The sequence below is a fragment of the Henckelia pumila genome, chromosome 3 (genome assembly GCF_033568475.1).
Source record: "Henckelia pumila isolate YLH828 chromosome 3, ASM3356847v2, whole genome shotgun sequence".
NCBI classification, from domain to species: Eukaryota; Viridiplantae; Streptophyta; class Magnoliopsida; order Lamiales; family Gesneriaceae; genus Henckelia; species Henckelia pumila.
This window is the reverse complement of record NC_133122.1, coordinates 170,509,146-170,581,234: the sequence shown is the minus strand read 5'-3', so window position 1 is coordinate 170,581,234 and position 72,089 is coordinate 170,509,146. Positions and strand designations below refer to the sequence as shown.

General features: G+C 37.8%; 1 protein-coding gene across 3 annotated transcripts; it reads left to right on the top strand.

The window, feature by feature from the left end:
* Positions 1-40,102: 40,102 nt before the first annotated feature.
* Positions 40,103-42,746, top strand: LOC140891007 (UDP-glucose 6-dehydrogenase 3-like). Of its 3 annotated transcripts, none has more exons than XM_073299212.1 (2): positions 40,103-40,138; positions 41,084-42,746. In XM_073299212.1, exon 2 carries the CDS (start codon positions 41,102-41,104, stop codon positions 42,542-42,544), a length of 1,443 nt encoding a protein of 480 aa, XP_073155313.1. In that variant the 5' UTR covers positions 40,103-40,138; positions 41,084-41,101; the 3' UTR covers positions 42,545-42,746. The 3 variants fall into 3 exon arrangements, with proteins under 3 accessions (XP_073155313.1, XP_073155315.1, XP_073155314.1); XM_073299214.1 differs by lacking the exon at positions 40,103-40,138 and adding an exon at positions 40,209-40,255; XM_073299213.1 differs by lacking the exon at positions 40,103-40,138 and adding an exon at positions 40,266-40,361.
* Positions 42,747-72,089: the final 29,343 nt, after the last annotated feature.

Here is a 72,089-nt window from a genome sequence, read left to right as displayed (position 1 = left end):
TAAATCTATCGTTTTAGATCGAGACCCTAGATTTACATCACACTTTTGGCATAGCTTACAGCAAGCTCTTGGTACTCAATTGCATTTGAGTATAGCATATCATCCTCAAATAGACGGATAGTCAGAGTGGACTATCCAGACACTTGAGGATATGCTTAGAGTTGTAGTACTAGATTTTGGTACTAGTTGGCAAGATTCATTACCACTTGCAGAATTTTTTTTATAATAACAGCTATCAGACGAGCATTGAAATGGCTCCATTCGAAGCATTGTACGGAAAGAAATGTTGATCATCATTGTACTGGGATGATATCTCAGAAGTATCTGATGTTGGGCCTGATATGATCCGTGAAATGACTGAAAAAGTAAAGTTGATTTAGAAGCGAATGAAAAAAGCTCAAGACAGGCAAGCAAAGTATGCGAATATCAGACGACGACCTCTATCTTCTGATCAGGGAGACAGAGTTTTCTTGAAGATTTCTCCGTTTAGAGGTACAGTCGATTTGGCAAGAGAGGAAAGTTATCTCCATGTTTTATCAGTCCATATGAGATTATTGAGAAGATAGGCGATCTTGCTTATCGACTTGCTCTTCCTCCATCTTTGTCTGGTATTCATGATGTATTTCATGTCTCTATGCTTCGGAAGTATCAGCCTGATCCTTCCCATATTCTTCAGCCTGATGAAGCTGAACTTGACGAGACTCTCAGTTACTTTGAGAAGCCTATTCAGATTCTTGATCGCAAAGATAAACAGCTCAAAAACAAAACGATTCAGCTAGTCAAAGTTCAGTGGAGTCGACATGGCACTGAAGAAGCGATTTGGGAGACTGAGTCAAATATGAGACAGAGATTTCCAGAGTTGTTTCATTGATGTGAGTTCTTATTCTGTTTTCTGTTATTTCATTATCTTATGCGTATACAGATTGCATATACAGCTTGTTTATGATTTCGAGGACGAACTCATGTCTTAGAGTGGGAGAAATGTAAGGCCCGGGATTATTTCATTTTAATCCGAGAATATTTAATTTGGAAATATGTAGAGTTTAGAATTAAATTCTAATATTCTTAAATGAATAAGGATTGAAATTGAATTAAATCTCTTTTTCGGGGACTAAATTGCAAATATCCAAAAGTTCAGGGACTAAACTGCAATTTGGTTTATATTTATCAATTCATCCACTTGTTTTCATCTCCATTCACGTGTTCAGCAACTGAAGAAAAGGAGAGGAAGGACAAAACCTCTTTCCCACGCCATTTTCAACTTTTGGACCTCCGATTTTCTTGTGATCCGACCGTCAGAAATTCAAAAGAAATATATATTTGCGATCACCGCTCTGAGAGCTATGTTTTAATAAAAGTTTCATTCACTTTTATCGTATTTTATTTTTATGTTGAAGATGGGTTGTTATTATTTTTGAGTATTTATTTGTTTGAGCTAGTACCGATTACGTATTCGCAGACGGATCGAAAAAAGATTGTTATTCGGATTTCTTGTTATCTATTGAAGCTATTTCGAAAATACTCAAGTTCTGAATATTTTTTAGTCGTGTACATATATGCTGAATTGTTGAGGGATTTGGTTGGTTATGAATGTGGTATTGATATCGATATTGTTTCGGTTGCCGATTTTAAGCCATTACGCCGCCGGTTTCAGAATTTGTACATGTTTGAACTTGTTGAGTGAGCTGTATAGTGTATTGATTTGGAAGCTGATATGTTTAGTTCCAAACACTTCATTTCAGATTGGGGGTTGAATTTTTCCAAACTCGAGATCTCTGATTCGAACCGAGAAAGAAATAGAAGGTTTGAAGCTTATTTTCATTGATCGAGTAGCCATGACTTGGGCAAAATTTTGATGTGTTATTGATATATTATTTTTATATTTAAAGTGCTTTCAGACTCGACATTGAAAGGTATAAATGACAACATATCTAGATGGGATAGAACACTCGAGATAGATATGATTCTCGATTATTCCCTTGTCAATCACATATTTGTTTTCTTATATGTCTTTATGTGACTTTGATGAATGTGTTGCTTTGATTGCTTATATGATTAGATGTTCAAGATGTTTTAAAGTCTTTAATGCATACAGCTTATGTTGCATTCATCTTGAACTCCAGCCTGAAAAGCACAGAGGGCTGAAAGGCCTAGAGTGCACATGACGTTTGGAGGGCTATAATTGAGTGGCACGGAATGTAGATTTATTTTCAGAGCTAGATGACTCACTATAGTTGGACCAAAGTCAGGGGAAATGAGATAATTGACGTCACTCGATTGATGAGTTCGTGATTGGTTAAGATTTTATTCCTCGGGATCCCAAGAACCTAAATTCTATTGTTATCAGACTTGATAGCCTACATTTGGAACATGCATTGCATTCATATTTATTATCTTGCATGTTATGTTCTTTATACTGGGAATTGTATTTCTCACCTGAGTTATCCGGCTATTGCTGTGTTTTGTATGTGTGCATGGCAATAGGTGGGGCAGAAGCTGGACAGAGATGTCGTGAATAGCTCAAGATAGCAAGATTAGCACGTGGTGACCTTGGGTTATGCTTAGAGTTGTTATCAAACTTTCTAGTGCTTTTAGTTGGAACTTCATTGTACATAGAATAAACCTTGTAGAACACTTGGTTTTGTTTGTATCTAGCATGTTTTTATGTTGAGTACCAACTTTGGAAAGATTGAGGTAGCAATACATGATTAGTTTGTATTTTTGATGTGTTCTTCAATTGTATATCATATTTGGCATGTATAGATCTATTCACAGCACCAAAACAACCAAGATCAGCAATAGAGCAGTATTTTAGCAGGCCAGGCATAACTCAGCTCGCTCGAGCGCAACTTGGGCTCGCTCGAGTGAGCCAAGGGTGTACTAACCCGAGTGGTGCTCGCTCGAGCGAGCCACCCCTTGTAAAAATAAAATAAAAAATTTTGGGTTTTCAGTTCTTGCATGCCTAGTTGATTATTAGTAGTTAATGATGTTTAACTTCTACTTGCCCTTTAAGATGAGATTAGCACCAGGTCCCCACAAATTCTGACAGAATATCTATCATCTGATTATGTCTGAGAATTATTCTGAACTGAATACAGTATCAGCTTTCACCAACCAGTCAATCTTAAACAGATAGTACCTCAACTCAGACTTCTCAAAGAAGTTTCCTGACGAATCCATCAGAAACATGATTTCTATCCCATTCTGAACTAGAATAAACTCTATAAAAGGCCGTCGGGTCGTTCTCTCTCTGCTATCAACTGCAGACAGTTCACAAAAACGGGATACAAACCTCAAACATCGTTCTTCATCTGCTTCTACCAGAACTGACTCTGCAATCATCGTATACCTTTCAATCATCTGAAAGAATACTGAATAGACTGCAATGTGCCAATTTCAAGATACGCCGTCTCCATCAGAATCATCTGGCACAAAAATATTCTTTAACACAAATAAAGCATCAACACCAACCTAAATCTCAGACTGGTTCAGTTTTGACTTTTCTTCAATGAATACTGATAAATCGAATCAAATCTCTTAACGATCTTGATCTTCTCAAACAATTCTGATTCGACTCAAAAGCAAACTCCTGATAGACCTCCTATCTGCTTCGAATTCTAAGTCGGAATTGCCATAATCATCAATCAAGGAGAATGACGATAGTAGATAAAATAAGAATAGATCTTTCGGCTCAGAGCATCAGCTGCTGCATACAATCTCTCCGGATAGAACAAATTTCTAATCAGAAATTCCTAAGTACATCTAATCATCTTTTCTTTCTCATACTCAGTCTGTACAGCGAAACCAGTACTACAGCTTCCAAGAACAGAAAATATTACAAAAATCTCCTCATAAGAAAACAGATTCCAGATCTTCTAATCAATAAGATCGCTGCGAGCTCAAAATCCAGAATCAACCATTGAGTCTCGAGCGTCTTCAGCTGCCTTGATTCTCATGCTATAAGTGATTCTTCTGAACAAGAATATACCTCAAATCTCAATAAGAGGAAGTGCAGTGCACTGTAAGATCATCAGTACAGAAAGGAATAAAGGATAAATGAAGCGCTTATCAATCTCTTCTTCAATCAATAAGAACAGTTCTCATAATATTAAGTCCAGACATAAGAACATATTTTGCTGAGTAATCTGCTTCACAAACGATAATAATTCCCTCGATAAATCAGGGATAAAACTCATACATCTTCTATCTCAAGTAAGGACGTCGATCTAGATCAATTCATATCAGCTCCGATCTTGAGGTGATCAACATAAATTCCACCTCCAGATAAAATGATCGAAGAAGGACAACTCGAACCAATAAAAATTAAGACGTCGATAGGATAGCATATGACCATTCAACATGCAATTCTGCATACAACTCTCCAAGAATCTGAAAGATCAGTACAATTCTTCGAAAGGATAAGAATTAATCGATAAGGATAATCACGAATCTATCTAAATATCTCTGGAAGATTCGGCTCCTAAAATTCAAAGCCACTGCAGGAGCATTGGCAAGTCACACGACAAGACAAAAATTCAAGCAACCATACCTCATTCTGAGTCCGGTCTTAGGAAGATGATATTCTGATCTCAACTCAATTGCAGGCTGAAGTCAATCTGTAAACAGTCGAATGCTGAAACAGAATCTGTCGAAGAAATTAGAATCTAAACAGACTCCACGAAATGACCGAACCTTGATTCTCCAAAGCTCTCTTCTTCGATATCAACCAACTTTTTTCAATACCTTGCAGTTGGTACACAACTAACCGAATTCGTCGGTCATCGGTGTGTCCTAGAGAATCAAACAACTGATCAATTTCTTCTAACCAGCTTTCACAACCATTAGCATTTTCAGTACTCCTCAGAGTCGGCAGGTTGAACGACTGAAACCTCATCAAAAATGCTTCCATCGGTGTCAGAGTGACATCCATACTTCCAGTAGCAGAAAAAAACTGTTCGTTTGGGGTCCACTCTTCTGAATGTTTCTTGTTCAAAAATTCATCGAGGACAAATATCTCATAATCAAGAGAATTAGGGCACAAATATCTCATTCTCAATCATCTCGTGTCCCTAATCTCCGTTCAAAATTTCATTCCATATCAGGAATAATTAAATCCGCAATTCTAATATCTCATGCTTTAATATTTAAATCACACAATCATGTAATTCAAATAGTTCATGGAATAATAAAGCATGCATGCATAACATTTAAATAATCATTTAAATAACTCAATCACATGCAAGAATTCAAATCATTCGGACACGATCTACCCCGCTCACTCTAATTCAAAACCAAGAACTTATCGCTCTGATACCACTTAATGTGAGATCTTGGTTCTAATAATCTAATCTAAAATAATCTAATCCATAAGCATACAAGATCCAAAAATAGAAATCATAAAAAAAATTATTTTTCTCAAGCTACAGGCCTCGCTCGATCGTTAATTTCTTACCGATCGAGCGAGCAAAACCCAGTCCAAGATCTTCAAGGTCTCTCGCTCAATCGGTAGTAACTCACCGATTGAGCGAGAAAAGTTCTGGCTCAAGAAGTTGGAACTCCTCGCTCGATCGGTAACAAACAGCCGATCGAGCGAGATCAACCCTGCACTCAAATAAATTCCAGAATTTACTCGAAGTTCAATTCTCCAACTCAATTCCTTTCAATACAAAAATAAGTATACAAATACATGCAACAACGGCATAGAAACCTCAATACTCGAATAATCGATACAACATAAATAAACAAAGTTCGAGTTCTCAACATGCTTCAAAACATAAACTAGATTGACATGCTATTCGACTTCTAAACCGAGTCCCACTTCTATTCCTTGATCTCGATGCTAACCAAGTCTCCTCTGACTCGATCCTGCCTCACCTGTTGCCAAGTACACATACAAAACAAAGCAACAACCGAAAAACTCCGGTGAGAATGATATTCCCAGCAAAAGCAACATAACATGCAATAACAAGTAATATATCAATAACATGATATAAGGACAACATATTCAATGTTAATACGAATGAAATGCATGTTTTTAAAACCGGGATATCAACTCTGATATTCGAAGGAATTTTTGCTATTTTTTTGGGATCCCGAGGATGAGATCACGTAACAACTCACCGACTCTTCCGATCGAGGTGGTGTCAAGTATCTCCATCCTCTATACTTTGGTGTGACTATAAGGAGTATGCTGACACTAGGAGAACTTTTACGTCCTAGAACACTCGATTATAGCCCCCAAAACGTCTAATATAAAAGTGTCATTCTGCCCACTGAAATCAAAGATTTAAGCTCAAGATGAATGCATATAGAAACGAAATGCATTAAAACATAATTCAATTAATAACAAGAGTTCAATCAACAAAATACAAGTTCCCACTCTAGAACAAGTATTGATGCAAGTATGTGATTTAGGGAAAACTCAAGAACCATCTATCTAGAGTGTTCTATCCCGCTTAACCGATGTCTGCTTATACCTTTTTGATTCAAAAGCTCCAACTCTGGATAAGCTACAATAAGAGATTTATATCAAAATCTATTCAACCAATCATTCAAACGTTAAAGGTAAAACTCTTTACCGATCTTCAACTAACTCTTCGACGATTCGAATTCTGCTAACTCTGGGCTCAACAATCTTCAAACCAATCTGTACGAAGATATAAAGCAATCCATTATCAATCCATTCAATACAAAACCATTAAAAAACTTAATTCCAACTTCTAAAATCCGGAAATTCAAATCGATGGCATAACGGCTATAATCTGATCAACCGAAAACCACAGACAACAGTTTATCAATTCCAAAACGACTCCTAACATCAATAATTTATCCAATTCACTCCAAAATCCAACCTTTTCTAAAACCCAATTTTCAAATATACTTCCAAAAATTATAACAAATCCGAACGACGTTTTTTTTTCGATCCGACTTCAAATATACGATACATGCTAGCTCAAGAACGACATACCCGAATTTAAACAAATTCTGACAACATCCCAAAATCAAAGTATATTGGATCGAAGAAAAACTTACGGTAGAACAGAGCTCTCGCAGCCGTGATCGCTAATCTGTTTTCAGATTGAATTTCTAACGGACGGATCGAGCTCGGAATGAAATCACAAAGCTCAAAACTCACATTTCGCTCTTCAATGGAGGTTGGAGGCATGAAGGAGAGAATGGAATGGAGTGGAGAAGAAGTCAAAGAAGCTTAAATATCTAATAAAGCCAAGATTTGCATTTTAGTCCCTGAATTTTCCAAAATTTTCAAATCGATCCCTTATTGAATATCAATTAAATCCTCAAATTCCCTAATTTCCGATTATCATTCTTAATCTCCTATAATCTCAATTAGGCTAATTTTGGGGCGTTACAGATAGTGTAGTAACTACCACATTTTCCTTACCTCGTTGGTACTTGATCAACTCTTCACCAAAAATGCTAAATCCTTGAAAACTCTCACCATGAACAAATAAAACATGTTCTCTCGTGCACAATATACAAACTCTTAAATTCCCATCACTGTGTATAATTAACACAAGTATCAAATGTTCAACATGCCCATTAAAAATTTTGCTATATACTATGACATAATCTAAGTATACCACAATAGATTTACCCATAGATACATGCAACACACAACTCATCAATCCCATGAAAGTATTACGCACATTAGCTAGCCCAAAAGTCATCACTAGCAATTCAAACAAATATGACTTTCCACCTATGTCATTCATGCAACATTCACTCATATCAACGCAATTCAAATAATTCACAACAACATACACCAACTTGCTTACTATTGTATCACACCAAGATTCCAACACATTAAGAACAAGAAATGACTTCAACAATACCATGTGATCCACATTATTCAATTTCTCAACATACATAGATTCCCATAACTTAAGATCAAGATTTGAATTCAATCCATATTTCATAGATAACACATTCACAAATCCTTCAACTAAGAAATTTAATCCAAGCAATTTAGAATTGATATCATACCTTTGAAAGTAGACATTTGATTGGTGTTTAACATTTAAATTTAAATCATACCTCTAGAATGGAACAACTCTCAAATCTCTAACCCCATTTTGTGTGTGACCAACTTCACATGGATCCAACATATTAAGAATTTTAGAATTGTATCTCCTTTGCTTCTTCATAAATGCATTTCAAAAATCCTACAAAGAAGAACAAACGATGCTCGAAATTGAACCGGCTAAATCATGAAAATGAGATAAAACCTTCTTGTACAAAAGTACTTTAGGGATTTTATTCATTTGAACAAAATTTTCATCCTCATAATTTTGGACCATAATATTTTCTTTTTTTATTGGTTTTTTTCCCCTCTTTGCTTTCCTCTCTTTTTTTCTCTCAAAGACCATCTCACTCTTTTGCACTCTCTTTCTTTCAGCCTCTAAATTTTTTTTTCTTTTTTTATGGCTATCTCACTTTTTTGTTCACTCTTTTTTTCAGCCATATCACACAAATTTTTAAATTTCAATTGATCCTCAAGAAGTTCTTTTGGATTCAATTGCGAAGAAATAATACATGAATCCGATAACTCATTACTAGCTTCACTAGTAACATCAACTCCACTATTCTCCACAACATGCACAATAGAAGATTTTTCATCAATTAATGATTTACCCTCCACCGCACATATTTCAACACTAACATCATCAACCAATGAAGTTTCAACCTCAATTTTCTCAACTTCTTCAACTTCAACTTTTGCCTCAACATCTACTAAAACATTGGATTCATCATCTACTTTAGAATCCACCACTTTCATCATAACCTTCTTTAAACATTGACTCATATCATGCTCATATTTTCTAGAACACCATAAGCATACAATATCACAAGTACTAGAATTTGAAAGTTTGGATGTACCTTGATATTCATGCTTTGGAACTCCACTTTTCTTCTTATTAGGAGAAAAACGTGTCCGCAAAGCTTGCTTCATCTCATCTCATGTAGAAGTAGGACTCATTCCATGTCTTTTCCTATTCACCACCACTTTATCCCACCAAGTTCAAGAATAGTCGGTAAACTCTTTAAAAACAATTTTAACCTTCTTAGCTTCAGAAAAATCATGACCTTCTAATACACTCTCTATCATTTTCTCCCACTTCAAATATGATTCTGAATCCATATCTCCATGGAACGACGGAATTTTATTTTTTTCTAATTCTACCCAAATAATATTCAAAATCTTGTTCTCCACGACAACCATCATCATCTCTATACACATCACTATACCCATTGATTTTTCTCTCTCTCCTACTCCCATAATTTCTCATTTTTCTCCCCCAGTCCTCATTACTATCCATATTTTCTTCTATTACTACCACACATCTCCCTTTACTATTCATATACTCATCATCTTCATCAACAAAATATTTTCCATATGACATTGTACCTGCAAGAAAAAGTTTAGTAATAAAATATTCCTCACCCAAATTCTCACTAGTCACTCCAAATAAAATGAAACGACCCTTACTCGTTAATGTTTTTTTAAAAATATTACATATATGCCCATACATATATGCATCTATGCTAAAAAAATAGATTTTCATAAAATTTAATACATAATAAAAAGCGATTTCATGTCAAAACTTAAATACTCGAACACATTATAAATCCATGCGTAAATATTAAATAACATAAAATGCAAAAAATAGTTTGATACAATCCCATAATCATTGAAACATAAAAGCGCGAAGGTCACGGGTGTGCTAGCTTGCCACGAATGCTCAAAGGTCCTCGCCGTCAGTCGAGACCACAACCTCCTGACTAACATCATACTCACCTGCACATCATTTAGATCTAGTGAGCCTAAAGGCCCAGCATGCTCTACCTTTAATAACAAGTACTACTAAATAAAATCACATGCAAGCACATAACGTATATAAAAATAGCCTGAGGATTCTAATGCATGCATGATCGTAAAATCGTATGCATAAACTATGTTGTAATCTAAATCATAACATAATACGTAACATAATACATAACATAAGCATTGGCATGTCATAAATATAAAAATCATTTTTTGTGGGTCATATCAGTGAAGTGTGACCATAAACATAAGCGATTGATCAATCTATAAATCAACGTACGTGGCGGCGAGATCCACCCAACCTTTGGGGCTTCCTTACGCCTCTTATGCCCCTTCACCCAACCTTTGGGGATCCGTAGACCCATAAACCTAAGTTCCACAAATCACCTCAACTTCCCAAAAATATTTTCTTTACATGCCCATAATCTTAACATAAAAATACATGCATGAATCTTGAACTTAAAAATATAATTTTTCTTAAAATTCGGCCCGTAAATATATATTTAATCTATTTTTTTTATAAAAATCATACTTATATCAAAATATACATATGCATCCATTAAATATATATTTACTGATAAGTGCATTTTGTGTACTTAATTTGTGTTGATATTATTGGATAATTTCTTGGTTTCGAGCGGAATTACGTGGAAATTGTTGTTGTTGTTGTTGGATGTCAGGAAATACAGAAAATAATGAATTTATGAAGAATGGAATCAAAGAAGTGAAGAAAAGGGCGAAGCAAGTGATGAAGATGGACAGAACTCCATGCGCGCCCGCGCCTGTACTTGGCGCGCCCGCGCGTCAACTGAAGAGAAGAGGGAAATATGTCCAGAGAGCCTTGCGCGCCCGCGCATGATTGACGCGCGCCCGCGCGCGATTGAATTATGAGAATTATCGAGGCAGAGCTTCATGCGCGCCCGCGCGTCGCTATATGTGTGACGAGGTGTTTGTGTAATTTTGGAAACTTTTGGATATCTTTGGAATTTGTTTGGATGAATTTTAGGGGAGTATTTAAGGCATTTTTCAGACCTAATGAAGGGCTATCTAGCCGCCAATACACACAATAATCTTGAGAGCACTTTCGTGAGATTTTTGGGATCAAGATTGGAAGATTGCTTGGAACGAAGACGAAGACTTTTCGACCGGACACGGAAGAAAGACTACAGCTTTGTTATTCCTTCTTTATTTATTTCTTTTGACTGTTGAATTATGTTTGAACTCTTAAACATGATTTGTGTTGCTATGAATTTTATCATGAACTAAACTTTTATGTCTAGTGGTTGATGTAGCCTGGTCAAGACATATTTATGAATTGTTGATTTTAATGAATTGAGTTATTCTAAATTAATTTTGATTCTAGTTTTGAAGGTCTTTTCAATTTACTTGCCATAAATTGATTTGTCATATTTATTCAGAATCCGACAGTTGGGAGAGGAGATTTAGAATAGGATCAATAGAATTCATACTATTAATTATTTATATGACTCGGGAGAGCTTATAGCTTTAATAGAGCCTAAAAAGAACATTTTTTTACACATATCATTACAAGTAGATTCTCAATAGGGATATTAGAATCGATATGTGATTGATACATTCTATTTGATACTCGAAAGAGGGGAATAGTATAATCTATGTGTTCTTGGTTATTAATTGAAATGAACTCATGAAAAATAGATTGATTAGGAATGAATATTTTCGAGACCAGGTGAAATCAAACCTCTAGACTATTTCTCTCTGATTGATAACCTATTAAGGATTGAGTGTGCGCGTGCTTTATAACCTTCTTTATTTATTTAATTTGTCATCAAACCTCTAAAGTTCAATTTTCTAAATAAAATTAAGACTATTTTAATTACAAGTATTGAATATTTTTAATTTACTCCTTGTGGGATCGACACTCTCTCCTTCACTATATTAAAATTTGACACTCGTACGCTTGCGAGGAATTTTAACAACAAGTTTTTGGCGCCGTTGCCGGGGAGTAAATTTTGATTTTGTTTAGTCTTGTTACCAATTAGTCTAAGTTTTAATTTAGAGTTTTTTTTATTTTATTTTAAGTCACTAATTAATTTCTTCTTATTTTTAATTGAAGTCTATGCGACGATCTCAAAGTGCGAATTCTCTATTATTTGATCCGAAGATCTAGCGCACTGCACGTGCTTTAAGAAGAATTAGAAGAGAAGATATAAGGAACATGGCTGAAGAAGAAGCACAACAAGCTCCTCTGGTGCCAATCAGAGATCACTTCAGGCCGACGATCCAGACTCACTATTCTGGAATCGCTCGAGGGACCATTAATGCCAACAACTTTGAGTTGAAGCCGTCATTAATCAACATGGTTCAGCAGAACCAATTCAATGGAGGCGCCACAGCTGATCCTCACTTGCACTTGCGCACCTTTTTAGAGATTACTAATACAGTAAAAATAAATGGTGTTTCTGAGGATATAATACGTTTACGCTTGTTTCCTTTTTCTCTCAGGGACAAGGCACGGAGCTGATTGCAGTCATTGCTACTAGGAATCATAACAACTTGGGAGGGCATGGCTGTGAAATTTTTAAAGAAGTTCTTTCCACCATCCAAGGCAACCTAGCTGAAGATTGAGATCAGTACCTTTCAACAGCATGATTCAGAACAGATATATGAGGCATGGGAAAGGTACAATGATTTGTTAAGGCATTGTCCGAATAATAATTTTGCAGATTAGGAAGAAATAGAGTTTTTCTACAATGGGTTGAATATGCCCACAAGGATGTCTGTGGATTTACTGCTGGAGGTACTATCTTTGCCAAGGACCCCATTCAGGCCTATGATATGCTTGAACAAATGACTATCAATAGTTATCAATGGTCGTCTGAACGTATGGGAGTCAAGAAGGGAGTGTACAGTGTGGATCCTCTCACATCCATCACTGCACAGCTGTCTGCGTTGAGTACACAAGTTTCTTCTCTGAATAAGGTGAATATCGCAGAACCTGCAGGTGTGTCGGTTGCCATAGAAGAATCTCATCCACCTGAGTAAGCTCAATATATCAATCCCAGAGGCTATGGAAATTATCGAGGTAACCCTCCACCCAATACTTATCATCCTGGCTTACGTGACCATGAAACTTTTTCCTATGCCAACAACAAAAATGTGTTGAAACCCCCTACGGGATTCAATACAAATCAAGGTGAAGGTAAAGCGTCTTTGGAGGATGTTGTGTCTACATTTGTTATGGAATCTAACAAGCGGATGTCAAGGACTGAAACTCGAATGGACAGCATGGAGACACATATGTGCAGTTTGGGGGCTATGATGAAATCTATGGAAACACAGATTAGGCAGCTTGCACATGCGTTGAAGGATCAAAATCGAGGACAGTTTCCCAGCAATACTGAAGTGAACCCAAAAGAGCAGTGCAAAGCGGTGGAGTTAAGAAGTGGTAAGAAGTTAGAGGCTAAGGAGCAGAGCAAAGCCAAGGAAGTTGAAGAACCGGTGGTCGAGGAAATCGTGGTTGAAGAGCCCAAGAATGAATCTGAATCCAAACCAATGTACAAGCCACAGCTTCCATACCCACATCGGTTCAAAAAGAAGGCACTTGATGAGCAATTTTCCAAGTTTCTAGACATCTTCAAAAAGATACACATCAATATTCCATTTGCAGATGCCTTGGAACAAATGCCCAACTATGCCAAGTTCATCAAAGATGTAATGTCTAAGAAGAGGAGATTACAAGACAATGAAGTGGTGAATCTGACTGAAGAGTGCAGCGCAATCCTGCATAAAAAGTTGCCACAAAAGCTTAAGGATCCAGAGAGTTTTACTATCCCTTGTTTTATTGGTGGCTCTAAGGTAAATCGAGTTTTATGTGATTTAGGAGCAAGTATAAATTTAATGCCCTTTTCTGTATACAGGACATTGGAACTTGGAGAAGTCAGGGTGACCATCATCACATTACAGCTGGCTGATCGGAGTATCACATATCCACGGGGTATTGTGGAGGATGTATTGGTGAAGGTCGACAAGTTTATATTTCCAGCAGACTTCGTGATTTTAGACATGGATGAAGATGAAGAAACTCCTTTGATCTTTGGGAGACCCTTTCTAGCTACTGCACGCTGATAAGTATTTTGTATGCATTAGTTCATGATAGATTTATGTCTATTTTGTGTGAATTCATATTATTTTTATGTGTTTTAGTTCATGTGTGTGTATTTCACTCCTTGGGTTATTTTGTAGGAAAATATATTTTTGAAGAGTGAATTACGGACTAGCTTTGTTCAAAAACTCAAATTTACTTTTAGAGAGCTCCAAATCCGATCTTCACCATTCAGATTAAAGTGCAAGATGTTTGGAAGCTTCTGTCCAAATTTCAGCTCAATCCGACGGCTAGATCTTGAGATATGAATTTTTAAAAATCGTCGCTCAATGCAGAATTTTTGTACTGCACGCGCACGAGAATCAAGCTCGCGCGCGCGCGAGTTTCGTTTCCAGCCTTCTGTTTTTATGTGTTGCGCGCGTGCGAGGCCAATGCCGCGCGCGCGAGCGTGTTCAGGGGTCATATGTGCTCCGAAAAGTCCTATTTTGTGAAGGAAATTAACTGGTAGGCGTTCCGGACCATATATATACAAGATATAACATATTTTTGAGGGTTTCGGAAGCTCCAGAGCGCATACAACGCAAGAGGAGGCGGCTACAAGGCTTGCGAGAGAAGATTTCTTCTTTCTTTTCTTCTTTTTATTTTTATTTTTGAATTATTGTTTTTAATTATTGAGTAGTTTATTTTCAACCAAGACGGCGTGATTGGGCCGAACAAATTCATGTAGAAAACTTGGATGTTTGTTTGGGATTTTTCAGAGTTGATTTTATTTTATTGATTGTTAGATTTATATTTATCTTGTGAATAGTCTGATCAACTGTTTGCTTGCATGTTAATCGATTCCAAGTCGACAGAGGAGGTATTGATTTTGATCACTCTGATAATTAACATATTGTAAAATCGACTAGAAATAGAATTCGATTTAAGTGTGCGGTTTGGGTGTAAACTAAATTTTCACAAATATTTAATACATTCAAATTTGATTAGAATTACGAAAGATTAGTTCATCAATATTTGAATATGTTTGATTGTTCTAGAAATAGTCCTTTGAACAAATTAGGAGAATTCCCGTGAATTAAGATTAAATCTGAGTCCTGAATCAACTACATGTTACATGATTTGTTCGATACCTACGTGTGTCTTGGTTGTCTTTATTTTAATTATTTTTATCTTTAGTTATTTTTATTCGTATTTCTTAAGTAGTTTTTATTTTATTTTCTTATTTTATTTAAATTAAATTGTTTTTTATTATTTTGTCTAGATTAAGTAAAATAATTAATTCTTGAGAATTGACAACAGTCTCTATGGGATCGATACTTGGACTCTCAGTCCACTTTACTATTACTTGACCTGGTGCGCTTTCCAGTAGATATTTATCACACCGATTTTGCCGGTCAAGTTTTTTGTGCCGTTGCCGGGGACTGTTTAGTTAATATTAGGATAGATTATTTGCTTGAAACTAGACATTTTTTTTCTTGCATTATTTTTTTATTTTTAAATATTAATTATTTTTTTCTTACTTGTGAGGTACTTGGAGATGGATCATCGACAGGTGTTCACAAGGTTTGGCCAACAATACTCGGAGCCTTTCCATGTTGCTTGTTTAGATGTCATGATTTTTCGAACTACACTCTAGTTCAAATTTTTTATGGTGGTTTGGATGAGATTACAAGAAGTTGGGTAGATTCTGGAGCTTTGGCCACTGGCAGTCACTTGTTCAGCAGAGATGAAAACAGTGCGATGCACTTGTTAAATGATATGGCAGATTTCGACTACCATTGGCATTGTGATCCTTCACTGCAGGGTTGGAGTCACCAATATCCTCCAGATATCGACTCTGAAAATTTTTTGAACCAACCACCGGAGCGTCAAGAAGAGTGTGTAGGGTATTTTGAGGATCATGTGGCTCAGTTGGAGAATATTTTGCGGCAACAGACAGAGACAAATCAATTTTTAGAAATCCGTATCAAGTCTTGGAGCCTTTTGGATGAACAGATTGCGCTTCTTAGAGAACCAATTTTTGAGATCTGCCAAGAGAGTGAACTAACTGAGTCAGCGCATGAAGAAATAATTTTTGAGGAATTTTTTTGTGAAGAAGAGCCAATAGTGGGCTTGGAGGAGGAAGAAACATACAAGGCTATAGATTTTACCTCGCCAATGGTCATTCCATGTACACCGTTAGAAGATTATTTCTTTCCATTGACGCCACCTCCAAAATATTCCATCCTCCATGAGCTTCAGCCTGCAATCCGAGTCTCCTTCCGAACTGATCAGTTCCGACTGAGTGTTATTGGACCGACGAGCTTCCCATGCATATATCACGCCAAGCTTGAGGGCGAAGGAAATCAAGACCCATACGTAGAGTCGTATGATTCTTACTATGGGCGGCAGCCGCTCTTTGATGGTTGCTTCTGCATAGTCGGGTTGTAGACTATAAACTTAGCGCTTACTGGGAGGCAACCCAGAGTTCTTTCCCTTGTATTTTATTTTATTCTTGGTTTTTTTTTATTTAATTTTTACTTCTTTCCCATTCCAGTTTGCCGAGCCTGCCGATATACACAGTTTGTTGCTTCTGTCCCAGCTGATACTGTCAAGAAGGAAGAGGATGAATCGAAAACCAGGGGAGTGTTATTTTTGTTCTCATTGTGTTTTTTTTTCGTCTTTGCATTTGTGTGTTTGTTATGCATTCTGTTCATTGTTTTGAAGCATTGAGGGCAATGCTTTGGATAAGTATGGGGGGTAGAATAGTTTATTTGCATTGTTTGTGTTGCATCTGTCATGTTTCGTGTTTGTTTTCATATTTTTTGTTTAAGTTCGTTTGTGTTGTCTTGCATGAGTAGGATGAGTCATGGTAGCCAATGATGATGAAGTTTATTTGAAAAAAAAAAAATTTTGAAAAATTTTGCTCTTGACTGGACATGAGAAACTGTAGGTTGAACCATGAATATTTTTAAGCACTAATGTTAGACCAGTGAATTGTAGCGAAAGATTTGATGAAGTTTCTGTCTGTTTGACCATTGCACGGTAATAGGTGATTTGTGGATCTTGATTGTGTTTTATGAATTTTGATGAGGCTCTAGTAGGACACTTATGATCTTGGGCGCACCTAGAGGAAAAAAAAATTATTCAATTCCATCCGGGCCTTGAAAGGATTAAAATCCTAAAAAAAAAGATTAAATTTAAGGCTAAGTATGCGGATTAAATGGTATTGATGCTCCATCCGGGCTATAGATGAGGGGATTAGAAAGAAAAAATAGAATTATTTTTCGTATCCTAGCTAGTTATAGCTAAGTCAGCGGGTAATTATTGGGGCTAAAGCAATACCGGGTGCAAAATCCGGAGGTGTGTAATTTATTATCTCAAGGGAGGTGGGTTTGTCTAGAGGTCGTTGGAAGGAATGTGCACTTGAAAAGTGAAACTTGCACTAATTTGTCACAGGTCGCTAAGCAGATTTGAGACGAATTCGGTCTAAGTTGCATGAAACTGGAATGACATTTCACACACACACGTTCAAGTTAAACCGAAAGTGTATTATGAAAAGTTGAGAGCATGTTTGTGTTTTTGGTTTTGTGATTGAACTTCTCGGAGGCTTTGCACATTTATGAATCGTCCTCACTTATGTTTTTGTTTGCATGTTGTTTTTTCATGTCTTGCTCGAGGCGAGCAAGGTTTAAGTATGGGGGTGTTGATAAGTGCATTTTGTATGCATTAGTTCATGATAGATTTATGTTTATTTTGTGTGAATTCATATTATTTTTATGTGTTTTTATGTGTTTTATTTCATATGTGTGTATTTCACTCCTTGGGTTAATTTTGTAGGAAAATATATTTTTGAAGAGTGAATTACGGACCAGCTTTGTTCAAAAAATCAAATTTAATTTTAGATAGCTCTAAATCCGATCTTTACCGTTCAGATTACAGCTCAAGATGTTTCGAAGCTTCTGTCCAAATTTCAGCTCAATCCGACGGCTATATCTTGAGATATGAATTTTTGAAAATCATCGCTCGGTGCAGAATTTTTGTACTGCGCGCGCGAGAATCAAGCTCGCGCGCGCGCGAGTTTCGTGTCCAGCCTTCTGTTTTTATGTGCTGCGCGCGTGCGAGGCCTATTCCGCGCGCGCGCGCATGTTCAGGGGTCATATGTGCTCCGAAAAGTCCTATTTTGTGAAGGAAATTAACTGGTAGGCGTTCCGGACCATATATATACAAGATATAACATATTTTTGAGGGTTTCGGAAGCTCCAGAGCGCAGGCAACGCAAGAGGAGGCGGCTACAAGGCTTGGGATAGAAGATTTCTTCTTTATTTTCTTCTTTTTATTTTTATTTTTGAATTATTGTTTTTAATTATTGAGTAGTTTATTTTCAACCAAGACGGCGTGATTGGGTCGAACAAATTCATGTAGAAAACTTGGATGTTTGTTTGGGATTTTTCAGAGTTGATTTTATTTTATTGATTGTTAGATTTATATTTATCTTGTGAATAGTCTGATCAACTGTTTGCTTGCATGTTAATCGATTCCAAGTCGACAGAGGAGGTATTGATTTTGATCACTCTGATAATTAACATATTGTAAAATCGACTAGAAATAAAATTCGGTTTCAGTGTGCGGTTTGGGTGTAAACTGAATTTTCACAAATATTTAATGCATTCAAATTTGATTAGAATTACGAAAGATTAGTTCATCAATATTTGAATAGGTTTTATTGTTCTAGAAATAGTCCTTTGAACAAATTAGGAGAATTCCTGTGAATTAAGATTAAATCTGAGTCCTGAATCAACTACATGTTACATGATTTGTTCGGTACCTACGTGTGTCTTGGTTGTCTTTATTTTAATTATTTTTATCTTTAGTTATTTTTATTCGTATTTCTTAAGTATTTTTATTTTATTTTCTTATTTTATTTAAATCAAATTGTTTTTTTATTATTTTGTTTAGACTAAGTAAAATAATTAATTCTTGAGAATTGACAACAGTGTCTGTGGGATCGATACTTGGACTCTCAGTCCACTTTACTATTACTTGACCTGGTGCGCTTGCCAGTAGATATTTATCACACCGATTTTGCCGGTCACACGCGCACTGATCGATGTCCACAAGGGAGAGCTCACACTCCGAGTTGGTGGTGAAGCTGTGATTTTTAATATTTATCACACCATGAGGGGACCAAACGAGGTAAGTACACGTAAAAGTATTGAAATTGTTGATTCTCATAATTCTTTTTCATGTGCAGGAATTACTGATCCACTCGAAAGATGTTTGGTGGCAGATGAGGTGGTTGATAAGGAAGATGATTGGGAGTTACATGAACAAAAATCATTCCTTGACAGCGCTCCAAAAGAAAAAATGGTAAGTCCTAAGGAATCTGAAGCATTGGAAAATAGTGCACCAGAGGTATCTACTGAAACTCATGATCTTAAAGAATTGCCTGCGCACTTATGTTATGCATTCCTTAGTGAAAATTCTACTTGTCCTGTTATTATATCTGCTCATTTGTCTGCTGTAGAAAAAGATAAGTTTTTGAGAGTTCTGAGAAATTTTAAAACTGCTTTAGGATGGTCAATTTCTGACATTAAGGGTATTAGTCAAAAAATTTGCATGCATAAAATTTTGATGGAAGAATCTTATACTCCTTATGTTGATCATCAGAGGCAGTTGAATGCCGCTATGAAAGAACTAGTTAAGAAAGAGGTTTTAAAGTTGTTGAATGCGGGAGTGATTTATGCTATTTCTGATAGTATTTGGGTATCTCATGTTCAAGTGGTGCCTAAGAAGGGTGGGATTACTGTGGTTAAAAGCGAAAATAATGAGTTAATCTCCACACATACAGTAACTAGCTGGCGAGTATGTATAGATTATAGGAAGTTGAATAAAGCTACTCGTAAGGATCATTTTCCACTTCCTTTTATTGATCAAATGCTTGATAGACTTGCTGGTTATTGCTTTTACTGCTTTTTAGATGGTTATTCAGGTTATAATCAAATTGCTATCACACCGGAGGATCAGGAGAAGACTACTTTTACGTGTCCCTATGGCACGTTTGCTTTCACGAGGATGCCATTTGGCCTATGTAATGCACCTGCAACTTTTCAGCGGTGTATGATGACGATTTTTGCGGATATGGTGGAGGAAGTTATGGAAGTTTTTATGGATGACTTTTCAGTATTTGGTTCCTCTTTTGATCATTGCTTACATAATTTGTCTCTTGTTTTGCAGAGGTTCCAGGAAAAGAATTTAGTGCTAAATTGGGAAAAATGTCACTTTATGGTTCAAGAGGGCATTTTCTTTGGACATAAAGTGTCATAAAATGGGTTAGAGATGGATCGAGCCAAAGTGGTTGCCATTGAGAAGCTTCCACCTCCAAAGAATATCAAAGGCATCAGAAGTTTTTTTGGCCATGTAGGGTTTTATCGGCGATTCATCAAGGATTTCTCTAAAATTACAAAACCCCTATGTAATTTGCTTGAAAAAGATTCTACATTTATATTTGATGATGATTGTTTGCAGGCCTTTGAAAAGATCAAGACAGCATTGATCATAGCACCCATCATGATTGTGCCGGATTGGAAGGAGCCCTTTGAACTAATGTGCGATGCTAGTGACTATGCAGTCGGCGCTGTATTAGGCCATAGGAGAGATAAGCTATTTCGAGTCATATATTACGCCAGTCGCACCATGGATGTCGCGCAACAAAACTACACTACTACAGAAAAAGAGATGCTTGCAGTAGTTTTTGCTTTTGATGAATTTCGTCCATATTTAATTGGTACTAACGTAGTTGTTTATACTGACCATGCAGCGATTCACTACTTGTTTGCCAAAAAGGATGCCAAGCCATGCTTGATAAGGTGGATTCTACTGTTACAAGAGTTTGATTTTGAGATCAAGGATAAGAAGGGTAGTAAAAATCAAGTTGCTGACCATTTGTCGAGATTGGAGTTAGAGGACGTTAAGGAGGAGGAGAGCATAAAGGAATTGTTTCCGGATGAACAGATCTTTCAGGTAAATTCATCCATTCCGTGGTTTGCTGATTTTGCAAATTTTTTTTCTTGTGGTGTTATGCCTCCAGAGTTGAACCGACATCAGAAGAAGAAGTTTTTCCATGACGTTAAGTTCTACTTATGGGATGATCCCTACATTTTCAAACGTTGTGCTGATCAAGTGATTCGAAGATGTGTGGCGGGGCAAGAGACAAATGAAATTTTGGAACAATGTCATTCCTCACCCTATGGAGGACATTTTGGAGCAACCCGGACTGCCGCTAAGGTACTACAATCTGGTTTTTATTGGCCTACGTTGTTTAGAGATAGTTATACCTTAGTGAAATCATGTGATAAGTGTCAACAAACGGGAAATATATCTAGAAGGCATGAATTACCCTCACAAATATTTTAGAAGTGGAATTGTTTGATGTGTGGGGTATAGATTTTATGGGTCCCTTTTTCCCTTCTTTTGGGTACACTTATATCTTATTGGCAGTCGATTATGTGTCGAAATGGGTGGAAACAATTGCCACCTCTACTAATGATGCTCGTGTTGTAGTAAAGTTTTTGCAGAAGAACATTTTTACAAGGTTTGGAATACCACGAGCAATAATCAGTGACGAAGGTACGCACATTTGTAATAAAATTTTTAATACCTTGCTCACTAAGTATGGTGTCAGGCATAAGGTTGCGTGTGCATATCATCCGCAAACCAATGGTCAAGCGGAAATCTCTAACCGAGAAATCAAACAAATATTGGAGAAGACAGTGAAGACAAATAGAAAAGATTGGGCAATCAAGCTGGATGACGCGTTATGGGCCTACCGCACTGCGTTTAAAACATCGATTGGGATGTTGCCCTACAGGTTGGTGTTTGGTAAAGCATGTCATTTGTCTTTGGAGCTAGAGCACAAAGCGTTTTGGGCTGTTAAGAAGCTGAATATGGATATCGAAGCATCTGGGGAGTTGCGTAAATTACAGTTGACGGAATTGGATGAGTTTCGAAGTGAGGCATATGAGAATGCCAAGATATACAAGGAGAAAACAAAGAAATGGCATGACAAAAACATTGTACCTCAAGAATTCAAACCAGGTCAGAAAGTATTATTGTTTAACTCCCGTCTGAAATTTTTTCCAGGAAAATTGAAGTCCAGATGGTCTGGACCATTTACGGTGGAGAAGGTGTATCCGCACGGTGCGATTGAGCTTCGATGTACAGATGGAAGGGTATTCAAAGTGAATGGGCAAAGGGTGAAACTTTATTTTGGCACCGAAGTACAAAATACTGAGAGTACTCTACTAACAGACCCGGCTTAAAACTGGTGCAAGTCCGGCTGAGGACTATAAACCAAGCGCTAAATGGGAGGCAACCCATATTTTCTTTTTGTTTGTTTTTAATTTCTATTTCATTTTTTGCGTTTAATTTTGTTATTTTCGCGCTTTGAGTCTTTTTTTTTCTCAGGAACGAATTTCCAGAGCTCTATGCACGCCCGCCTGTCCTTAGGCGCACCCGCGCGTTCAAAAATACAGAAATCGAAGCAATGGGCCAGAGCTCTATGCGCGGCCGCCTGTCACTCTGGAACGCCCGCGCGTGAAAAAGTCTGAATAACATGAATTTCCAGAGCTCTACGCGCGCCCGCCTGTCACTCTAGTGCACCCGCGCGTCGTCTTGCGCAGATACATTACATGAATTGTGTTCCATGCGCGCCCGCCCCGTCTGAATCTATACACCGATTTTCATTCCTTTCTTATTCTCTTCTGATGCGATTTCTTCCCTTCCTTTCTTATTCTCTCTTCTAATTTTACCCTATCTTTCCTTCTCTTTCATTTCCTTTCTTCTAAAAATTGTCATTCCCAATCTCAATTCCTTTCTCTCGTTTTGTGTTCTTCATACTCCTCCTTCTCTCTCTCATTCTTCTTCTCAGCCACAAGGGAGACGACAGGCTAGGGCACAACGAGATTTCTTTCTGGCTCGTGCTGCAATTGCTCTTGTTTAATTGGTAAGTCTCTATGATTAAGGGTTCGTAAATTCTCCGTTTTATTGGGTTGTTGAGATAGTGGAGATTGTGGTGTGGATTTGAATCTGAGTTGTGGGGTTTCTTGAGTTATTGTTGGTGCTCGTTTCAATTTGAAGAGAAGAGTGTGTTGTGACTTGAATTGCTAAGTTTGGGGGCATCATGGTTGTTGATCTATTCTTGTTGAATTGAGAATTATTATTGTGTCATCTAAGTGTTTGACATATGGCTCCAAAGAAGAAAACAACGTTGGGCGAATCATCTTCTTCGGCCCCTACTTTCGATAATCATCGTTTCTGGGACAAACAGGCCAAAGAGAATTATCATGGGTTGTTATCTAAGAATATTTTGCCTGAGAGAGGGTTCGATACGACAATTGGATTTGAGTCGAATGGGATTATTCGGTGTAATGTTGGGGATGAAGTGCTCGAGAGGCAGTTGCTTCAATTTGTTAAGCAGCCCCAAGAAGTTATTTCATTGGTGAGGGAATTTTACGCAAATCTGAAGGTTAAGCACGTTGAATTCAAGGTATTGGTGCGCGGCAAGATGGTACCTTTTGACTCGGTGGCGATTAACACTCTATTTCATATCCCGCCAGTGGATAATGATCAATATGTTGAATATAAATCTGGGGATATTGATTATGCTGCTATTATTCAATCCATCTGTGTCGCGGGATCTGTATGGAGGCTGGGCAGTGATCTTAAACCGTCCAAGTTGAGGAAGGTTGATTTGAAGAGGGATGCCAAGAGGTGGTACGCTTTGGTTTGTGCTAGACTTAAACCCACCGACCATGATCATGAGGTCACAAGGGAGAGGGTGATTCTCGTATATTGCATTGTTGAAGGAATGTCTATGGATTTAGGTCGTATTTGTCTGGAAACTATTCAGAACGTGTTCACTGGTCGTTTGAAGGGGGGGGGGGCTCGCTTTGCCATCAATTATTACGGATTTATGTGAAGCACTGGGTGTTGATTGGAGCCTTAATGAAGAGTTTTTGAAGCCCACGGCCCTTATACCCGGTGGTGGTTCTTCTACACGCCATCCATCTGATAGTGAACTGCGAGAACATGCAGCCCGACGAGCGTTCAATGCTAGCGCAGCGGCTAGTAGAGCATCTGTCCCACAGACTCAGACGCCTCCATCTTTGGACGCACGTGTTATCGCTCTTGAGGAGGATCTGCGCCAGCATCGTCAAGAGTTCCATCACTTTCAGCAGAGAAATGGAGTTTTCATGGATTATATGATGGGATTCACTAGTGCATTGAGCCACCAATTTCCTTATGCTGCGAGCTCGGCTCATCCTTTTCCTCCTTATCCCCAGTGGCCACCTACTTTTGGTGCTTCAGACCCGGTACCTATTGTTGATCATGATGATGAGAGTGAAGACAGCGACAACCACTGACGGTCGTCGTTTGAGGTACATGTCCTTATTCTTTCTTGTTTAAATCATTGAGGACACTGATTGTACCTAGTTTGGGGGGGAATTCTTGTTGATTTTGCTTTAAAATTGCTGAAACTTGTTCCTGAGTTTTATTTTATTCTTTTTGCGTTTTGTTTTTTTTTATTTTGTTTAATCTTCTGTGTTGTGTTGGTGGTGAGATGGATTTTGTCGCAAGAATAGTATGTGAGGTTGTGAAAGTGTGAATTGTTGTGTGGATGCAAGTTAAATTCAAGAAACCATGAAAGAAATTAAAAGACATTGGCCAATGATGCAAATGATTGTTTTTATCTCAACTCCATGATCGGACTTAAAAGAATTTTTGTTGGTGAACTAATGATATGAATGAATCCCTACATATTGTGTGATTGTGCTTAAGTCTGAGTTAAAATATACAAACATAGAAATGAATGAAGCAATTTTTGGGATCCTTGGGCCTGATTTTTATTGAAATTATGTTATCCTTAGTTGCCCTTTGAGCCTTCACAAGATATACATGAGTACTTTAGGTACATGATCTGAGTCTTGTTGAAAATCATCGTTTCCTATTGATGATTACTTCTTTTCTGCACTGTTTAAAATTCATGTGATTTACTTGTGAATTGAGATTGTCTAGAATTAGTTCGGACACCCTTTGAGGCGCAATACGGGCAAAACTGTGATTAGGAATGATTTAGGCGATTTTTCTAAATTTGTTTGAGCCTTTCAAGCTACCCTATTAATGCATGTTATCCTTAGTACCTTGTTTGAGCCTTATTGAAAATCGAATGGCATGCGTGTAAACGTGTGATTAAACCCCCATTCATCATTATTTCAAGGTCCTACATTGACTACCTGAATAGCCTAAACACTAATTCCTACCTTTAAGGGAGTAATTTGAATGCTAAAATGTTAGATGCTCCTAGTATTTATTTGTGAATATGGAATGGTGTGGTGGATGAATTGATATGAAAAAGGTAGAACATGAAAAGGAGAAATTGTGAAAGAAAGCAAGAAGTTGTGAAAAAATTAAAAAAATCATTGAAGTGAAGAAAAAAAATAAGTGTGAAAATGTGAATGAAAAGGAGTTGAAGTTAGATTGAGCATAAATATAAATTACTCCATATTTTGAATTCTTTATCCTTCATTTGTAGCCATGAGCCAGGCCTTACATTACAAGCTAATTAAGTCCTTCTGACCGAGTCACAATTGCCTAATATACTAGTGGAGAAGAGTTGCGAGAATCTAGCCTATGGATGATTGATTGACACTTTTAATGAATATGAATTTTTGACCGAAACACGTACACGTTTCTTTTGTGAAATAACCTGATTTTTGCGTGTTTTTCAAATGTAATTTATACTGTCGTTGATCCTTTTGCCTTATAAAGCCCTCATGATCTATGAATATGTGAATTGATTTGGATAAGAGTATTTTTAACGTGGGTTGCGAGATTTGTAAGTTTGGAGGTTCACTAGCATGTGTTTGTTTAAAATTACAATTGATAGTTCGATATGATTGGATGAAATTTTCTGAATATTTTGCTAAGGCCATTGTTTCATAGTAATTCTTGGTTGGTCTTCATTTGTTGAGTGAGTATTGTATGTTTTGTGTTTGAGTCTTGATTGGTTTTGCTCGGGACTAGCAAACATTTAAGTTTGGGGTAATTTGATAAGTGCATTTTGTGCACTTAATTTATATTGATATTATTGGATAATTGCTTGGTTTCGAGCGAAATTACGTGGAAATTGTTGTTGTTGTTGTTGGATGTCAGGAAATACAAGAAATAATGAATTTATGAAGGATGGAATCAAAGGAGTGAAGAAAAGGGCGAAGCAAGTGATGAAGATGGACTGAACTCCATGTGCGCCCGCGCCTGGACTTGGCGCGCCCGCGCGTCAACTGAAGAGAAAAGGGAAATATGTCCAGAGAGCCATGCGCGCCCTCGCATGATTGACGCACGCCCGTGCATGATTGAATTATGAGAATTATCGAGGCAGAGCTTCATGCGCACCCGCGCGTGAGGGGGCGCGCCCGCGCGTCGCTGTATGTGTGACGAGGTGTTTGTGTAATTTTGAAAAGTTTTGGATATCTTTGGAATTTGTTTGGACGAATTTTAGGGGAGTATTTAAGGGATTTTTCAGACCTAATGAAGGACTATCTAGCCGCCAATACACACAATAATCTTGAGAGCACTTTCGTGAGATTTTTGGGATCAAGATTGGAAGATTGCTTGGAACGAAGACGAAGACTTTTCGATCGGACATGGAAGAAAGACTACGGCTTTGTTATTACTCATTTATTTATTTCTTTTGACTGTTGAATTATGTTTGAACTCTTAAACATGATTTGTGTTGCTATGAATTTTATCATGAACTAAACTTTTATGTCTAGAGGTTGATGTAGCCTGGTCAAGACATATTTATAAATTGTTGATTTTAAGGAATTGAGTTATTCTAAATTAATTGTGATTCTACTTTTGAAGGTCTTTTCAATTTACTGGCCATAAATTGATTTGTCATATTTATTCAGAATCCGACACTCGGGAGAGGGGATTTAGAATAAGATAAATAGAATTCACACTATTAATTGTTTATATGACTCGGGAGAGCTTATAGCTTTAATAGAGCCTAAAAAGAACATTGTTTTACACGTACATATCATTACAAGTAGATTCTCAATAGAGATATTAGAATCGATCTGTGATTGATACATTCTATTTGATACTTGGGAGAGGGGAATAGTATAATCTATGTGTTCTTGGTTATTAATTGAAATGAACTCATGAAAAATAGATTAATTAGGAATGAATATTGTCGAGACCAGGTGAAATCAAACCTCTAGACTATTTATCTCTGATTGATAACCTATTAAGGATTGAGTGTGCGCGTGCTTTATAACCTTTTTTATTTATTTAATTTGTCATCAAACCTCTAAAGTTCAATTTTCTAAATAAATTTAAGACTATTTTAATTACAAGTATTGAATATTTTCAATTTACTCCTTGTGGGATCGACACTCTCTCTTTCACTATATTAAAACTTGACACTCGTACGCTTGCGAGAAATTTTCACAACATTTACGGACTATTTTATTTGCCACTGGCTAGTTCGAGCTGCTGCCCCTTAACTAAAGCCCCTAAACTTAGATTCGTCCGATAACACTTAGATTGAGTCATTAACACTTAAACTAACCCAATAATACTTAGACTAGCCCAATCACACTTAAATTGATCCAATTAGACTAAGATTGGCCTAATTAAAATACTTAACCCAACTTAGAACTTAGCTCAACCAAATAAAAATAAACAACTTAGGCCCATAACAAATTTAGCTCAATTAATAAATTAAGTCCAATTAATATATTAAGCCCAACAGTCTTGGCCCGACAACTTGGACCAATAGACAAACTGGACCCATCAAACAGACTTGGCCCAATAAAATAAACTTAATAATTGGACTCTTAAATAAATTACCCGACCCGAAATAAAATAACCCGGACCCAGACCGATACATATGACCCTAATTCACTTGACCCGGCCTAGCCAACCTACTTGCCCGAGCCCTGCTCGAGATGCCCGCTAGGTAGAAAACCTTACAATTATCCCACTGTTCACCTAGCCGACACTAGTTCAAGTCATCTTAAATCAAAACCCAAAGGAACATGACTCAGCCATCAAACCATTGAACAACAGCTAAGAACTAGTCATGATAGAAAAATCATTCACAATACATAAAAATGTGAATAATGCATGAGTTAAAATTTGAGCTATCATATCCACATACAAATGCAACAACACAATTTAATCATCAAAACAGTAAATATACTGATCTAAATGGTGTGAGAAAGGAAGGTTATAACATGCCTTTGCGTTTAATACGCACGAAAAACTCATACGGTTGCGGTTGCTTGAATCAAGACTCGAGAATCTCAAAACTTCCAAATCTGGAAGCTCAAATCCCTAAACTGTTAATTTCTGCTCTAAATATCCTCAACTAGCTTCCGATCTGCGAAAAATCACACAATGGTCAAAAGTCAACCCTGGTCAACTCTGGTCAAACTTTGACCAAAGATTATCGAAATTTATTGCGCTCTCACCGCTTAATGATTTTGAATCTCGACTCGAAACTTGGATATTTGGATCTACCACGTTGAACCGGTCAAAAATGGTTAACATATCGGAGGTCGCCGGAAAATTGGAGAAGACGGCCGCGACGGCGGCGATCTGCAAATCAACTAAAAAATTCACGAAATTTGGCAGTGTTGTAGATCTCGACGATACGATTCCAACTCACTAAGCCACGACCGGATCGGACCACGATGGCGGCGTAGATCGGAGAAAAACATGCGGCGGCGGCGGCGGCGTGAGCTTCCCGAGTTCCGATCTGCACCATTCGCGACGGAAAAGCTACTAAAAGCTTAGAAAATGTTCTACACATCACCTACTACCATCTAGCATATCAAAAACCAACCCAATCGAGCAAAAATACGATCAAAACGCGCGAGGAAGATGATGAATAGTGACCACTCCTTCTCGACTTTGTGCTCGGCAAATCGGACACCAAAAATCACAATTCTTGGTATGGTTGTGATCGCCTTGAAGAGAGCTACAAGGTTTGAGGGTAAATCGATGGCGAAGGGTGGTGGATGGCGGCCGGCGGTCGGCGACGGGAGAGGCGTGAATGGGGGTTAGGGTTTAGTGTGTGTTTTAGGTGTTTAGTGTGTGAGAGATAAAGCACCACTTAATATTATAAAAATTGGTCCTAAAATGACCCGATCTGATCCATTTCAATTTTCTTGTGTTATTTTACTCCAATATGCAATTTAACACATTTTTACCATAATCTGGAATAGCGAACTTTGACCTGTCAACTAGACCAGTAAATTCCCAAATAAATAAATTGAGTCAATCTTAGGCTTTGACCAGTCACACAAACTGATTAATTTCTACAATTTAAATTATTTGACATAAATAATTATTTTAATTCCATCATCTCAATAATTATCTCAAAATACCAATATTATCAGATATCCAGAAATAGTCAAACTCATTGACTAATTGGCACGTGTATTTTGTAAATGCACTCTATAACTCATTTGGCAGTAATAATTATTTTTTCAACTCAATAATTATTTTAATTTCCAATTAATTCGGTAATAAATTTTTGGGGCGTTACATAAAATCACTCAAACACTCTTTTTTTTCACTCAAACAAGATGAAATGGCTTATGCTTTGTGGTTTTGTGTGTATCAAACTCACAAGTTCAAAACTTGTAAACACTTTCCAATTGACTCATGCACGTAGATTGCACAACAACAAGGAATTGAATTTATGAAGATTGAAAAACTTGGCACCCAAGGATGATTAAGACACAAGAAAATTTATCACAAGTTATTTTGCTTCCATTTTTTCTACAATTTCGGTCCTCGCTCTTTTTCTTTTTTTTTTGACCGATTTCAAATCTTTTTTTTTTTTGAATTTTCTTTTTTTTAGCTAACTTGTAGCACAAGACACGAAAACTTGGGCAACAAGATTGACAAAATGAAGAACGACAAACGAAGAACGAATAACACGAAGAAAGAATAGGAAGAACGAAGAATAGAAAAGAAGAACAAATAGAAATATACGACTTACTTGAATCAATGGAACCTTAAGCTTTGATACCAAATGATGCAAATCTTGGATGCATGAAAAGAAAACACGATTATAAAGAATCGTACCCTCAATTCAATAACAAAAAATTCAATAATTTTGTCCCGACCTTTTGAACAAGTAAGTTTTTGGATATCCACCTCTAGTTTACAACGAAACTAGCAACAGATAATCACGAGAATAAACAATTAATCACAACGGGACCTTCAAAGGAACCTATATTTGACAACCCATGAAGATAATCAATCGACAAACGTCACAAAATTGTTAAACTTTGATAAGTTTGATTTTAATAACAAAGCAAAGTTTTGAACAAAATTATAGAAAGAATTTCACTTGATAAAAATCAATAATATGAACTAATTTATTCAAGAATGAAAGTCTTTGTTGTATTTATAATACAACTACAAAATATTAAAAGATATAGCAGAAATATATCTAAAGATATCTCCTAAAAGTTTTCTAATAATATTAAGAGACTCAAAATATCACAATATATAAAAATATATCAAAAATATATCAAAAATCCATGCACACACACTACATGCCGAAGTGTGTGTGAGAGAAAGGAGGCGCGGGCCCGCATGAGTTTCCTAACACAAAATTCTCAATTTCGGCGACAGCGCGGGCGCTCTATGATAGTGGCACGGGCGCACTGCAACATCGCATGACACGGAGCGGGCGCGCGAATTCGGTGGTGTGGGCGCACCGTTGCTTCGAACTCTTAGCCTTCTTTTGTATTTTCGTCAATATTTTCTTCAACTTCTTGATCCTTTTGGCCTCCAAAAATATCATAATAATTTCCAAAGTTATCTTCAAGCATTCCAACTTGATTCTCATGAATTCCAAACCCTTCAACTCCCGATTGTAAATCACGGAGCAAATCTTGGAACAATATAAATCTTCGAATGTCTCCTACAGTCATATCAATATTGAGCATGTATATTATCCATTTCAGATTTAAATTGGAGATTATCGAATTCAAGTTGCAAGAATTCGAGTCGTTGATAATTCGATCAAGGTTTGGTTTGATTTTGTATTGAAAATATAGATAATTGATCGAATGAAAATTTATATGAGCTCGTATTGTGTAGCTTTGTAGTTGAGAATTTCGGAAAACCGAGATTTGAAGGTATGAGCATACGAGGAAAGAATGAGGTTGAACCTCGAGATGAGTTGAATTCTCGAGTCCCGAGAAAAATCACACATTTTACTTGTTACATGTTATTGCTTGAATTATGTGATTCGATTATCGTATTTGATTGATGGCATAATTATGTTTTGATGTTGCTTGGTGATTGACGATACTTGCTGCTATGTCATTTACATGAATCGATTTACATGCATATGATTGAGATGGTTTTTCAAACGAACCCTAGTGAGAGCAAGCTATGTTGACATATGTATATTGCATCATCTCATTCATATTGAGCTCGCTTTACTTAGAAATTGATAGCATTGATGCATATATCGGATATGAATCTTGATGCAGAGGTCGGATACGTACTTTGATTCCGGGTCGGATACGAACCACGAGGAGTTGATATACCTGTACCGAGATCGGATACGAATCTTGATGTCGGGGTCGAATACGAACCTCAATGATTGATGCCCATTATTGCAAGCCAACATATTATTGAGCATGCATTTCATGAAAATATATTTTTATTTTGAAATAGCATCGATTGAGTTTTATCGATTTTTGAAATGCATTTGAATTGAGACAATTGATGATTATATGTGATAAGTGCATTTTGTATGCATTATTTCATGTTATTTTTATGTCTATTTTGTGTGCATTCATATTATTTTTATGTGTTTTTATGTGTTTTAGTGCATGTGTGTGTATTTCATTCCTTGGGTTAATTTTGCAGGAAAATGGAATTTTGAAGAGTCAATTACGGAGCAGCCTTGATCGAAAAATCATATTTAATTTTAGAGAAATTGAAATCCAATCTTCACCGTTCAGATTAAATTTAAAGATGTTTTGAAGCTGCTGTCCAAATTTCAACTCAATCCCACGGCTAGATCTCGAGATATGAATTTTTGAAAATTATCGCTCGGCGTAGATTTTTTGTACTGCGCGCGCGCGAGTCCGACGTACAGGCCTCTGTTTTTATGTGCTGCGCGCGCGCGAGGCCTATGCCGCGCGCGTGCGCGTGTTCGGGGGTCATATGTGTTCCAAAAAATCCTTGTTTTGAGAGGAAATTAACTGATAAGCGTTCCGGACCATATATATAGAAGATATAACATATTTTTGAGGGTTTCGGAAGCTCCAGAGCGCAGACAACGCAAGAGGAGGCGGCTACAAGGCTTGGGAGAGAAGATTTCTTCTTTTTTTTCTTCTTTTTATTTTTATTTTTGAATTATTGTTTTTAATTATTGAGTAGTTTATTTTCAACCAAGACGGCGTGATTGGGCCGAACAAATTCATGTAGAAAACTTGGATGTTTGTTTGGGATTTTTTAGAGTTGATTTTATTTTATTGATTGTCAGATTTATATTTATCTTGTGAATAGTCTGATCAACTGTTTGCTTGCATGTTAATCAATTCCAAATCGACAGAGGAGGTTTTGATTTTGATCACTCTGATAATTAACATATTGTAAAACCGACTAGAAATAGAATTCGGTTTCAGTGTGCGGTTTAGGTGTAAACTGAATTTTCACAAATATTTAATGCATTCAAATTTGATTAGAATTACGAAAGATTAGTTCATCAATATTTGAATAGGTTTGATTGTTCTAGAAATAGACCTTTGAACAAATTAGGAGAATTTCCGTGAATTAAGATTAAATCTGAGTCCTGAATTGACTACATGTTACAAGATTTGTTCGGTACCTACGTGTGTCTTGGTTGTATTTGTCTTGATTATTTTTATCTTCAGTTATTTTTATTCTTATTTCTTAATCAGTTTTTATTTTATATTCTTATTTTATTTAATTCAAAATCCTTCTATTATTTTGTCTAGATTAAGTAAAATAATTAAATCTTGAGAATTGACAATAGTCCCTGTGGGATCGATACTTGGACTCTCTGTCCACTTTACTATTACTTGACCTGGTACGCTTGCCAGTAGATTTATATCACACCGATTTAACCGGTCAAGTTTTTGGCGCCGTTGCCGGGGACTGTTTAGTTGATATTAGGATAGATTATTTGCTTGAGGCTAGACATTTTTTTTTATTTCTATCTTTTCGTTCTTTTCGTTTTTTTTTTATTTTAATTTTGATTTTTTTTTCTTTTCTTTTGCTTGTGAGGTACTTGGAGATGGATCATCATCAGGTGTTCACAAGATTTGGCCAGCAATACTTGGAGTCATTCTATGCTGTTTGGGGGAGATTCAATGATTTGGCGAACAGATTTCGATGCCATAAATTTTTGAGCTACACCCTCACTCAATTTTTTTATGGTGGTTTGGATGAGATTACAAGAAGTTGGGTGGATTATGGAGCGTTGGCCACGGGCAGTCAATTGTTTAGAAGAGATGAAGACAGTGCGATGCACTTGTTAAATGATATGGCAGATTTTGACTACCATTGGCATTGTGATCCTTCACTGCAGGGTTGGAGTCACCAATATCCTCCAGATATCAACTCTAAAAATTTTGCGAACCAGCCACCGGAGCATCAAGAAGACTGCATAGGGCGTTCCGAAGATTATGTGGCTCAGTTGGAAAATCTTGTGCGACAGCAGACAGAGTCAAATCAATTTTTAGAAAGCCGCATAAGTCTTTTGGATGAACAGATTGCGCTTATTAGAGAACCAATTTTGGATATCTGCCAATTGAGTGAAGTAACTGAGCCAGAGCATGAAGAAATCATTTTTGAGGAATCTTCTTGTGAGGATGAGTCAAACATGATAGTGGAGGAGGAAGAACCATACAAGGAGAGAGATTTTACCTCGTCAGTGGTCGTTTTATGTACACCGTTAGAAGATACTTTTTTGCCATTGACGCCACCTCCACAGTATTACATCCTCTTTGAGCTTCAGCCTAGAATCAGAGTCTCTTTCCAAAGAAAAAATTTCATGCCGAGTACTGTTGGACCGACAAGCTTAAACTGCAAATATCACGCCAAGCTTGAGGGCGAAGAAATTCAAAACTCATACGTAGAATCGTATGATTCTTACTATGGGCGGCAGCCGCTCTTTGATGGTGGCTTCTGCATAGTCGGGCTATAGACTATAATTTTAGCGCTGACTGGGAGGCAACCCAGTGTTTTTGCTTTTGTTTTTATTTTGTTTTTTTTTTATATATATTGTTTTTATTTGATTTTGTTTTCTTTCCCATGCCAGTTGGTCATGCCTGCCGATATATCTAGACTGATGCTACTGTCCCAGCTGATGCCGTCAAGAAGGAAGAGAATGAAACGAAAACCAGGGGAGTGTTATTTCTGTTTTCATTGTGTTTTTGTTCGTTTTGAATTCTGTTCATTGTCTGAAGCATTGAGGGCAATACTTTGGATAAGTATGGGGGGGGGGGGGGTAGACTAGTTTATTTCATTATGTTTTGTGTTTGTGTTGCATAAAGTTCGTTCCATGTCTGTTTGCATATAGTGTGTTTTTGTTGTTGTTTGTGTTGTCCTGCATGGGTAGGATGAGTCATGATAGCCAATGATGATGAAGTTTATTTGAAAAAAATGGATTTTTGAAAAATGAATGCTCTTGACTGGACATGAGAAACTGTAGGTTGAACCGTGAATATTTTTAAGCACTAATGTTAGACCAATGAATTGTAGCGAAAGATTTGATGAAGTTTCTGTTTGTTTGACCATTGCACGGCAATAGGTGGTTTGTGGATCTCGATTGTGTTCTATGAATTTTGATGAGGCTCTAGTTTACACTTATGATCTTGGGCGCACCTAGAAAAATTTATATACAATTCCATCCGGGCCTTGAAAGGATTAAAATCCTAAAAAAAATAATCAAATTTAAGGCTAAGTATGCGGATTCAATGGGATTGATGCTCCATCCGGGCTATAGACGAGGGGATTAGAAAGAAAAAATAGAATGATTTTTCGTATCCTAGCCAGTTATAGCTAAGTCAGCGGGTAATTATTGGGGCTAATGCAATACCGGGTGCAAAATCCGGAGGTGTGTAATTCATTATCTCAAGGGAGGTGGGTTTGTCTAGAGGTCGTTGGAAGGAATGAGCACTTGAAGAGTTAAACTTGCACTAATTTGCCATAGGTTGCTAAGCAGTTTTGAAACGAATTTGGTCTAAGTTGTATGAAACTGGAATGACATTTCACACAAACACGTTCACGTTAAACCGAAGGTGTATTATGAAAATTTGAGAGCATGTCTGTGTTTTTTGTTTTGTGATTAAACTTCTCAGAGGCTGTGCACTCTCATGAATCATCCTTACTTATGTTTTTGTTTGCATTTTGTTTTTTTCATGTCTTGCTCGAGGGCGAGCAAGGTTTAAGTATGGGGGTGTTGATAAGTGCATTTTGTATGCATTATTTCATGTTATTTTTATGTCTATTTTGTGTGCATTCATATTATTTTTATGTGTTTTTATGTGTTTTAGTGCATGTGTGTGTATTTCACTCCTTGGGTTAATTTTGTAGGAAAATGGAATTTTAAAGAGTGAATTACGGAGCAGCCTTGATCGAAAAATCATATTTAATTTTATAGACATTGAAATCCAATCTCCACCGTTCAGATTAAATTAAAGATGTTTTGAAGCTGCTGTCCAAATTTCAGCTCAATTCGACGGCTAGATCTCGAGATATGAATTTTTGAAAATTGTCGCTCGGCGCAGATTTTTTGTACTGCGCGCGCGCGAGAATCAAGCTCGCGCGCGCGCGAGTCCGACGTACAGGCCTCTGTTTTTATGTGCTACGCGCGCGCGAGGCCTATGCCGCGCGCGCGCGCGTGTTCGGGGGTCATATGTGTTCCGAAAAATCCTTGTTTTGAGAGGAAATTAACTGATAGGCTTTTCAGACCATATATATAGAAGATATAACATATTTTTGAGGGTTTCGGAAGCTCCAGAGCGCAGACAATGCAAGAGGAGGCGGCTACAAGGCTTGGGAGAGAAGATTTCTTCTTTTTTTTCTTCTTTTTATTTTTATTTTTGAATTATTGTTTTTAATTATTGAGTAGTTTATTTTCAACCAAGACGGCGTGATTGGGCCGAACAAATTCATGTAGAAAACTTGGATGTTTGTTTGGGATTTTTTAGAGTTGATTTTATTTTATTGATTGTCAGATTTATATTTATCTTGTGAATAGTCTGATCAACTGTTTGCTTGCATGTTAATCAATTCCAAATCGACAGAGGAGGTTTTGATTTTGATCACTCTGATAATTAACATATTGTAAAACCGACTAGAAATAGAATTCGGTTTCAGTGTGCGGTTTAGGTGTAAACTGAATTTTCACAAATATTTAATGCATTCAAATTTGATTAGAATTACGAAAGATTAGTTCATCAATATTTGAATAGGTTTGATTGTTCTAGAAATAGACCTTTGAACAAATTAGGAGAATTCTCGTGAATTAAGATTAAATCTGAGTCCTGAATTGACTACATGTTAAAAGATTTGTTCAGTATCTACGTGTGTCTTGGTTGTATTTGTCTTGATTATTTTTATCTTCAGTTATTTTTATTCTTATTTCTTAATCAGTTTTTATTTTATATTCTTATTTTATTTAATTCAAAATCCTTCTATTATTTTGTCTAGATTAAGTAAAATAATTAAATCTTGAGAATTAACAACAGTCCCTGTGGGATCGATACTTGGACTCTCTGTCCACTTTACTATTACTTGACCTGGTACGCTTGCCAGTAGATTTATATCACACCGATTTAGCCGGTCAATATGCTTCCGTTGTTCATACTAAGTTTTATACTTAACGGTTTTTCGTCTGTTGATTTGTCTGTGTGTGTGCATTGCAATAGGTAACCCAGGGCCTAGTCATTGAGGGCCATGAGAGCTTGGTTCGTGTATAGAAGTGAAATTTTGTGTTTTTAGCGGGTTGTGTTGATTTTACCCTGAGGAGTCAAATATTTGTATTTTGAGAAATGTTGCATTTTAATCTAATTTTTATGGTTTTGAACTCCTTTTGGATTGTATGTTGTAACCATGTATCGAGATTTTGAGTTTCCGAGTTTTTGGAATTTTTGAGAAGATTTTGAGAAAATAGGCAGTAGGTGCCATTTTTAAGAAAAAACAGAAGCCTCTTTTTCCCGCAGAGGCTTGGAGAACAGAAAGTTGGGTTTCTAGAGTGAGGCCGCTTCTGCGCATGAGCTTGCGCAGAAGCAGGCGTACTTCTGCGTAGAAGCGCATGTTGATGCGCTTCTGCACATCAACATGTGCTTCTGCGCATGTCCATGCACAGAAGCGCAAATGTTATAAAAAATAAAATAAAATTGTCCCGGAATCTTTTTGCGTTGTCGTTTCATATGTGCACCCGGAGTCCCACATGTAGCTTCCGAAATCCTTTGTTTCTTCCGAACTCTTCGGACCCTCCGATCTCTACATGGCTTGGGTTCGGACCTTCCGAACCACCCAAGCCCAAATAAGCCCATTTATCACTTTTGGATATTTTGGATCTGATTTGTTGGTTCGTTTGACATTAGAATCTCATAATCATGTTTTACTTTTTCCAAATACCTCTAATCAAATTAATATTGTAAAAATAGAACTGGACTACTACAGATTGTGAGCTTAAATTTCATCGTCGGTCTCAGTTACAAGGTTAAACAACAAAGAACACAAGAAATAACGAAAATAAATTCCTAATAACAATCGAAACACTAACGTTGCTATTAAAAACGGAATATGGACAGATTATTGCCATAAATACAAAACTACATTACTGAAATGTTCGAGGAACTAAGGAAACAAATGATGGAGATATAGTGAAATAATGGGAATATATTGAAATACAGAAGACAAAAGCCGAAGCTTGGACGCCTGGAAATATGCGAAATATTTGCTGTAAATTTTGAGAGCTTTTGGAGCTTGAATTTTTGTGATTGTTTGTGAATCTTCCCTCCATGCTTCTGCCGTCCATTGTGCTTAAAATGGTGAGCAACTTCCCACTTCGCATCACAGACCACGTTTATCTCCACTTTCCCATAATTTAATTTTGACTTTGTCTTTATTTGATTTCCAATTTGATTGTACAGCCTACTTCATTCTTGGGCTTCCATTTTTCCTTGATGGGCTGCGGAAAAACACTTCTAATTTGAGCCGAGAATTAATTCTAATTTTGGGCCAAACAGTATCATCAAAATTTTCTTTCCCTGGAGTAACAACTGCACTCGCAGCCTTGGAATTTGATTTCATGCGGAATGCCAGGAAATTGAGTGGAGAATGGGGATTCTAGTTACAGTAATGGGGAGGAGTTTTAGGGTTTACAGAATGAGATCGTTGGATTTCACTGATTTAAGGGGATGTGGCCATATTCAAGAGAGCGGAGACATGACTCAACGTTGGGTTTTATTGGTATTCTTCCCGGTCAGGAAACCAAGTTCATTCCCAAGCACAATACTTCACTGGCCCATAGGTTTTGTGGGGTTGGTTCTGCGTGTCTTGCCCCCATCATATATTTTGATACTTGATTGATTGGGTTAATTAATATTTTTCCAGTCCATTCAAACTGTCAATCCTCACCCGATTAGACTCCTCTGCCTGGACGATCTCGACCTAACAAATAGATGTGTTTGGTTGAGAAATTCCTAATTAGTCCAAATGACAACACCACCAAATTGATGAGTTATGGCGGACGGGTTGAGAGTTGACTAATCCCACCAATTGGTTTTGACGATCTATTTGGTTAACGAGATGTACACTAGGAGTAATATCCAAGTTTATATATCTACATATACGCTTAATTAATGATATATTATTGACGTGGTAAATAATGAGATATTAGATTTATGATTAAAGTAATATCCATAATGTAGGTTGAACTCTACCCTATTTGACTAATTGAATATGTCATTTGGACGAGTAAATTATAATCAATAAACCAACTAAAATTATGTTTAGTTATAAAATACTCGCACCTATGCATCTAACAAAATCCAAAAGTGAAGGCCTTTTTCTATATATAGAATTAATAAAAAAACACACATGAAGGCTTTCTAAAAACTTTCGCTTACGTTTTTTCAATTTAAAATAGTGAACATTTTATTTTTAAAATTATTTTTCTTCTAAAATATATGTTCACTTACACCACACACCTGCATATAAAAAACTGACTTGGCTCACAGGGGCATAGGCGAGTTGGTAAGGTGTGAGGTGACGTGGGAAGAAATTCCCCAGCGTTGCGGGTTAGATCCTCGTGTGGAGCATATTTCCTTCTGAAATATTGTGGGGGTATGTTTTGGGGATTGGGCCATGTGCTCTCTCCTTCAGGTCCCTGCCGCTCGTGCACATCCCTCGATTTACCCTCCGCATGAGCCAATAGGCCTCTGACTTATGTAGAATGAGGTCCCCTTCAGAGTCAACCATTTTTTTAAAATTGACTTGAATGTTACTCAAAAGGTGTTTGGAGCCACACTTTATGTATTGATCTTAATCTTGAAGTTAGCTTCTTGCCCGCAATTAATGATTAAATATTTGTTTTTGATTATGCAATTAATGATTAATTGAACTTGCATCAAAGGCACATGTCATTTTTAAAATGTTATATACTTTTAATGAAACAAATGTATCAGTTACTTATGTGTAGCACATTTTCATACAATAAATACCACAAATTTGCTACAATAGTGCATAAGAGATTATATATAAGTAAATGCTGACATAAATTTTATTTATTATTTATGATTCATTTCTTGCATAGGACTAGTAGATTTTTATTATTTAACAGATAAGGTTTTTTGGGGTGATTTTCTACCAAATTAGCAGCTTTAATCTGGTTTTATTTATAAATTATGAAGAAATAAATATTAGCCATAATAAAACCTAAAAAAAATATGATTTTTATTGACTTAAGTATGGTTTACTTAAAGGTCAGTTATTTTTATTAATTAATTAATTAATTAATTAATTAATGTATTTTGAGTCGTCCACGGGTTTGGATCTAAACCACCATATAAAAGCTGCGCGCTCTCTCGGCTTCTCCACCAACTTCTTTCATTCGATCTCTCCAGTTTTCAGAAATCCAGACTCAGGTAGATTTTCCGCTTTATCTTTTATTAAAAAAAAAGAAGCAAGCTAGCTACGGTGGTGTAAAAATTTTGTCTTTGCTTTAGTGTGGAATCTGTTATCCGCGCTAGAATGTATGCCAGGTTTGAATTTCTGGGTGAATCGAGCTCCCGTAGCATCATTTTGCTTTGAATTTCGGAGAAGAGATTTGAAACAAATTCTGTGACTTGTTTCGATTTATTATTTTGGGTAATTGATCTAAAATGCAGTTGCCCGCTATTTACGTGATTTTGTTCTTTCCTCTCATTTGCTGCGTTGGTTTAATTTTTTCATGATTGTTTTAGTTGCGGGGATTTTTGGAACTAGTTAGTTTCGTGAATTCTGGCATTTTATTCTAGTTCTTTTGTTTTCTAATGATTTAACTCAAGAGTGTTTTGGGGGGTGATTGATTGCATGCAATCGTCGGATGAATCTTCCAGGACCACTTTGTAGTTTCCTTTTCATATCAAAAGTGTTAGCAAAGTTTGGATCTTCAATGGCTCAGCTCCTTGCATCAATTTTGATTCCCAAAATGATTCTACATTTCCATTCTGGAAAACCAAGATTTTTTTAAATCTATGTGATTCTAGTTTGATGATGGAGTATTAGTTTTTTTTATTCATGCAAACTAATGATGGGAAATTTGGATTCATGTTTATGCATCTTTTATCAACTCTCTCTTCAGCTGCCCATTCTATTTACTGGATAGCTGCTGTAAAATGAAATTAACTACCATTTTTTTTCTATGGTCATGGTGCAGTAATTAGTGATCAAATCATATTAATTTTTGTTACGGTAGTTCTTCTGAAAGCTGCCTAAGGTTATCCCATTTGATATCAAAATATTATCCGGACTTGCGTATTTTGTTTGTTAACCAAGTATGATGTATAACTGGATATCTGAGAGTTGTATGGTTGATATCTTTTCCACAGCACTGAAACAAGGGGCAAATGGTGAAGATTTGCTGTATTGGAGCTGGGTATGTGGGAGGCCCTACTATGGCAGTTATAGCACTCAAGTGCCCTCAAATTGAAGTAGTAGTTGTTGATATTGCCGTTCCTCGTATCAATGCCTGGAACAGCGATCAGCTTCCAATCTATGAGCCTGGCCTTGATGATGTGGTAAAACAGTGTCGGGGAAAGAATCTGTTCTTCAGCACAGATGTGGAGAAACATGTGTTTGAGGCAGACATAGTCTTTGTCTCAGTCAATACTCCTACCAAGACTCGAGGTCTTGGAGCTGGTAAGGCAGCAGATTTGACATATTGGGAGAGTGCTGCCCGCATGATTGCTGATGTGTCAAAATCTGACAAGATTGTGGTTGAGAAGTCCACCGTACCGGTCAAAACTGCTGAGGCCATTGAAAAAATTTTAACCCACAACAGCAAGGGAATTAAATATCAAATTCTCTCCAACCCAGAATTTCTTGCTGAGGGGACTGCTATTCAAGATCTTTTCAACCCAGACAGAGTTCTCATTGGAGGCAGGGAGACCCCAGAAGGCTTCAAGGCGGTGCAAGCCCTGAAGAATGTTTATGCCCACTGGGTTCCTGAAGATCGCATCATCACCACTAATTTATGGTCTGCAGAGCTCTCAAAGCTTGCTGCTAATGCATTCCTAGCTCAAAGAATCTCTTCAGTCAACGCAATGTCTGCTCTCTGTGAGGCTACTGGAGCAGATGTCACCCAAGTGTCTTACGCTGTTGGAAAGGACACGAGAATTGGCCCCAAGTTCCTCAATGCCAGTGTTGGTTTTGGTGGCTCCTGCTTCCAGAAGGACATTCTGAACTTGGTTTACATTTGTGAATGCAACGGTCTCCCCGAAGTTGCAGAATACTGGAAGCAGGTGATTAAGATCAACGACTACCAAAAGAACCGTTTTGTCAATCGCCTCGTTGCATCCATGTTCAACACAGTTGCTAACAAGAAAGTTGCCATCTTGGGTTTTGCTTTCAAGAAAGATACTGGTGATACCAGAGAGACTCCTGCTATCGATGTTTGCAAAGGACTCTTAGGTGACAAAGCCTACCTGAGCATCTATGATCCTCAGGTCACTGAGGATCAGATCCAGAGGGACCTTACAATGAACAAATTCGACTGGGATCATCCCCTTCATCTTCAACCAACCAGCCCTTCCACTGTGAAGAAACTTCATGCTGCTTGGGATGCCTACGAGGCCACAAAGGATGCACACGCTATCTGCATCCTCACCGAATGGGATGAATTTAAGACACTCGATTTTCTAAGGATATACGACAATATGCAGAAACCTGCCTTTCTTTTCGATGGAAGGAACATTATCGACACTAATAAGCTCAGGGAAATCGGTTTTATCGTTTACTCAATTGGCAAACCACTTGATTCCTGGCTCAAGGACATGCCTGCTATCGCATAGATTCAGAATGCATTGTCAGAATGCCTGTTGGTGTTCAAACCAAGTAGCGTAGTTATGAAAACAAGGCAGTCGCATACTATTCTTTTGCCAAAATTTTATTTTATTTAAAAGTACACATCATTTTCTGATTTCACTCGTATGCCCTTTTGTAGTTGGAAGATTATCAAATATTGCTGCTATCTTGGTATAAAGTTTAGAAGTTTTAATGGTCACGTTACTTTGTTTTGTTTCTGACTTTGTTGTAGAATTATTGTTTTTGTTGTAATGCTCCTTTATTTCCTTTCAATTTATCAGCATTCGTGACATCTCCTTGACGTATGCAATCTTTGAAACTGTTCCACGATTTAGATACCGGTTCAAATCTTCGCTCACATAACAAATAAAATTTGATTTATGTGTGCCATTAGTTAACTGGGCATTGTGAATATATATGTATCCAACATAAAATAGTTGGCTGTTCGAAATATCAAAATCTATAAATAACATCATTGTAATTGTTTTTTTGACGTAGAAACTCGTAGCAGTTACTCTTAGCCAAGAACGGAGGCATACATATTGGCCCGTGTGGCCCATTTTTTGATTTTTTTAAAAATGTATTATATATATTTTTATAAATAATTTTGTGTGTTATTTTTGGACAAATACTATATTAGCCCGGGTAATCAAATTAAAAAAATTAAATAGTCCACATTTAGCCCATTTAAAAAAAATGAAGTAGATCATATGTCTCAAAATTGGTCTTTTCCGTCCTTGTCTTCTTGATTAGATTTCTTCTTGATTAGATTTAATTCAATTTAACTTTCATCTCTATCAATCTCCGTCTTTTAATAGTATTTTCACTCATTCTTCTTGTTTTTTTAAATTTTTTTTTATACTTTGTGATATTGCTTATTTTAAAAGTAACTGCATTGCAATGAAAAGATTTTTTTAGAATTGCAATTTTTGATTTCATAAAAAATTTAATTGTGTGTTCCATTCAAATTTTTATTTATATTAGATTATGTATCGCACTGATCTCATGTTGCTGATATGATGTCATATGAAAAACAAATTTGGATGTGATATCAGACAGATATTTTTAAATCTTACGCACGATTCCCAAAAAAATTATTGAAGATCTTATTAATGAAAAGTTTTTAAGGCTACAATGAATAAGTATTAATCATCGTTTTAATTCTTATGCATTATTATTTGTTTCTCGTAAAAAATTTTAACCCGAGTGGATTTCGGATCCTAGCTCTGCCATTGCTCTTAACTGTGTGTTAGGTTAACACAATAGCTTGCAAATTACACTAATCATATAAACTGTAATGAATAAGCTTTGTGCAACAAACTTACTCGAAAATATGTAATATCATTGTAATTTTGCGTAAATAGGAGTTACAATTCATCCGGCCCATGAAAATTCGTGACATCTTTTTTAAAGCAACTTTCATTTTTTATATCCTGGTAAGATAACCTAGGTCTCTCGAGGACCCGGATGGTCCAGGGTACCCGGGAGGTCCCAAACGCCCGGGTAATCAAGGGATACCGAGAAAAATACGGAAGTCGGGTACACGTAAACAAGCTCCTAGGAGCCGAGAGGAGGAAAGAGTTAGTGGGGCCTGGACTTTCTATTTTAAGGACCAGGAAAAGGCCACGTCTACCTTGAGTGTATCAGGCTCTTATTACAGACCAAATCATTGCTAATCACGTTTCAATGGTATGGGTTCTTCCAAAAGTTACGGAGCGTCTAATCACACGTGATAACTGTACCATCGCATTAAAAGCTGTCAGTTGGCCCATACCAAGTAATCATTAATAACCCAAGCCGACGGGTATAAATACCAGGCTCTTGTTCCTGGCCAAGGTACGTTATTATCACCTATTATTATTGTCTCGCACACACTCACTTTTCTCTGAAAAATTCCTTAGCCCACTCTATACATCTTAACTTGACTTAAGCATCGGAGTGGCGACGCCGAAAACCCTTCCGGCTCCCAACTTACGAGTTTTTTTGTTTCCTGGCGTGTAGATTGCATCCAAGGCGGGACGAAGGAGCTTGTTGGGATTTCACCCGGGTACTCTGCCCACTACCCGGGAATCCATTTTATGATAATCGCATCATTGGCATCGTCTGTCGGAAAGTGAGTCTAAGACGTAGATATAACTATCATCGATGAACCTGAAAGTTCCTGTCATAGGCTAGCAGCCATCCAGGAGCGGATGGATGCCATGATGGAGGCGGCAGTTCAGAGAATTCTGGCTGCACAACGAGGGGAAGGAGAGGGTGAGCAGGAGAAGGAGCAGGAGAAAGAGCAAGAGCAAGAGAAGGTGCAAGAGAAAGAGTCAAGGGGGGAGGCAAGGAAAAAATAGTGGAAAAAGAGCAGGAGTCCGGGAGAGAAAGGGAGAAAGGAAAGGGGGGGGGGGGGCACAGAAGCATACATTTAGAAGAAGAAGAAGAATCACATACCGAGTCTGCCAACGTTACCATGGCAGGAGAGTTGGAGCTGAAACAAAAAATTTTGAAGTTAGAAAACACTGACTCGAAGGAATCTTCACGGGTCAGGAGTCTGGGTTGCCCTTTCTCGCCAGAGATCATCAAAGATAAGTTTCCAGCACACTTCAAATCATCCAAGATCAAGGAGTATGATGGTAGCGATGACCCAAAATAGCATGTGGCTCGATTTCAAAACGTAGCCATGCCGCACTATTATAATGGCCAAATCAAATGCAAGGTGTTCTTAACCACTCTGGTGGATCCAGCCCAAAGATGGTTTGACAAATTGGAGGTTGGAAGAATTTATGCTTTCAAAAAATTTCGGGAGGTCTTTATGCAGCACTTCAGTAGCAGCAAGCGATACAGAAAGACTACCCTCAGCCTCTTTGAGGTGAATCAAGCAGGGGAAGAATCTCTTAGGGTGTACATCAATAAGTTTAATAAAATAGCCCTGGAGGTGCTAGCCTGCGCCCCTGAAACTAAAATTACATCCTTTACGCAAAGGGCTCAAGGAAGGAGAGATTTTTCGATCCTTGGTCAATGAGACTCCCCAAAAATTCAAAGATCTCTTAGCTCGGACCGAAAAATATATCAACATGGAGGAAGCCCAGCGGCAGAAGAGGGAGAGAGACCGAAGGGAAGAAAACAAAGAGAAAGGGAGTCGGTGTGGTCAAGCAGGAGGAAAGAATGATCACCCTGGGAGGCTGATGGCCTATGCTCCGCAAAAAATAACCTGAGATTGAGGGGTCCACATGTGCGAAGAATATGTACGGCTGGACTCTTAAAAGAGACCAGGGAAATATTGCTCGATCCACCGAGTCAATACCCACGACATCAGTGAATGTAGAAAACTCCTGGCCGAAGCAGAGAAGCTTGTGCCGGAAGAGGCAAGACGATTGGAGAAGAAACCTCGGGGACCTCCATGGGTGTCGGGATCCATGGCACACAAGTTCAACAGGGAGGTCCCAGAAAAGACCCGGGAGGTCACGCCGCGATGCCCGGATCCAGGAGCTCGGGATGGACCCTCTAGGGGGGGTGATTAACAAGATATCAGGAGGGTCCACAGATGGAGATTAAAATAGGAACCAAAAATCTTGGAGAAAAAGGGAAATCTTGGGGTTAGAAGCCCGGAAACCAGCCTCCTGTCCGGTTATCACCTTTGGATCGGAAGACTTGGAAGGCGTGTCTGTTCCTCACAATGATGCTTTACTTATTCGGGCCCGGGTGGCCAACTATGATGTGAAGCGAGTATTCGTCGATTCAGGGAGCTCAGTGAATGTCATCTTTCAGGAAGCTTTTGAGCAGATGGATTTGCAAGGGTGTGAGGTTAGCCAGGTGAAGACTGCTCTTTACGGGTTTGCCGGACATACTGTTCAACCTCAGGGCAAAGTATGGTTTCCAATCACCCTGGGATCGGATGATCTGAGAAAGACTTTCATGCCTCTCTTTACCATTGTAGAAGCTCTGTCTTCCTATAACATCATTTTAGGGAGACCCACCCTAAATGTCTTCATGGCTGTTGCCTGGCCTACCATCAAAAGATCAAGTTCTCGGTGGATAACCAAGTGGGAAAGGTAAGAGGAGACCAGCCTTCTTCCCGGCGGTGTTATGCCGACACTATCCGGGTAGATAATAAGAGGGCCCGGAACAAGCAAGAGGAGAATGGTCCTGGCAAGGAAGAAGTGTGTGCAGTGGTGGACGCCAAGGAGGAGCACGAGGCAGTGGAGTTGTTTCCCGAGAAACCGGGGAAAGTTGCTAAGATCGCTCGAGATTTAGAATCCATCCTGGCTGGTCAATTGAGGGCATGTTTGGCTCGGAACCTGGAAGTGTTTTCCTGGTCCCCAAAAGAATTGACCTGGATTTCGGCTCATGTGGCAGAGCATAAATTGAATATCATTCCTGGATCCCGACTTGTCAAACAAAAGAAGCGACACTTTGGAACAGAGAAGGACAAGGTCATTGCTGATCAAGTCCAGGAATTGATGGGGCAGGACATATCCGGGAGGTAAAATTTCCCACCTGGCTATCTAATGTGGTGCTGGTACCTAAAGCCACCGGGAAATGGAGGATGTGCATCAATTTTCGAGACCTGGATGAAGCTTGCCCGAAGACTGCTATTGGAGAAACACCTTTTAGCCTGGTGTATGGATCTGAAGCAGTATTACCAGTGGAGATTGGACAATTTCCCCCCCGGGTACAATCCTATCAAGAAGAAGGAACCAATGACCGAGCACAAGAGTTGGACTTGATCGAGGAGAAGCGGGAGAGGGCTGCCGTGAGAATGGAGGCCTATCGGAGCGGGTGATGAAAGCTTTCAATCAAGGGGTCAGGCCCCGGGAATTCTTGGTAGGTGGTCTTGTATTAAAGAAGGTTAATCCGGCAGGAGAGGTGAGGAAATTGGAAGCAAAGTGGGAAGGACCTTACAAAATCGTTCGGAGGATTCAGAGAAGTGCTTGGTATCTGGAAGACAGTCAAGGCAAGGCCCTATAGAGGCATTGAAACACGGTGCATCTAAAGTCATATTACTTTTGAAACAAGTTTCTTTGTAAATTGTATTTCTTATCATTAATGAAAATGCATCTTTTTGTCTTATTACAATCCTAAGTCCAGACGATCTAACACCCTGGAACTTTAAAATCTAGGCGATCTATCACCCTGGTACTTCAAAGCCCGTGGTAATACACGGAACCTAAGTCCAGGCGATCTACCACCCTTGCACTTTAAAACCCATATGATCTACCACCCTTGTACCTCAAAGCCCGTGGTAATTCACGGCACCTAAGTCCAGACGATCTACCACCTAGGCACTTTAAAATCCAAGCAATCTACCACCCTGGTACTTCAAAGCCCATGGTAATTCACGGCACCTAAGTCCAAGCATCTACCACCCTGGCACTTTAAAATCCAAGCGATCTACCACCCTAGTACTTCAAAGCCCGTGGTAATTCATGACACCTAAGTTCAGGCGATCTACCACCCTGGCACTTTAAAACCCAGGCGATCTACCACCTTGGTACCTCAAAGTTCGTGGTAATTCATGGCATTTAAGTCCAGACGATCTAGCACCCTGGCACCCTAAAGCCCATGGCAGCCCCATGGCACCTAAGTCCGGGCGATCTACCACCCTGGCACCCAAAAGCCCATTTCAGCCCCATGGCACCTAAGTCCAGGCGATCTACCACCCTAGAACTTTAAAACCCATGCGATCTACCACTCTAGTACCTCCAAGACCGTGGTAATTCATGGCACCTAAGTTCAGGCGATCTACCACCCTCGCACTTTAAAATTCAGGCGATCTACCACCCTGGTACTTCAAAGCCCGTGGTAATTCACGACACCTAAGTCCAGGAGATCTACCACGTCTTACTATCATGATACTTATTTGTAAACGTATGGGAGTCCCTTTGGTATTTGGAACCTTATTTCCTATATACGTGTGTTCTTGTGTATTTAAGGGTTTCCACCCTCCGGCAATAATGGTGATCATCCCAAAAGGATATTCTATTGAAGACATCAATAGCTGTCTATTTGTGATCTTATAAAAGCAACGCAAAACACAAGATAAGATGAGATTAAAATACAAAATTCATGAACGAATGGATATAACAAGTATACTTGGGAAAATACATGGAAATTCTACTATCTAAATCTGTTCCCTAAGGCAATAAGTCCAGAAGATTGGCCTATGTCCCGGGCTCTGATGGCTTTACCTCTTCCTGAGGTGTCCCTTCTTCCTTTGCGGATCTGGAAGGCAAGGAGGCAATGGCTCGATTAAAATATGGGACTCCTTCCTGGGTTAGCCCGGATTCATCGTATTAGGCAGAACAGAGATCAAAACCCTGGGCGAATAAATCGAAGGACTTGTCTATTACGATCTTTTCGAACTCTTTAGAGGAGAGGAAGGACTCTCTCCACCCATCTTCAGACACCAGATGCCTCTCCAAAGAAGAAGTGGCATCCTCAGCCACCAAGCGATGCAAATCTTCTTCTGTCTGGGCAGAGGATAGCCCTGCGTGCATATTATCCGCGGCTGCTTGACTCTCCTCTACTTCCGCTCTAGCCATGTCTCTCTCTCCCTTGGCTTTTTGGTTTTCCTCCTTGGATTCCATCATCTGGGCTTGGAAGACCTGCAGGGACATTTTCACCTGATCTTCCTGGACTTCAGCCAGCCTCTTCCGCCAGGTCTCTTGCACCCGAATAACATTTTCCCGGGAACTCTCCAAGGCCTCTCGCAAAGAGCAGGTTTCCGCTTCATGGATTTCCTGCATGCTGGCTACTTGCAGGCAAAGCTGGGTGGTGCACTCAAAGGAATGAACCTTGTCACTTTCCTGGGTAAGAGCTGAATTTGCCTCCTCCAAGGCATCCGTTAGCATACATAAGCCCTGCAACAAAGATTACATTGAATTAGAGGGAAAGAAGAAAGGAGCGTTAGTAAAATAATGAACAAGGACTTACTGTGTATGCATGTGAGATATCCTACAAAAATTTGGAGGTAATGCCCCTCCCAGATAGCAGAAATCATTCCTTGGAGGACAGAAAACTTTGCACTGTGGTCACCTTGGAGGAGGTTGTCCCCGTCAAGAAAAAGGGAAACCGAGAATTCAAAGTAGAAGCATCTACTTGGTTTCCCCAAGCACAACCCATGTGCTCCATGCTGGCAATTTGGGTGTCCAAGTTCACTACCACATGGACAGCTTAGCACAAACCGCTAGTAGGGGAGGGGGAATAATACTGCCCCGACCTCCGAAACATGGTTTATGGTAAGAGAGGGGGAAGGTATAGCAACCCAACCCGGATCCACTACCTAATCAGAGTTAGAACATAATTAAACATGCATTTAAAATAAATTGTTGCGGAAGACTTAAATATAAGCAGACCGACAGAATACAACCGGTTAAATAAGCCAATATACAACCCAATCGAATTACAAATAATCCTAAGGGTAAAGACCTACAGCTAATCCTGTTGTCTTCACTGGTCACTGGCTACTCCAAGATCCTGGTGTTCAATCCTGCACCTACACCTGCCTCGTCGAATGGGGTGTCCATACATACAGAAAATAATGGATGTGAGCTCTAAGCTCAATACATAAGCAATGATATATAAAATATATGCAGCACGTAAATGTATTTAAAACCAAGGTAAAACAGTGTACTCATGGCGCCAAGAATATGCAGGGTTGTGCCGGATAGCTAATCTGCGGTGTCGCTCCCATATTCTCCTACCAACTATAGTGTCTACTCCACCGTCATGGTCGCTCCTAGTGATAAAAAAACCAGGGGCTGAGTCTCCCCAATACTGACTCAAATCCAAAACAGGACACTTGGTTCATATGGAAACTGGCAATCCCCGCCTCGAGTCCATGATGAGTTACAAGATCCCTATGGAAACTGTTAGTGACTCACATCATACTAGATACAGTCAAACATAAAAACATGCATGTGCTAAAGCCGTAAAACATATAAAACAAGTAGCACACACTCATGCAGTACATATAATATATATCATGCTGGTCATCTCAGTCAGTACTTACGTACCTTACTACAGGCGGTCCTAGTAGTCCCACTCTAGGTTCCAATCCTATCATCTACAATGCTAATACCCATGCATCATTCATTAAGCTCTAAAAGTCTTAACTAAGCTATTTCATACTCATAAATAATTTAAGGAAACCATAGCTATACCTGCGTCCGTCGTCAGCCCACTGATGGCGATTGCCTCCAAAACTTAGGCACAGCTCTGCTACGACGTCAGGATCGCTCCGCTACTTCCGGATTCCCAATAAGACACCTAGAATTTCCTAGATCTAAGTTAGAAGGTTAAGGAAAGAGAGAGAAGAGAGGAGAAGAGGAAAAGGTGCAAGGAGAAATGATCTCGGCTTCCCCTTATATAGACAACGATCGGACCGTCCGATCCCACATTCGGATCCTCCGAACTAGTTTGGAGCGTCCGAACCCTCCGTCCGAACTTCCTCAACCAACCACGTGTCTATCTTCCTGAGGATGCCTGCCGACACGAGTTCGGAGCCTCCGATCCGTCTTCGGATCGTCCAAAAACTTCAGTCCCTCCGATACTTGGCTCCGTTCCCAGTTCGGATCCTCCAAACCTTCCGGACCTTTCTGACTATTTCCGAGTGTTCTGGACCCACTTCAAGACTCCGTTAATCCATCAAGAATTTTTTAATCATGTTTTACTTAATCTAAACATAATCACACGATTAATATACTCATTAATCATTAATTACAGATACGGGTCACTACATTCTCCCCCCTTTAAAAGATTTCTTTCTCGAAATATAGGGTAGAACCTCGAGAATGTATTAAAGATCCTTATTTGCGCATCTGGTCGAAATAGCTTCCGAAACACTCAGAATTTTGTCGAATTTCCTGCAAGCTTCATTAATGCTGAACTGCATTAGCATTCTCCCAACTGAAGATTACTTCGCTACTTGTTGACTGTCGAACTACTCTAGCACTAATGTATCGCAACACTGATACATCTTTCATCCTGACCACGATCTCACTGATCACGAAGGATACAAACACCCGCTTGATTGAGATCATCGTCCCAAGGAAAAGTCTTAGACTGACAAAGACCAAGTCATAACCTGATTGGCTTAAGACATCCGTCGAATCACCAAACTAAATCTAACCATCTAATGGTTCCGAAAGCTCTCGGTGCATAACACCTCTAGTCAGAAAATACCGATCCCAACACTGTGCCATGAAGGAACTCTCATCATATGACAATCATGTCACAAAATCCTTCCTTGAAGCATTGGTCTGCGAAGTCACATGCATATGCCGCAATGGCAATCATCGCATCTCTGATGATCTACATCATCTGGACCATAGGTTATTCTCCCATGAATTCCAATCGATGAACATACTCCTGATAGTTATACATACTCGCAATCACTGTACACACATCAAGACTAAGGCAAGCTCCCTCCAATATGCTTGACTGGGACATTCCACAGTGCACTGGCATATGGAAATGCTTCCTATTCCGTCTCAAAACTCGACAGTCATTGCACCTGGTATAACTTGCTACGGAGCCTATGATGATACCATCATCTCTCGTCCCAACCTCTCAAGGTGGAACTTATTGATCCTGGAAACTAAATCCCAAAGGATTCAAACAGTCAACTCGTGCCTTTGCTGAACGCATCAGCCTTAGCACTGAGAGAATTAAATCATCGATCCCCAAGTCACTCCTGGAGACACTTTTCGCTTGAAGTAACTTGTCACACAAAACACATCCGACCATCATCCATTTCTGAAATGCAATATCCTTGACATACAGTCCTTAGGGATGGGACTTGCTGACTGGAAAGAACGAATTCGATTTGTCACGATCTTGCGAAGTCTTCAATTCCAAAGGAATACCTCGTTTGTTACTAAGTCGATCATCGAATATCTCAATCATCTCAACATCATCACGTATCTCATGATGGAAGACTAGTGACATAACATGCTAGATCTTGAGAACTAGATCCTAGCTAATGTCCATTAGCTTTTCCAACACTCGTTGGATTCAACGTAGCGGTTCCACACAAGAACACTCTGTCGAATTGTTCGGTTGACACTCTTAATATCGTTGTTAGTGGACAACTTTCGCACGAAGCAGAAATCTTGATCCCTTCCGTTACTCAACCCGAGTATACGATTTCTATCACTAAGTATTTGCTGGAATCAATATCGGTTTCTTTTTAGCAAAAGAAATTATCCTAGGAAACTACCAACTCCCTTGCTTTTCTCCATTGTCAAGTTATCGCCTAACTTGACCATACAAGTCCAATTGCAATCGTCTCAGATTATAGCAATCCCAAATTATTCATCTCCGGCAACCCTAGAGATTCTAAATTACCCAAATCGCCAACTGCTCTGAGATTGTACCAGATACAATTCCCCTTAAGCACTACGCGACAAAATACTATCCCAAGTATTTCTTAATTGCTACACCCTGATCATCACAGATTGTCTCAACTCATCGACCTCGTCGATTCTACTGTGGTTCACATTAGCTCTACAGTGAAACTCAAACAGATTACCCACGTGGCTAGATCAATAATCTTGACTTAGCTGCCACAAGTCTATTATTCCCAACACTTGGAATACCCAACTCGCTCTGGTTTCAACACACATATACTCGATAGTCATACAATAGCTATTAGTAGTCTATTTGCACCATCTCGCGCCTTACTACTGACAGTTTCCTCGTACACTGGAATCGAATATTAAGGTGAACTAAACCCAAGAAATGCTCGTGATCTATCAACCTAGATCATTTCCATCCCATGAAAAAAAATCCTACGCTTAACCTTTGAAAATATCAGACAATACTTAGCGCAATCACTAGACTCATTATCCTTTGTCTCGTACATTCGTAATGAATGTCACGGCTCGCCGGGTCCAAAAATTATAACTAATGAATCCCAAGGATTCCCACAATCTCTGGAAAAGCTCCTAATTATACACCTTGCTAATACTGTACAACAATTCAAGACCGAGGTAGCCTACCACGATGTCCCACCTGGAATTACCAACAAGTGTACACTGGCATAAGTCACGCTTCCCTTCATCTCGAATGATCCGATGAAGTCTGATAAGTGAAATTTATACACTTAATTTATATACGATTTGTCTTGACTTTTGTGATGTATAGAGTGGATATTATGTGTATTGGCTGTTGTTTTTGTGAGTTTCAAGGATTGGTGCAAAAGTAGCAAGAATAAGCGAAAGGATGCATTATGGAGTATCAACTTCAGAAATTACTGGGAATTATTGAAAAATCAAAATCCAATCTTCACCGTTCATAATAAATCTTAGGATGTTTTGAAACTACTGTAAACATTTTAGCTCAACCCGACGGTTAGATTGTGAGATATGATTTTTTAAAAATTGTCGCGCGATGCAGATTTTCTAACCCGAGAGGCATGCGCGGGCGCGCCTAACCTCACGCGTGGGCGCGCCTGATAAGAAATTTTGAGCATACAGGAGACAGAATCACATGCGCGGGAGCCCCTCTCTTCAGGCGCAGGCGCGTTATCGCGAAAGTCATTTTTTTGGGTTTTTCGAGAAAGAAACCTTTGGAATTTCGTGGGCTTTTATTTATTGGATTTGAAGCACATATAAAAGAGATTCTTTTGCACAAAATTGAAGGGGAAGCCGCCGCACATCAGAGGAGAATCACACGCACGATCGAGAGAGAAATTTGAAGGAAAAATTTGCGCAAAATTGAAGAGAAAATCTGGAACAAGGAAGAAGATCGCGTTATCCGGACACGGCATCGCATCTTTGGATTTGTTTTCTTTATCTTTTGTCATTAAACTTTGATTTGATGTCTAGTTTCATGAACATGAATTGTTTTTGCAATATTTTGATTGTGAACTAAATTTTTAGAGTCTAGAGGGACGATGAAACCTGGTGTAGACTCTTCTACGAGTTTTTGATATTTTTGGATTGAATTTTAGTAGATTAATTGTTTTTCTAGAATTGATTGTATTTTCAATTACTTGATCAATAATTGATTTGTTATATTTATCTGAAATTCGGCACTCGGGAGATGGGATTTTGAATAGGACCAATAAAAATTACATTGTTAATTGTTTATATAACTCGAAAGAGTATATATCATTAATGGAGCCTTAGGAAGAACATCGTTTTTCACATATCACTAAGACTGAATTTTTAATAGGGATATTGGAATTGAATCTTAGTTGATACACATTATTTGTTGCTCGGGAGAGGGAAATAATATAATTTAGTGTTCTTGGCTATTAATTGAATTGAATTCATGAAGATAAATTAATTAGGAGTTGTTGTTGTTGAAACCAGGTGAAATCTGAACCTCTAGACCATTTATTCTCTCTTATTGATATTTCTCGGAAAAATTGTGTGCATTATACTAAAAATCCATTGCTTATTTTTATTTATTGCAAACCTTCTGATCATTAATTTTTTGAATAAAATTAGGACTATTTTAATTACAAGTACTAGATAATTTCATATTACTCCTCGTGGGAACGATACTCTATTCACTACTATATTAAAATTTGACACTCGTACGCTTGCGAATATTTTTCACAACAAGTTTTTGGCGCCGTTTCCGGGGAGTAAATTTTGATTTTTTTTAGTCTTGTTATCAATTAGTCTAAGTTTTAATTTAGAGTTATTTTATTTTATTTTTAATTTTTAATTGAGTTCTTTTTTATTTTAATTGCAGTTTATGCGAAGATCTAAAACCGCAAATTCTCTGCTTTTTGATCCGGAGATCGAGCGAACTGTGCATGCTTTGCGAAGGCGAGGAGAGAAGAAGAACTGAACATGGCTGAAGATAATGTGAATCAAGCTTCCTTGGTGTCAATTAGAGAGCACTTCAGGCCAGTAATCCAGGCTCACTACTCTGGAATAGCTCGTGGAACTATCAATGCTAACAATTTTGAGCTAATGTCTGCCTTGATCAACATGGTTCAGCAGAACCAGTTTAAGGAAAGCGTCACAACTGATCCTCACCTTCACCTGCGCACTTTCCTGGAGATAACTGACACAGTAAAATTTAATGGTGTTTCTGAGGATATTATACGCTTACGGTTATTTCCTTTTTTCTCTCAGGGACCAAGCCAGAAGTTGGTTACAATCACTGCCGCTAGGGAGCATAACTACATGGGAGGAAATGACAGTGAAATTTCTTGCAAAATATTTTCCACCTGCCAAGTCCACCCAATTGAAGATCGAAATCAGCACTTTCAGGCAGATGGATTTTGAACAGCTTTACGAGGCGTGGGAAAGGTACAAAAATTTACTTAGACGTTGTCCTTGTTACGCCTTAAATGCATACAAATCTCGTGTGATGAGATTAATATTTTTAATGCATTAACAAGTCTCATATTATTATGTTTTGATGATTACAAAACTCGGTTAATTGTTACTAACCATTTAAAGTGAGATTTTGAAGATTAGATTTATTGACAAATAAATTATTGGAAGTTATTTTGAAGCTATCAATGTATTTGTGAAGTCTCATATTGCTCATATAATGGACACAATGTTATGTGGATGCCATGAAATATTGTTATGAGGATATGAAGAAAGGGACAAGAAGAAGCCAAATTATGGAGCAGCAATTTTCGAAAATTACTGGGAATTTTCTATGCATTGAAATCCGATCTCCACCAGTCATAATCCAGATAAGGAAGTTTTAAATCTTCTTTCCAAATTTGAGAGAAATCCAATGGCTATATTAAGAGATATAATTTTTTCAAATATGCTGCACAATACCTACTCCTGCACGGAACGAAACCATGAAGATTCAACTTCACAAAATAACTGGGAATGATTGAGACATTCAAATAAAATCTCCACCAATCAGATTCAGATTAGAAATCTTATACAACTGTTTTCCGAATTTCAGATCAATCCAACAGATGGATTGGGAGATATAAATTTTTCAAATGTGTTGCGCAGAACAAGATGCGAAAACATGATGTAGCGAATTTCAAAAATTACTGGAAATTTTTGACTCCATGAATTCAAATCTTTACCATTCAGAATAAAGATATAGATGTTTTCAAGCTTCAGTCAAAATTTTGGATCAATCCAACGGTTATATTGTGATATATGATTTTTCCACAAAATCCGCACAGTGCCGTTTTTGAAGGGGACAGCGGCGCCGAACACTTTTTGTCTCTCCTTGACTTTCCAACACACGCTCCATGCACTCAAATCAGATTCAAATCCTTACCAACTATAAATAGAGGCCTTACAAGGTCATTTGGAGATATCACAACTCATCTCTTCTCTACTTTGCAAGCAATCTTCTCTCTATCAAAGTGTGTGTGTGATATATTCAAGTATTTGAGAGTGTTTGTAAAAAAAATAGTTTGTGAGTTGGTTGTGCTATTGTTGTAAACATTTGAGTGTGAAGCCAAGTGTGTTGTGTTGAGGCTATCCTTCGAGCCCTTAAGGCCAAGTGTTCGAGTTGTATCGGCGCGGTGATCGTGTTGAGTTGTACGGCTATCCTTGGAGCCATCAAGGCCAAGACGTTGAAGTGATAGTGGATCCTTGGTTAATCGATCTTAACCAAGAAGGGGAGACGTAGACGATTTATCGTCGAACTTCCATAAACATCTCTTATCCCTTTTACTGCTTTATTTACATTACGCATTTATTTACTGCACTTATATTTGATTGCTTTAAGTCTCCCGCTTGCGTACTAGCATAATCTCTTTAAATTGCTAAAGTTGCCAATAGAACCTAAATCCCTCCCCCCCCCATTAGGTTCTAACAATTGGTATCAGAGCCACCTTTTTACAAAAATATTTTCAAAAAGGCTCTATGGCAAATCTAGCTAGCGATTATGCTCAAGGGCAATCAACCAATCATCCTCCTCTTTTCAGCGGCATAAACTACGGATATTGGAAAAATCAAATGCCCCTATATATCCAATCCATAGATTATGACCTTTGGAAAATAACTGTGAAAGGTCCCTATATACCTACAAAAGAGGTTGAAGGAGTCAAAATTCCTAAGGGAATGGACGACTTTTCAAAGGAGGATATGAAATTGAATCTCAAAATGCTAAAGCTATGAATATTTTTCATTGTTCCTTAGATATGAACGAGTACAAAGAATCTCGATGTGCTCATTTGCAAAAGTGATTTGGGACAAATTGGAGATATTCCACGAAGGGAACAATCAAGTCAAGGAGACAAAGATCGATCTACTTCAACTCAAATATGAAACATTTGAGATGGAGGCTAGTGAGGATGTTGATACCATGTTTCGAAGGCTCTCTCAAATCATCAATGAGCTAGCCCAACTTGGAGAACAATATCCAACCAAGCAAGTGTGAAGGAGAGCTCTATGTGCCCTATCCAAGGAGTGGGATGCAAAGAGGATGGCCATCATAGAATCCAACAAAGGCGACACCGCTTCCTATGATCTTGATCAACTCCATGGGACTCTAAAAACCCATGAGTTGGAATTTTCTACAAGGAAGGAAATAAAGAAAGAAGATATTAAGGCAAAGGGGATTGCCTTATCTAGCCAATCTAAAGAAGAAGATGATGCTGATGATATGGCACTCTTCGCAAGAAAATTCAAAAGATTTATGCGAGGAAACAACTTCAAAAAGAAGACGGAAAAAGAAGTAACATGCTACAAATGTCAACAACAAGGCCACTATGCAAATGAGTGTCCTCTCAAGAAGAAAGTTGACAAGGGAAAGAAGAAAGCACTCATAGCCACTTGGAGCGATAGCGATGATGACGAGGAGGAAGCCAACATCTGCCTCATGGCTAATAGTGATGACATCGTCTCTGACGACGATGACGAGGTACCTTCCTATGATGAATTATTGCATGCATATAAACATATGTTTGATATGGCTAAATCACTTAGAAAGGAAAATAGAAATCTCAAACTTGAATTAGAAACTAAGGAGCATGAAAACCAAAGATTAAAGGATGACATAGCTCACTTAGAAAAATCATTTGATAAGTTCAATGCTAGTAGTAATAAATTGAATAATTTAATTAGCATGCAGAAATGTAGTTTTGATAAGGGTGGAATAGGGTATGGTAAGAAATCAATAGACTTTACTAGCCTAATTGCTAAGGCAAAAATGAGATCACCCCTACATGCTCTTATTGTTGTAAAATTGGTCATGTTAGACATAAATGTAGATCTTTAAGATTTCAATATGATCAAAAGAGCTATATGAAATGGAGGCCTAAGAGTACTTAACAACTCATCAGTCGGCATTATGAGATCATGTGATAAGGGAGTTCATCATAGACCGGTTTAAACTGCCTTGACTTGCGACTGGTCTTCCTGATGAACGCTGCTCTGTCCATGGAAATAGGTTTTTAAAGAGGCCATAGCCCTACCTACTACTGGGAGCACTCTTAGAAAGTGGCGATGATGTTGCTATGAGAGATTGAACTCTTAGAAGTCTATTTTGTATCTCTCTTTTCTAACACTGTGGACCCAAAAGAACTAAAGGGTACCAAAATCAAATTCTTGTAGGGAAATAAGAAAACTGTTCTTCCTAGCATATGGTATCTAGACAGTGGATGTTCTAGACATATGACGGGGAACAAGGAGCTACTTCAATCGATCAAACCAAAGGAGAAGGGGTCTGTCACCTTTGGAGACAACAGCAAAAGAGTTATCGAAGGAATCGGCTGAATAGGTATTTCTAAATCCTGCTTGATTGATGATGTACTCCAAGTGAAAGGAATTAAGCATAATCTACTAAGCATAAGTCAATTGTGCGATAGAGGTTATGAAGTCAAATTCACTCCCCAACACTGCACTATATCACTTACATCTGACAAATCCATAAATTTCAAAGGATGTAGAAGTGAAAATGTTTACAATGTTTCTTTAAATAATTTATCTTTATCAAATATCAAAAGCCTTGTATCCTTGAATGTTGATGACAACATTCTTTGGCATAGACGACTAGGTCATGTTGGTCCTAGTATCATAGAATTTTTTTTTAAACTTGACTTAGTTGTTGGTATGCCAAAACTCAATTTAAAATTAGATTCTGTTTGCGATGCGTGTCAACTTGGCAAACACACAAGGGAATCTTTTAAAAGCAAAAATTTTGTATCAACTTCTATGCCCCTTCAACTTCTTCACCTAGATCTAACGCTAGCATAGGAGGGAAGCTTTATGCATTTGTCATTGTGGATGATTTCTCACGTTACACATGGAAATTGTTTTTTGCCCACAAAAATGATGTCTTTGATTATTTTAAAACTTTTGTCAAACATGTTGAGAATGAGAAAAATCTTTCTATCAAACAGATCTGTAGTGACCACGGAACTGAATTTCAAAATGAGAGTTTTACAAATTGTTGTGAAGAGAAAGGCATCGGTCACAATTTTTCTTGTCCTAGGACTCCTCAACAAAACGGGGTCGTTGAGAGGAAAAATAGGACACTTGTGGAGATTGCGAGGACCATGATATGTGAGCATTCTCTACCAAAATATTTTTGGGCTGAAGCAATGAACACTGCCTGCTACATTATCAATCGTGTATCAATAAGGCCAATTCTCAAGAAAACTCCATATGAATTATGGAGAGGGAGAAAGCCTAACATTTCATACTTTCGGGCCTTTGGATCAAATTGCTACATTCATAATAATGGTAAGGACAACCTCGGTAAGTTTGATGTCAAGTTCGACAAAGGCATCATTCTCGAATATTCCACAACAAGTAAGGCTTATAGAGTATTTAATAAACGCACTTTACTTGTTGAAGAATCAATCATGTTATATTTGACGAATCTATGTCTATAGTTTCTCTCACTAACAATGATGACATAGATTTACTCGAAGAAAAGATGAATTCCTCAAGCTTAAATGATATAGATGTTTTTGTAGAGAAAACACCACTTCCGAAGGATTGGACGCTTCACAAAGATCATCCTATGGATCTTATCATTGGAAGTCCTTCGAAGGGAGTAATCACTCGCTCTTCTCTTAATAATATCTGCAATCATCTTGCTTTTGTTTCGCATGTTGAACCTAATTTTATTGATGATGCTTTATTAGATGATTCATGGATAATTGCTATGCAAGATGAATTAAATGAATTCAAGTGCAATGATGTTTGGAATCTTGTTCCTAGGCCGCATGATAGATCTATTATTGGTACTAAATGGGTCTTTAGGAATAAACTTGATGAGCATGGTGCTATTACTTGAAATAAAGCTAGGCTTGTAGCTAAAGAATATATGAAAGAGTAGGTGCCCGGTGAGCCAACTTGTGGCTAAGGGCTTTGATGACTCTTTGTATAAACAATCTTTTGTTTAATATAATTTACACTTTTATTAATGGCAATGACTTTATCTTTCTTCATATTGTTATATTGTGATATACTATTGTTGTTTTGATAAAGACCTTGAATATACTATAGTGTATGTAAGATGTGGTAGAACATGGGGATGTCTATCATGAAACACATCTTATAGTCACTGTATATTCTAAACTGTTCCTAGTCGATTGAGCCGTCCGATAATAAGGATAAGGATCGCTCGAGTTTGAGACTAGCATTTGCGATGCAGAGTACCACGTTTCATTGGTAGGGAACATAGAGATGTTCGAAGCATGCAAATGGATATTCATATAATGAATGATCGAACTACCCTATCCGGACTTTCCAAGTGGTTATCACTTATCGAGTGGATAAAGTCCGCGGTTTTGGTTGTACACCATTAGTCCTTACTACTTGAAACATCATTGAGACTCTATATGCTAGTACTGTGCTTTGACTCGTTTACCGACTTTATTGGGGTCATCAGGTGTCGGGATTGGGTACAGTTACAACACATATAGGAGTCGATGCTTTGTTGTCAAGGATTCACCACATACTTGCGAGTGTGGATATCCTATGCGATCTGAGGAGATATTAGTGTGACGAATATCTGGCCAGAGTACATGATGTGTTTTAAGAAATGGTTTCTTAGTAACACATGCGATGTCACTATTTGATCTTCAAGATGTATTGCATAGTTATCGAATCTCGAACGACTCTCGATATACCAATGGTTGTTGATTCGATCGGGATATATGGATGAAGGGACCGTACTGTACGCTAACCAAAATCTATTGGTTCTTGCAGGCACTATCAGTGATACCTAGGGAATCATGGGGCGATGTTGCTAGGCGCTCATACCATGATTCGATGGGCAAGTCGGAAATTGTTGTTCTGAGTCACAAGGAGTTGTGAGCCCACGGCTAGCTGTATCCCTGAACCATTGAGGGTCACACAGAGTAATGGATTTTTAATCCCCGTTGAGATAGTTAAATTTAAAGAGTTAAATTTAATGAACGAAGAAGTTGGACTTCTTAATTATGAGTAGAGGAGTAAGATTTCCTAAAATGACATAGGGATGGGCATTTTTGGAAATCACTGAATTCGGATTAAAAAAAATTTATCTTGACTTTAAAAGGTGCAAAAATGGTTTCTGTGCACATTGGTGAAATCGGTTTATCATTCTGAGTCACGATGAATTTTATATTAATTTCTGAACATGCGGGCTTTGCTTGTCGGGCTTGAACTTATGACTAATGGGCCCTAAGCTGTTAGTGGCTTACATTATAAATAAGTTATTGCAGTACAGAAATTAAACACAACAGGTCACAATTTTCGAAAAAAACCCTATTTTTCTCTCAGTAGTGGCCGCCCTCCTTCTCCCCTCTGCTCGGAAAATCCAGTCTGTGAATTTTGAATTGCAGTCTGGTTTAATGGATCAAATTAGTTAATCTCTTCGTAGAAACTTCTGATAGATTTTCTAGTGCAATCTATCAGAGGGATTAAATATCCGTTCGTGGACCTGATTGAAGAACAGTTCGTCCATCAGTTCCAGGGATATACAACAAGAGCAGAGAAATCTGTTGGTGTCCAAAATCTCGCTTCGAGATTGGAGGTAAAAATTTTATAATCGTTATTTAATTTTTACACACACACAATTTAATCGTAAGGTTGATACCCATTATGGAATCGTTCCATATAAAAATTTTAAACTTCCGCTGCACCGGGTATCAATCCTGATTGATCTGATCGCCGCGTTCTCCAACAATATAGTCAAGAAGAAGGCATAGATTATGATGAAACTTATGCGCCTGTTGCTAGACTAGAATCTATTCGCATGCTACTTGCTTTTGCTTGCTCTAGAAATTTCAAGTTATTTCAAATGGATGTTAAGAGTGCACTTGAATGGTGAACTAAAAGAGGAAGTTTACATTGAACAACCTGATGGATTTGTTGATGCATTATTGTCTGATCATGTGTATAGACTAAACAAAGCATTGTATGGTTTGAAACAAGATCCTCAAGATAGGTATGAAAAACTATCAACTTTCCTTCTCTCAAATGGTTTTTCGAGAGGAAAGATTGACATTACTTTATTTACCAAAAATGTCAAAGATGATTTATTGATTGTGAAAATTTATGTTGATGACATAATTTTTGGTTCTACTAACGAAAATCTCTGTCAAGATTTCTCCAAGCTTATGCAGGAACACTTTGAGATGAACATGATGGGGGAACTTAACTTTTTCCTCGGATTGCAAATCAAACAGTGTAAGGATGGGTTCTTTGTGAACCAAAGCAAATACATCAAGGAGATTCTAAAGAAGTTTGGGATGGAGAACAAAAAATCATCATCCACACCGATGAGCACATCAATCAGACTCGACAAGGATGAAAATGGTAAATCTGTAGATCAATCTTCCTTTCGTAGTATGATTGGCTCCTTATTATATGATACTGCTAGTAGACCGGACATTATGTTTAGTGTTTGCTTGTGTGCACGATTTCAATCATGTCCAAAGGAATCACATTTGTTTGCCTTAAAACACATTTTCAAATATCTTTCAAATACTCCAAATCTCGGCTTGTGGTATTCGAAAAATTCTTTCTTTGATTTAAAAGCGTACTGTGATGCCGACTTTGGTGGATATAAGGTGGACAGGAAAAGCACTAGTGGAACTTGCTTCTTTCTAGGAAATTGTTTAGTTTTTTGGTTTTCAAAGAAACAAAATTGTGTTGCGTTGTCAACGACCGAAGCCGAATATATGGTTTCCGGTAGTTGTTGTACGCAAATTCTTTGGATGAAGCATCAATTGCTTGACTATGGTGTATCTTTTTCAAAAATTCATTTTTTCTGTGACAACACTAGCGCCATATGTCTTACAAAGAATCCGATTCAACATTCGCGCACCAAACATATTGACATTCGTCATCATTTTATTCGTGACCACATCGAACGAAATGAAGTTGAGCTTCAATATGTTGACACAACTAATCAAATTGCTGATATTTTTATAAAACCACTAGATGAAAATACTTTTATTCGTTTGCGTGGTGAGCTTGGCATGATTGAGTTGTAATTGCTTATAAACATAAGTTTAAATTTAATGTCATAATAAGGGAGATCTTAATATTAAATTTGATCAATTTAATGTTGGATAATATAAATTAATTATATTTATTCAAAGTTATAAAGCTCACATTTTATGTGAAATTTATGTGTTGCTTTTTAGAAATCATATTTCAATTCTCTTGTTTTGCATTTACTTTTCCAGTCATTTTGATTATCACAAAAAGTGAGAGAATTAGTTTGGTTAAATACTTTAACTAAGGGGGAGAGTTAGTTTGGTTAAATGCATGGAGAATAAAATTGGTTATATGATAAATAAATTTTTAATTCTCTTCTTAGCTAATTGTTTAATTTAGGGGGAGTTTTATTCATGCAATTATATTGTGCAAATTTAAATTGTTTATTTAATATTGTACATTTATTTCTCCTATTTAACCAAGTTTTGTGATCATCAAAAAGGGGGAGATTGTTACGCCTTAAACGCATACAAATCTCGTGTGATGAGATTAATGTTTTTAATACATTAACAAGTCTCATATTATTATGTTTTGTTGATTACAAAACTCGGTTAATTGTTACTAACCATTTAAAGTGAGATTTTGCAGATTAGATTTATTGACAAATAAATTATTGAAAGTTATTTTGAAGCTATCAATGTATTTATGAAGTCTCATATTGCTCATATAATGGACACAATGTTATGTGGATGCCATGAAACATTGTTATGAGGATATGAAGAAAGTGACAAGAAGAAGACAAATTATGGAGCAGCAACTTCCGAAACTTACTGGAAATTTTCTATGCATTAAAATCCGATCTCACCAGTCATAATCTAGATGAGGAAGTTTTAAATCTTCTGTCCAACTTTGAGAGAAATCCAATGGCTATATTGAGAGATATGATTTTTTCAAATATGCTGCACAATACCTACTCCTGCACTGAACAAAACCATGAAGATTCAACTTCAAAAACTAACTGGGAATGATTGATACATCCAAATAAAATCTCCACCATTAAGATTCAAGTTAAGAATGTTATACAACTTCTGTACAAATTTCAGATCCATCCAAAGGATGGATTGGGAGATATGAATTTTTCAAATGTGTCGTGCAGAACAAGATGCGAAAACATGATGTAGCGACTTCCGAAAATTACTGGAAATGTTTGACACGATCAATTAAAATCTCTACAGTTCTGAATGAAGATCAAGATGTTTTGAAGCTTTATTCAAAATTTCAGATCAATCCAACGATTAGATTGTCAGATATGATTTTTCCACAAAATCCGCACAGTGCTGTTTTTGAAGGGGACAGTGGCGCCGAACACTTTTTGTCTCTCCTTGACTTTCCAACACACGCTCCATGCACTAAAATCAGATTCAAATCCTTACCAACTATAAATAGAGGCCTTACAAGGTCATTTGGAGATATCCCAACTCATCTCTTCTCTACTTTGCAAGCAATCTTCTCTCTATCAAAGTGTGTTTGTGATATATTCAAGTATTTGAGAGTGTTTGTAAAAAAAAATAGTTTGTGAGTTGGTTGTGCTATTGTTGTAAACACTTGAGTGTGAAGCCAAGTGTGTTGTGCTATCGTTGTAAACACTTGAGTGTGAAACCAAGTGTGTTGTGTTGAGGCTATCCTTGGAGCCCTTAAGGCCAAGTGTTCGAGTTGTATCGGCACAGTGATCATGTTAAGTTGTATGGCTATCCTCGGAGCCATCAAGGCCAAGACGTTGAAGTGCTAGTAGATCCTTGGTTAATCGATCTTAACCAAGAAGGGGAGACGTAGACGATTTATTGTCGAACTTCCATAAACATCTCTTATCCCTTTTACTGCTTTATTTACATTACGCATTTATTTACTGCACTTATATTTGATTGCTTTATGTCTTCCGCTTGCGTACTAGCATAATCGCTTTAAATTGTTAAAGTTGCCAATAGAACCTAAATCCCCCCATTAGGTTCTAACAGTCCTAACCACAATTTTGCAGATTGGAAACAGATCGAGTGGTTTTACAACGGACTAAATGCGCCAACAAGGATGTCTGTGGACTCTGCTTCTGGAGGTACCATATTTGTGAAGGACCCTGTACAGGTCTACGATATGCTGGAACAGATGACAATCAATAGCCTTCAATAGCCATCTGAGCGTATGGGAGTCAAGAAGCCAGTTAGAGTGTATGCAGTGAATCCTAACACTTCAATCACTGCCCAATTATCTGCACTGACTACACAAGTGGCCGCGTTGATAAGGTGAGTGTTGCAAAATTAGCAGGTGTGCCGGGTGCTATGGACGAATCTCATCATCTTGAACAAGTGCATTACATGTATCAAAGAGGTTAAGGTTATAGAGGCTACAGAGGTAATCCTATTCCAAATACTTGTCACCCAGGTTTGAGGAATCATGAAAATTTTTTTTATGCTAACAATAATAATGTGTTGAATCCTCCGGGGTTCATTACAAATAAGGGTGATGGTAAGTCATCTTTGGAGGATGTTGTTAGTACCTTTGTGCAGGAATCGAGTAAGAGGATGACGAGGACTGATACTCTTCTGGACAGCTAAGAGACTCATGTGGCTAACATGGGCGCGGTGTTGCAATCCATGAAGACTAGCATTGGACAGTTGGAAAACGCACTGAAAGATAACAACCGCGGCCAGTTCCCAAGTAATACTGAGGTGAATCCCATAGAACACTGTAAGTCCATAGAGTTGAGGAGTGGGAAAGAAGTTGGACGAACAGTTTACCAACCGATGTACAAGCCGCCACTTCCATACCCGCAGAGATTCAAGAAAAAGGCGTTGGACGAACAGTTTACCAAGTTTCTTGAGATCTTCAAGAAACTTCACATCAATATTCCATTCGCTGATGCTTTGCTTCAAATGCCAAATTATGCTAAATTCTTGAAGGAGGTGATGTCTAAAGAGCGGAAGTTGGAAGAGTTCGAGACTGTTAACCTGACTGAAGAGTGCAGTTCTATCTTACAAAAGAAGCTACCACATAAATTAAACGATCCAGAGAGTTTTACGATTTCTTGTATTATTGGTTCTTCTAATTTTAATAAAGCACTTTGTGATTTAGGAGCTAGCATTAATTTGATGCCTTTGTCTGTTTTCAGAAGTCTAGGACTTGGGGAGGTGAAGCCCACGACAATCGCATTGCAGCTCGCCGATAAATCTACCAAATATCCGCATGGAATCATTGAGGATGTTCTGGTAAAAGTAGATAAGTTTATTTTTCCGACGGATTTTGTTGTGTTGGATATGGAGGAGGACGGAAATATGCCTTTAATTTTGGGAAGACCGTTCTTGGCTACTGCTGAAGCCAAGATTGATGTTAAGAAAGGTGCGTTGACGATGGGTGTAGATGGTGAGAAAGTTACTTTTAATGTGTTCAAGAAGGCTGAAAAACCATCCACAGAGAAGATGTTCCTGATTGAACAATCAAAGAAGATGGAATGTTGCTGCGAAGTTGTGAGTGCTGTAAAATTGCCAAGAGAGAATAATCCGAAGTTGGTGAAGATGAAGAAAACGAAAAAGCGATCTAAGTTCAAGAGGGTTGTTGAGTTTGTTGGGAGGGTGAAGGAGAATGGAAAAACCTCCAACAAATCAAGGGAACTGAGCTGAAAATGGCATAGAGTCGGGCTATAGACTATAAACTAAGCGCTTCTTGGGAGGCAACCCAAGCTATTTTTGTTATTTGCTTTATTTTGATTTGTTTTTATTTTTATTTTTATTTTATTTTATTTTATTTTATTTTATTTTTTTTCTTTTCTTTTGTGCATGTTGAGACTAGACATCAATAATAATTTTGATTTGTGTAGGTAAAAACGTTGAAGCGGTGAAAGTTTAGACGCCACCCCTGGATGAAGAGCTTTGAAGTGATTAAGATGGTGCCGAGCACTGACGCTCGGTGCCCAAGGTATGTGTCCTTGTTTTGATTTACTATTGTACATTGAGGACAATGCACAATTTAAGTTTGGGGGGTGTGTGAAAATTTGAAAATTTTTCATGAGTTAGTTTGAGTTGAATAAATGATGTGTACTTGTGTTGGCCTATGATGAAAATAATTTTTTGTGCTGAAAAGTTCATGTTAGCGATATTTAATCTTGAGTTCTCACTTACATGCACGAATGCCATGATTTTCGATACTCCTAGCAATTAGAGAAATTATGTGGATTTTTGATGTGGATTAGAGGATTTAATTCTTAACTCTTGTGATTTTTACTTGAAACTGAGGTAGATTTTTAAGAGCGCAGAAGTGATTTAGGCATTTTTGAATTCGTTGAGCCTTTTTTAGCCATTATTCATTTGTTAGTCATATAAATCATGAAAAATCCAAAACAAATTGAGTAGCTAAAAATTTCAAAGAAAAGTAATGGCGGAAAAAGTAAGGTGAGGGGAGGCCTAGAAAAGAAAAAAAAAATTGATTGAAATTCTAGTCCAAATACAAGGAATAAAGAATGGAGATGTATGGAGTAGAAGAAAGTCAAGACTAATGTCTGGCAATGCAAATAAAAAATTTTAGCTACTCATCATCCTGCAAAAATTGAATATTTTGAGAGAGAGACTTAACACGTGTGGACTCGGGTTGTAGCGCAAATGATGAGTAGATCCTTGATGAACCTACTAGAAGACTTAAGTGTAGTTGAAGAACTCTTGTTACTTCATGATTTTGTAGCTATTTTGATGTACTTTAAGTTACTTGTTAGATGTAACAATTGATTGGACACATGATGAGAACTTCTTATATAGATCAATGCATGTTTTAGACTTGATAGACCATGAATTGGAAGGATTTGAAGGATCAAGTTTTGCTGAAGAAAAATAGAGCATGTTCTGCCCTGAGAAGCGCCCTCTGTGGAGATCTCGGGTTGCTAATCTTATCTTAGGGCAATTAATGAACAATTAAACATTCATTAATCATCAATCAAATAAACCAAGAACAAAGTAAATTTTTTTTTTTTAAAAATAAAAATGAGTGTCTCGCTCGATCGGTGAAAAACACCCGATCGAGCGAGCACAATTGCTCAACTCTCGGATGGAACACAATTTGGCCTCGCTCGATCCGTCAACTTCTGCGGATCGAGCGAGCCAAAAACTCAATTCTCTGTTTTTCAAAATTAATGGCCGCGCTCGATCCTGGCTTTTCACAGGATCGAGCGTGCCCTCTGTTTCCAGCAAAACCAGCAATTCACTTTGCTGTCAAGCTTGATTCCTTCAATTCTAAATCATCAAAACATGGTCCAATACATGATATATCAATTCTAAAACATGCATATACATATAAACAAGGTCACAAGCATTTATACATGCATTTTATTACATCGAACAAGTCGCTAAAGAACGATAAACGACATAAACTATCTCAAGTTTCATACATGTAATTCAAAACCAACTAGACTAAAGTTTCATGCTTCTAAAGTTCAAGACATCATCTACAACCCGAGTCCTCACGTGCTAGACTCTCTCCCAGCTGTCAATGACATCGATGACTAGCTCCTGCCCCATCTGTTGTCATGCACACATACAAAACAAGACAATAGCCGGATAAACTCCGGTGAAAAAACATTCTCAGTATAACCAACATATAGAAAGCGTTAAATAAATCATCTTGACTCTATTTAAACTCGACTCAACAAATAGAGTACGTAAACGCTTTACATACGAATTGATTCACATAACTTCAAAGCCATCAAGATTCATAACTGATCTTGACATGGATATCCATCTAACGAGTTCGTAACCAAATCGCAAATAAGGTTAACAACAACCTTGGCATGGAATCAATTCAATATAGCATCATATCAACTCTAATATAAAGATCCAATACCTGTGATGGATCGACAACATCACAATCAAATCAAAAACATAAACAAGTATGTGGTTTTTGCGGGCCAACTCAAGATTAGTCGTTCTTGAGTTTCAAAGTCCATACTTCGCGATGTCGTCATTATACCTTCGTTTATCTCGATTCTGAACTCTTCAAATCTGAAAGATACAATCATAACACATATATCAAACTTCATTTCAATCTATCGTATCAAAAACGAGTCGAAAACAACATAAGATCATCGATCAAACTCATTTCAAACCTCAATCCAACTTCTTTGGTTCAAAGTTGTTGTCTCGATTCGTTGGCCTTTCAAACTCGACTGAAACGGAAGAATAAAATTGCATAACATTCACATCATCAAGATAAGTGTTTCAGCTTAGCTATCGAATAACAAAACAGTCCAAAAACTCGATTAAATAACGTAGCGATTCAAAATCGGTAACCAACGTAATCCCGAAACCATTTCTAACTTCTAACCAACTCATACATGTATTTCAAATCAATAACCAGCTGATATATCATTCAAATCTTCATATCAATAGCCATAACAATTGATATACATGCTGGAATCAAAGTTGAATACAAATAACACAAACTCATCAATCCGGTTTCGATATAGAATCGCATATACGTCAATAAACATGATCAAAACTCAACATCTGATATCTGTCAAATTTCGAGCTTCAAACCATGCTGAAAGATATAAAAACTTACACTAAATTGAAGCCCTCGTCGTAAGGATTCCAGAACACTTTACGGAATCGAAATCGGATAACCGATTCAAAAGTTACGAGACTTTGAAGATTGCAAATCCAAAAGAAACGAAATGATCTCGGCTTCTCTGTTCTTGAATTATGAATTGATAAGAAAGATACACGTATACATGCTGATAATCAATTCAAAATCTGATAACTTTAATTCTATTTGCACTTTAGTCCCTCAATTCTTCAATAATTGCAATTCGGTCCTCGGCCCTTATTTTAATTCAATTTCAATCCTAAATAATTTAAGAATATTAGAATATAAATCGAAACTCTAATATTCCCAAATTAAATATACTCGGATTAAAATTAAATTAAATTTGGATTAATTTCTAATTAATCCCGGGCCTTACATTTCTCCCCCACTAAGACATGAGTTCGTCCTCGAATTCATAAACAGTATAGATATGCAACTGCATGCTCATAAGAATAAAGAATAACTGAAAACTGAAAAAGAACTCACATCAGTGGAATAGATAAGGAAAACGTTGCTTCATATCATCTTCGACTTCCCACGTTGCTTCTTCAACTCCGTGTCTACTCCATTGAATCTTCACCAATGGAATGGTCTTTGTTCGGAGTTGCTTCGTCTTCTTATCAAGAATCTGAATAGGTCGCTCGAAGTAGCAAAGAGTTTCATCCAACTCAGCTTCATCAGATCGAATCACATGAGATGCATCAGATATATACTCCCTCAACATCGATACATGAAAGACATCATGTATTCCAGATAAAAACATAGGAAGAGCGAGTCGATAAGCTAAATTGCCTATCTTCTCGAGAATCTCATACAACCCAATATACCTCGGAGATAATTTTCCTCGTTTTCCAAATCGAACTGTGCCCCTGAACGGTGAAATATTCAGAAACACTCTATCTCCCTGATCAAAAGATAACAGCCGTCGTCGTACATTTGCATATCTCGTTTGTCTATGCTGCGCTGTTCTCATTCTCTGCTGTATCAATTTCACTTTCTCAGTCATTTGTCTGATCATATCTGGCCCTAACTCAGGTATTTCAGAAACATCATCCCAATACAAAGGCGATCGACACTTCTTTCCATATAATGCTTCGAATGGTGCCATCTCTATACTCGTCTGATAACTACTGTTATAAGAAAATTCCATGAGTGGTATAGAATTTTGCCATGTAACACCAAAATCAAGTACTACAGCTCTGAGCATATCCTCAAGCGTCTGAATAGTGCGTTCAGATTGACCGTCAGTTTGAGGATGGTAAGCAGTACTCAAATGTAAGCGCGTACCTAGAGCTTCCTGTAGGCTATGCCAAAAGTGCGAAGTAAACCTCGGATCTCGATCAGATACAATCGACTTTGGCACACCATGTAGTCTTACCACTTCTCGAATATAGAGATCCGCCATTTGATCATGATGATAAGTCATTCGGTAAGGAATAAAGCACGCAGATTTCGTCAATTTGTCGATGATCACCCAAACAGCATCACATCCTCGAGATGATCGTGGCAACTTTGTTACAAAGTCCATGGAAATGTGGACCCATTTCCATTCAGGAATCGATAAACTCTGTAATAAGCCACCTGGTTTCTT

Bases quoted from the DNA above. Each gene is read 5' to 3' on its own strand.
- LOC140891007 (XM_073299212.1), top strand. From the start codon at position 41,102: ATGGTGAAGATTTGCTGTATTGGAGCTGGGTATGTGGGAGGCCCTACT.